Source organism: Lactuca virosa, chromosome 8 (assembly GCF_052849685.1).
Source record: "Lactuca virosa cultivar CGN04683 chromosome 8, Lactuca_virosa_CGN04683_v6, whole genome shotgun sequence".
Lineage (NCBI taxonomy): Eukaryota > Viridiplantae > Streptophyta > Magnoliopsida > Asterales > Asteraceae > Lactuca > Lactuca virosa.
Genome location: NC_136433.1, coordinates 394,515,933 through 394,588,021, shown reverse-complemented (window position 1 = coordinate 394,588,021; position 72,089 = coordinate 394,515,933). Strand labels below are relative to the sequence as shown.

At 38.5% G+C, this 72,089-nt stretch overlaps 2 protein-coding genes across 2 annotated transcripts; both read right to left on the bottom strand.

Annotated features, from left to right (window-relative positions):
* Positions 1-42,495: 42,495 nt before the first annotated feature.
* LOC145132016 (uncharacterized) lies at positions 42,496-42,879 on the bottom strand. The gene has a single exon (XM_079066655.1). It carries the CDS (start codon positions 42,877-42,879, stop codon positions 42,496-42,498), a length of 384 nt encoding a protein of 127 aa, XP_078922781.1.
* Positions 42,880-57,050: 14,171 nt separating this feature from the next.
* LOC145132269 (Chaperone DnaJ-domain superfamily protein) lies at positions 57,051-58,455 on the bottom strand. The gene is made up of 6 exons (XM_079066994.1): positions 58,244-58,455; positions 58,078-58,170; positions 57,971-58,001; positions 57,471-57,497; positions 57,261-57,393; positions 57,051-57,178 (listed from the first exon to the last, which is right to left on the bottom strand). The coding sequence occupies exons 1-6, from the start codon at positions 58,307-58,309 to the stop codon at positions 57,124-57,126; spliced, it is 405 nt and encodes a 134-aa protein (XP_078923120.1). The 5' UTR covers positions 58,310-58,455; the 3' UTR covers positions 57,051-57,123.
* Positions 58,456-72,089: the final 13,634 nt, after the last annotated feature.

Here is a 72,089-nt window from a genome sequence, read left to right as displayed (position 1 = left end):
CTTCCGGTCGAGAATCGCTACAGGCCGCTCGATGTAATTCAGGCTGTCATCGACCTGAATATCCTCTAATGGTACCACTGCCGAGTCGTCCACCAAACATTTCCGTAACTGGGAGACGTGAAAAGTGTTATGAATCTGACTGAGTTCGGCTGGCAGATCCAACCTATATGCCACCTTTGTTGGGTTTTGAGCAAACTAACACTCCTAAGGTGTTCATGCAACCCTAGAAACCTTGGATCTATGTTTGTCTAAAATACATGGAAAATGATTTTCCAAGGTTCATAACCTATCTAGCATTCATGGGGTACTTTTAAACATAAAAGATACTAGAAGAATTACATACCTTTGTTAGTGAGTTGATTCCTTGGGAGTTTGAGAGCCAAGCACCAATAATGTGAATGCCTCAAATGGAAATCACAAATCACCACAAACTTGGAAAACTTATGAGAGAGCACTCTAATACTCTAGAAATCGGCCACACCTTTTGCACACACACATAGTGTCTTCTCAAGCACCATAAGCCTCTTTATATAGTGCAGATGATTAGGGTTATGAACCATGCAAACCCTAATAACCCATGTCTTTTCCTATTCCAAGGATCCATGTGTTAAAAGCTCCATGGATCATCCATGGACTCCCATTCAAGCTTAGCCCATTTCCTTATGAGTGTTAGCCCACACTATATAAGTACAATAGCCCATTATTTAATTAGTCACCTTATGATCACTAAATTAATTCATAATTAATTTAAGATCAATACTAATTAAATAATACAATTTCATATTAATATATTATAACTTATAATATATTAGTAGGCCACAAATATACTCTTCTCATAATGTTATCCATATAAATAGTTCGGGTGAAGTGCAACCCAAATGGATCATGCAGGGTCGGATCAAGTATATACCAAATAAGTTATGGACTTAGACACCTTATCCAACAGTCTCCCACTTGGATAAGTCTGATAACTGTATTTGCCTATATAGCTTCAGGAACCAACCGGCAACCGTAGCTCTCGAAAACTCTGTTGAACTATGAAGCGCCATTTTAGATAAGTGATCACATAATCCTCTGCTCTCATGATATCAGCCGGACAAATACATGGAACAATGTCTTACTTATTGTCCAGCAGTTTGTTTCCCGATTTCCGATTTGCTTGACAAAGAACTTAATCGAACACATCAATTTAGTTCTGACCGGGCCCGGTACATAAGTCAAAACAAAATCGTCGAGGGGCCCAGATATCGTTTCTATTTCTAGAAGGAACAGATAAACTTCGACTCATATGCTTGTTCTACTACTTATTGAATTGCACACAAAGGCACGTTTTTTAACATCAAGTTACTGATGCGTTTACGTGCAATCAATGCACAACCAACTCATAGGTAACAACTCATATCTCTAGGTTTGAAGACTTATATGATATTACCGTCTCACGATCACTCGAGATAAATTCCATGAAGTGATACAAGTGAGCGTGGGTTTATTCCAATACTCATAACTTATGAGTACTCATGAATGTTGTAGCAACCATTGCTATGGCTAAACACCTTTAGTCATCTACAATCCCAATTCATGACAGTCTTGATTCATACCTACTTCCGACATATGAACGACTGTGGAGAGTTTGAATAAACTTATTATTCTGGAAGTCAAAACATGCAAAGCTGAAACAATAGTAAATAATTGATAATGATAGCAACACCTTACTCATAAATAAATCACAACTTTTATTCATCATCAAACGTCGATTACATTTTACAAGTTTCAGTAATAACTATCTAATCTGTAAAACTAATATCATCCCTCAGCCCGATGTGTCTCGCATGCGGCAAATGCTTCACCCTCGTCAGTCCCTTCGTAAGGGGATCCGCAGGGTTCTCATCTGACGATACCCTCTTTGCCACGAGGAGTCCCTCTTCTATCTTGTGTCTTATGAAGTGATATTTTCTGTCAATGTGTCGGGATCTGCCATGATCTCTTGGTTCCTTGGCTAAGGCAACCGCACTATTGCTGTCACAGAAAATCTCCATAGGCTCCTTAATAGCTGGTACAACTCCAAGGTCTCCGATGAAGTTCCTCAGCCATATCGCCTCCTTTGCCGCTTCACTCTCTACTATGTACTCTGATTCACAAGTCGAATCAGCTACAGTCTCCTGTTTGGAACTCTTCCAAGTGATTGCCCCTCCGTTTAAGGTAAAGACCCAGCCCGACTGAGAGCGGAAGTTATCCCTATCAGTCTGAAAGCTAGCATCACTATACCCTACTACTCTCAAGTCATCACTCCCACCAAGGGTAAGGATCCAATCCTTAGTCCTCCGTAGGTACTTGAGAATATTCTTTACCACAGTCCAATGAGCCTTGCCAGGGTTCCCCTGATATCTGCTGACCATGCTCAAAGCGAAGGCCACATCAGGACGGGTACAAGTCATAGCATACATGATCGAGCCAACAGCGGAAGCATAAGGTAATTGACTCATCTCAGCTATCTCATCTTCTGTACTCGGGCTCTGAGCCTTGCTCAGTTTGGCATTGCTTTGGATCGGTAATTCTCCTTTCTTGGAATTCTGCATGTTGAACCTTTTCAACACCTTATCCAAGTAGATACTCTGACTAAGTCCAATTAGTCCTTTACTCCTTTCTCTTAATATCTTTATCCCTAGGATATAGGCAGCTTCTCCAAGGTCCTTCATAGCAAAGCACTTCCCACGCCAGGACTTAACCTCCTGCAAGGTTGGGATGTCATTTCCTATGAGTAGTATGTCATCCACATACAGTACCAAAAAGCTAACTATACTCCCACTAACTCTGACATACACGCATGACTCATCTTCACTTCTTGAGAAACCAAACTCTTTGACCTTCTCATCGAAACAAAGATTCCAACTTCGAGATGCTTGTTTCAATCCATAAATGGATTTCTCAAGCTTGCACACTCTATTGGGGTACTTTGCACTGACAAAACCCTCTGGCTGATTCATGTAAACATCCTCAGCCAAATTTCCGTTAAGGAAAGCGGTTTTGACATTCATTTGCCATATTTCATAATCATGAAATGCAGCAATGGCTAGCATAACCCTAATAGACTTAATCTTTGCTACTGGTGAAAAAGTTTCATCATAATCAATACCCTGAGTCTGAGTAAAACCCTTCGCAACTAGTCGAGCCTTATAAGTGTGCACCTTCCCATCCATGTCGGTCTTCTTTTTGAAGATCCATTTGTACCCGACCGTCTTACGGCCTGGTACATTGTCAACCAAGTTCCAAACTTGATTGTCATACATGGACTGTATCTCGTTGTCCATAGCCTCCTTCCATTTAGCAGACTCTGCGCCTGCCATGGCTTCCTTAACACTGTTAGGTTCATCCAGATTTACCAGTGTACTGTCACTGATAAATGTATCACCTTCCGCAGTAATATGAAATCCATAATAAAACTGAGGTGTGTTCCTAACCCTTGTGGAACGCCTCGGAAGTATAGACTCGTCAGCTGGATCAACAGGAATTTCCTCCTCAAGTTGATTGCTAGTGTCTGAGGTTCCTTCACCAATTGAGTCTTGAATTTCTTCAAGGTCAATTTGCCTCCCACTGTCTCCTTGGTTTATAAATTCTCTCTCTCGAAAGACCCCTCTCCTAGCCACAAAGACCACATTCTCACTGGGTCTGTAGAAGAGGTAACCAAAGGATTTTTGTGGGTAGCCGATGAAAATACACCTTTCACTTCGAGGTTCGAGCTTGTCATGAGTCTCGCACCTCACGACAGCCTCGCAACCCCAAATCTTGATATGGTCCAAATTGGGAACTTTCCCAGTCCACATTTCATGAGGTGTTTTGGCAACCTTCTTTGTAGGGACTAGATTAAGGATGTGGGCGACAGTCTCTAAGGCATACCCCCAAAAAGAGATTGGTAGCAAAGCTCGACTCATCATAGAGCGAACCATGTCCAACAAAGTTCGATTACGCCTCTCAGCTACACCATTCAGCTGTGGTGTCCTGGGAGGTGTCAATTGTGAGACAATCCCACACTCCTTAAGATAGTCGAGGAACTCAGTACTAAGATACTCACCACCTCGATCAGATCGAAGCATCTTAATGTTCCTGCCCAATTGATTTTCTACTTCCTGTTTAAACTCTTTAAACCTTTCAAAAGTTTCTGACTTATGTTTGATTAAGTAGACATAACCATATCTACTAAAATCATCAATAAAAGTCACATAATAGCGATTAGCATCCCTTGTGGCGGTTTTGAATGGTCCACATACATCAGTATGTATAAGGTCCAACAAACCCTCACCCCTTGCACAAGTACCAGTGAAGGGTGATTTTGTCATTTTTCCAAGTAGACAAGACTCACAACTATCATCCGACTTGAGGTCGAACGACTCTAAGACTCCATCCTTTTGGAGCTGGCCTATGCGTTTCTTGCTTACATATCCAAGACGACAATGCCACAAAGATGCTTTATCCAAGCTAGTAGAAGAATCAATACATAATACATTATTTCCTAAATTATCTACAACCGATACAGCTTCATACACACCATCACAAGGTAATGCTTTAAAATAAAGAACATTATTAAAGAAAGCATTAATACTACCAACTTCATTATCAAAAGAAAAGGTAAAACCTTGTTTGTACAAAGCATGAAAGGAAATAATATTCCTCTCCATTTCAGACGAGTACACACATTTATTCAAATCTAACTTTAACCCACTATCTAGCAACAAAGTATAAACTCCAATCTTGGCAACAGGTGCAACCTTCTTGTTCCCCATGATTAAGTTTATCTTTCCGTGCTCCACATCCTCACTTCTTCTTAGGCCATGCATGTCACAACAGATGTGAATACCACAACCTGTAGCAAGAACCCAAGAATTAGAATATGGTGAGTTATTAGACAATATAGTGTAAATACCTGCATGGGATGGTTTCACTTTCCCATCCTTGACATCCTGCAAGTACTTTGGGCAGTTTCGCTTCCGGTGCTCCTTATTTTGACAGTAGAAGTATTCAGCATCCTTAGGGATGGCAGAAGGAGTGATAGAACCACCTTTGGTTCCAGATGAGGAGCCTTAAAGGGACTTTCCCTTGGTACCCTTCGAAGGGTGCTTCCTCTTCTTCCCTTTGCCTTGCCCGATAGCCAAAACAGGGGTAGTAGTAGGAGTAGGAGTAGTAACCGACTTACTCTTAAGACCACTTTCGGCAGTCTTCAGAAGTCCTTGAAGTTTACTGAGTGTGACTTCCTCCTTGTTCATGTGGTATGTCATACGAAATTGATCATAACACGAGGGCAAGGAGTGCAAAATGATATCAATTGCCAACTCCTCAGGGAAGTTCACATTCAGTTTCATTAGACGGTCCACATACTTTTGCATTTTCTGCATGTGGCTCGTGATTGGTTCGCTATCCTTCATACGGGTAGTGATCATGGAGGAGATTATTTCATACCGCTCTTGACGAGCACTCTGATGGTACCTTTCCATCAGATCCTGATGCATCTCAAAAGGGTAATAGTCCTCATAGGACTTTTGGAGTTCAGCTGTCACGGTGGCCATCATGATGCATGCCACCTTGGTGGCATCTCTTTCATGTGCCTGATACTCAGCGACCTCCTCAGGAGTAGCAGTGGACTCATCAAGCTCCTTTAGCTCCTTATCGAGGACATATTCCTTGTCCTCGTAACGAGTAACCATCCTGATGTTCCGGATCCAATCCATGAAGTTGGAACCATCAAAGATGACCCTCCCACAAAGGTTCATGAGGGAAAAGGAGCCAGTAGGGTTAGAGCCCGAAGCATTGTTGTTGGAAGACATCTGAAAAAAAGAAAACAAGTTTAGATTAGCTATATCGAATCCTTAATAATACACCCAAATGTAATATTAAGGCTAGGATCCAACACAATATATTATAACTTAGAAGAGGGATGCCGTAATCTAAGCTATAACATATTTGAAGGTAGGTGAATGACGATTCACCAATTTCCACCATGAAAACGAAATGAATTATTAGGTTTAATTGGTTTTGAAATTCCTAGATTCTTTTGAGATTCATTGAACTTTTCAATGGCATGTTTCAATCTTGATTGTGCCCTTCAAGTTTTGTGACTGGGATGCCGAGGATCACAAAACAAGGTGTGAATAACCATGCAAATTCACTTGGTACCCTTAATATTATCACCTAATCAATGTGCCGGTTAACCACACACGCTCCACCGATATATGATAAACATTAAGTCACCCTTCGTGATCCTTACTAGTCCAAGTTAGTGTGCCGGTTAACCACACACACTCCACCAACGACTTGGTAAGGTACAAAGTGTGAATTTCATGGGTTAGCACCATATTCAGATTTTCCTAAAGTAACTAAGATTGGGAATTTATTAAAGGTTTAGTTACTTTATAATATTCATTATACTTTTAATGAGAATTTAAAGTCATTGTCCTACCCGTTCGGCTAACGACCCTCCACCGATCAAGGAAGCGGTGGGTGAGAATGGACACCCATTAAGTTGTCATTTTATAGGCAACAACCTTATACCCCCCCTTATAGACCGGCTTCGTGAATGAAGCCTACTAACGGTAAAACGACTTAATCTTATACATATATATAATAATTAACCATTAATGTTATAAATAGTATAAGGGTTGAATTTTAACTTTTAAAACTCTAAGGGTTTGGAATTAAAGTATATTAAAGTGTGTGTAACTTTACAAATTCCAAAACTTGAGGACAAGTTTTGAAACTATTCAAAACTTTTCATTTCATAACTTATGAATTAAAGGTTCATAAAATGAAGACTCTTCATTTTCATGTAACTTATGTGTTTTAAGTGTGCATAAATGAAAGTGACCTTTGGAAATCCATAACTTGAGGACAAATTATGGACTCCATTAAAACACATAAATGATCAAGAATTATCAATAAACAATTTAGCAAATAATTCCTATGATCTAACAATAATTCATAAGAACATGAACATCATATCAAAAATTCCAAGAACATATGAACACATATCATCATGCAATTTTGATATAAGCCATTGTAAATGGATTAGCATAAACATTACACCATCTAAAGCAGGTTTTATAACACCAAAACAATTTAGGGTAATGTTTCTAGTCCATTTCCAGCAGCAAAACTCAAAAATCTGCATTCTGAGGCTTCTACTCGTCGAGTGCACGAACCTACTCGACGAGTAGGATGAATTTACTTATGGACTCAGCGAGTCCCCCCATGGACTCGGCGAGTTCATGCTGTAGAATGCAGAAAACTTGAGTTTTTCAACAAGTTTGCAACAAGTATCAAACAAACAAGCCTAGTCTCTGATACCACTTTTGGGTTTTGAGCAAACTAACACTCCTAAGGTGTTCATGCAACCCTAGAAACCTTGGATCTATGTTTGTCTAAAATACATGCAAAATGATTTTCCAAGGTTCATAACCTATCTAGCATTCATGGGGTACTTTTAAACATAAAAGATACTAGAAGAATTACATACCTTTGTTAATGAGTTGATTCCTTGGGAGTTTGAGAGTCAAGCACCAATAATGTGAATGCCTCAAATGGAAATCACAAATCACCACAAACTTGGAAAACTTATGAGAGAGCACTCTAATACTCTAGAAATCGGCCACACCTTATGCACACACACATAGTGTCTTCTCAAGCACCATAAGCCTCTTTATATAGTGTAGATGATTAGGGTTATGAACCATGCAAACCCTAATAACCCATGTCTTTTCCTATTCCAAGGATCTATGGGTTAAAAGCTCCATGGATCATCCATGGACTCCCATTCAAGCTTAGCCCATTTCCTTATGAGTGTTAGCCCACACTATATAAGTACAATAGCCCATTATTTAATTAGTCACCTTATGATCACTAAATTAATTCATAATTAATTTAAGATCAATACTAATTAAATAATACAATTTCATATTAATATATTATAACTTATAATATATTAGTAGGCCACAAATATACTCTTCTCATAATGTTATCCATATAAATAGTTCGGGTGAAGTGCAACCCAAATGGACCATGCCGGGTCGGGTCAAGTATATACCAAATAAGTTATGGACTTAGACACCTTATCCAACAACCTTGCCCACCCGGGCTATAACCCTGAAGGGTCCAATATACCTGGGACCCAACTTGCCCCGTTTCCTGAATCGGATGACGCCCTTCCATGGCGACACCTTCAGAAGAACCATATCCCCGACCTGAAACTCCAGGTCCGATCGGCGCTTGTCGGCATAACTTTTCTGCCGACTCTGAGCAGTCTGAAGTCTGCTCCGAACCTGCTGAATCCTCTCTGTCGTCTTGAGCACCACTTCGGTGCTCCCCATGACCCTCTGGCCAACCTCACCCCAACATATCGGGGTTCTGCACTTCCTCCCGTATAACATCTCGAAGGGAGGACGGTCGATACTCGCATGATAGCTATTATTATACGAGAACTCCGCCAACGGAAGGTAGGTATCCCAGCTACCTCCGAAGTCTAAAACACATGCCCGCAGCATATCCTCTAGCGTGTGGATGGTCCGCTCGCTTTGACCATCCGTCTGCGGGTGAAAGGCGGTGCTAAAATGCAGACGAGTACCCAGCTCGTCATGAAACTTCTTCCAAAAACTGGAAGTGAACCGCACATCCTTGTCGGAAATCACTGAAACTGGCACTCCGTGCCGAGCTACCACCTATCGGATATAGATGTCGGCCAACTTCTCGGCCGAGATACTCTCCTGGATCGGTATGAAATGGGCACTCTTGGTCAACCGATCCACGATTACCCAAATCGAATCCACTCCCCGTGCAGTCTTGGGAAGCTTGGTGATGAAATCTATGGTAATATCTTCCCATTTCCACATGGGAATATCTAACGGCTGCATCTTGCCGTGTGGCCTCTGGTGCTCGGCTTCGACCTTCCTGCAGGTCAAGCACCGCTCCACATACCATGCTACGTCCCGCTTCATGCAGGGCCACCAATAATCAGGACGAAGATCTCTATTCATCTTCGTCGCTCCGGGATGGATAGAAAATCTGGATTTGTGTGCCTCCTCCATCAGGATCTGGCGCACGCCTCGATGATAAGGGACCCACACCCTACGGTGAAGAGTCAATAACCCTCAGTTATCATAGTCAAAGGAGAAAACCTGCCCCACAATCCTCTCGCTCTTCCGATGTTCCTCCTTCATGGCCTCCTGCTGGGCCTCCTGAATCTGCTCCAACAGCGGAGTCACCACTGTCATCCTCAGACAGATATCCCTGATCGGCGCTGCCTTGCGGCTAAGCGCGTCAGCCACCACATTGGCCTTCCACGGGTGGTAGAGGATCTCACAGTCATAATCCTTTACCACATCAAGCCACAGACGCTGCCTCATATTCAGATTTGGCTGATCCATGAGATACCTCAGGCTCTTGTGGTCCGTGTAAATCGTACAACGAACCCCATAGAGGTAATGCCGCCAAATCTTGAGGGCGAACACAACAGCGCCCAGCTCCAAATCATGCGTCGGGTAGTTCGCCTCGTGAGGCTTCGGCTGCCTCAAAGCGTAAGCAATGACATGCCCTCTCTGCATCAATACTGCGCCCAAACCCGAGATGGACGCATCACAGTACACGACGAAATCCACCATGCCCTCTGGCAGGGCTAAGATTGGCACCTCACACAATCTCTGCCTCAATGTCTCGAATGCGGCCTGCTGCTCAGGCCCCCAGCGAAAGACCATGGCTTTCCTCGTCAGCCTGGTCAGGGGCACGTCTATCTTGGAGAAGTCCTGAATGAATCTCCGATAGTAGCCTGCCAATCCTAGAAAGCTCCGAATCTCAGATGGAGACCTCGGGACTTCCCACCTCATCACGGCCTCAACCTTGGCCGGGTCCACCGATATCCCGTTCTGGTTGACAAGGTGCCCGAGAAACTGCACCTCGCGCAACCAGAACTCACACTTGGAGAACTTAGCATACAAGCTCTCCCTTCTCAAAGTCTCCAGAACCTCTCGCAGATGCTCCTCATGCTGCTCCCGCGTCTTGGAGTAAACCAAGATATCATCAATAAACACTATCACAGACCGGTCTAACATCGGTCTACACACGCGGTTCATGAGGTCCATGAACGCGGCAGGAGCATTGGTAAGCCCGAAAGGCATCACCACAAACTCATAGTGACCATAACGGGTCCGAAAGGCAGTCTTCTGCACATCCTCCTCTCTGACCCTCGTCTGGTGATACCCTGAACGCAGATCAATCTTGGAGAACCAAGACGCTCCCTGTAGCTGGTCAAAGAGGTCATCAATCCTCGGGAGTGGGTAACGGTTGTTCACCGTTACCTTATTCAGCTCCCGATAATCTATACACATCCGTTGCGACCCGTCCTTCTTCTTCACAAACAGAATCGGGGCTCCCCAGGGAGAACTACTCGGTCTAATGAATCCCTTGTCTAACAGCTCCTGCAGCTGTGTAGACAACTCCTGCATCTCAGGAGGAGCCAACCGATACGGTGCCTTGGCTATCGGAGCCGCACCAGGGACTAGGTCGATCCTGAACTCCACCTGTCGCTCCGGAGGTATCCCAGGCAGCTCCTCGGGTAATACGTCCGCAAACTCTCGTACCACGGGCACATCGTCCACCGTCGCCCTACCCGCCTCCTGGGTATCCATAACATAGGCGACATAACCTGCGCAACCCTGCTGGAGGTAGCGCCTAGCTCTCGCTGCTAAACATAAAGCTGGTCCTTGTTGTGGCCTCTCGCCCTGAATCACCAGCTCTCCCCCACTTAGGGTCCTGATCCGCACCAACTGCTGCGCACAGTCAATCACTGCCCCATTGGGGCTTAGCCAATCTATACCGATAATAACCTTGTTCCCCCGCAAAGGTATGGGAACCAGATCTACCAGATAACGCTCCTCAAACAGTCGCAGGACGCAATCTCGGTAGACCTCTGATGCTCGTACTGACCGGTTGTCCGCAATCTCGACCTCTAGAGGGCAATCCAACGTGCTCGACGACTCAGCAAACTTCTTGCTAAGCGCAAGAGAGACAAACGATCGGGTAGCACCCGAATCAAACAATACCTGAACTGGGATACCGTTCACATGGAACGATCCTAAACAGAGCACATACATAACATATCAAAATCACAGCAGCATATCATAAAAGCATAAATAAGAAGTCATACCCGTCACCACATCGGGTGCAGCGTGTGCCTCCTCGGCTGTCAGCTGAAATGCTCGGCTCCGAACCACTGGAGCCTCCAACTTGGCCTTCCGGCCATCCACAACCCATGATGTCGCTGGAGTCGGCGCCACTGTCGGCGCCGCTGCTGCTGTCAATCTAGGGCAATTAGCCTTTTTATGGCCCTTCTGATTGCAATGAAAGCAAATCAGGTCTGATATCTGAATCGCAGGAGTAGGGGCAGTACAATCTCTTACAAAATGCCCAACCTTGCCACACTTATAGCAGCCTGAACCCGACCCAGTGCGACAAACTCCCTCGTGTGACCGACCGCATTTCCCACAACGGTCCCGCCCTGACTGGCCTTTCGGCCTACCATCGGATCCCTTGGGCTTCTTCCCCGAAACCCCTGTAACCTGCCCAGACTCAGCTTTCCTCTTCCTCACATGCTCCAAATCGAGCTCCCTCTCCCGCGCCCTGGCAATCATGGACTCCAGGGTCGGGCAGGCAGAGTAGCTGACATGCTCCCGAATATCAGCCCTCAACATATCATGGTAGCGGGTCTTCTGCATCTCCTCATCCCCCGCATACTGGGGTACCAACAATGCTCTCTCCCGGAACTTGGCGGTGATCTCCGCCACAGTCTCCGTAGTCTGTCTCATGTTCAAGAACTCCCTGGCCAGCTGTTGAAGGACTGTCTCGGCTCATACTACCTTTCACATCTATCCGTACTTTCCTCAAGGACTGTCTCGGCTCCACCAGGTCCCTTAACCAATATCCCTTTCCATCTAGTCTCATCCCAGGCTTTCCTGGGGCACTCTCTGACCTACTCTCCGCCATCAGCTGCACTAGGAGTCCCTACTTCCCTTCCCTAACTAGCTTGCGAGTACTGTTAAATATCCGCTCACTAGTTAGTTAAAGTTAGCCAGGACCCCTTAAGCACAAAGCAAGCAACATTCGTGCATCGAGTAACCGCATCAGGCATAACCTAATCAGGCTATCCTACTACTGACTAAACAGTCCTAGCATACAGCTCATACAACAGGCATATAAGGCATCCTCCTAGATCCTTAGCCCTAATCTAGCATGCAGTTCTCAGAATCATATACATCAGGCATACAAGGCATCCTCCTAGATCCTTAGCCCTAATCTAGCATACAGTTCTCAGAATCATATATCATATAACTTATTATAGCAAGTATGGGTATCTTGGGGAAAACTTACTTGAGCTCGGCTGGTCGCACGCATCACACACCTTGTTCTTTCTCAAAACCCTTTGACTCAGATTTTAGAAAACCATTTTCTTTGTAAAAATCTTTTAAATCCCTCGGTTTGAGTCCAGACACTCCCGAGGGTGTGTCCGAATCCCTCAAACCAGGGCTCTGATACCAACTTGTAACATCCCAATTTTCAAGTCCAAAAATTTCTTTTTAATTAATTGTCTCATAAAAACATTCATAAGAAAATACTGTGAAAACACATCATCTCATAAAACAATGTATCATGTCTGAAAACCCAAGTCATAAAATAATAACATATCAGAGTACAATCCCAGAAAACTCCATGCGGAAATCATGTGTGTGTGTGATGCGATGCTACGCCGCCGGCTCCTTCCCCTTAGACGAAGAGGTACCTGAAAGCAAAACCGAAATCGTAAGCACAAAGCTTAGTGAGTTCCCCCATCATACCACATACCATACAATATCATCGGTATCTTTCAACCGGTAATCATCGTCGGTATCTTTCAACCGGTAATCGTCGTCGGTATCTTTCAACCGGTAATCATCATCGGTATCTTTCAACCGGTAATCATCATCGGTATCTTTCAACCGGTAACTGTCATCGGTATCTTTCAACCGGTAACTAGGGACTATTCCACCCCCTACCACTAGCATACAACAACAAAATATAAACATACATTCAGGCATATCCGGGTACTGACCTACCCTTCGGTCCTAAGGACCGCTGTCAGGGAAACTAATCCCTATTATACACGTAACATATCATACAGATAAAACTCATGACCAAAGCACGTAACCAGACCAAGATAATTATCACAAAGACAATCATCTTCTAAATACCCCTCTTTGGTGGGCCGGCATTGTGGCCTTAGACCCACCCCTACTGGAAGGTAACTCACCTCGTACGAGTAGCTGCTGATAATCTGTTCGGGAAACCTCTGTCCGCTGCTGCTCCGGAAATCCTCCGGCTACAATCCCCACAAAACACTCAGTGAGAATCTGATATCTACTCTTAGGGTAAAATGACTATTTTACCCCCAACCAAGTCCAAGTCAAAGTCAACTTCCAGTTGACCCGACTCGCCGAGTTGGGTCGTCAACTCGTCGAGTCCCTTCCCTTTACTCGTCCTTATCCACGACTCAACTCGTCGAGTTTGGCAACGACTCTACGAGTTCCCCTTCTTTACGAACATCAATGAACCTTCATCCGACTCGCCGAGTCGTATGAACAACTCGTCGAGTTCGCCTTCAACTGAAGAACAAGTCCTGACCTTGACTCGCCGAGTTGTATGAACAACTCGTCGAGTTCATCTTCAAACATAAGAAGATTGCCTTGGACTCGCCGAGTCTGTTCTAGCACTCGTCGAGTCCCATGAACTCCAGGTCTAAAACTAAGTCCAATGCGTTGGGTCACTCTTTTTGTCCTGCTACAACCCTTCTAACACCCAACTGAGTTCTTTGACCCTCAACAGATATGGGACTCAAAGCCTTGGACTCGTCGAGCCCCAAGAACGGACTCGCCGAGTCGATAACGTCCACACCCTAAATCCTCGATTTATGATGTACAACACTTGTCCAAATGATAGATCCAAGCCCCTAAGCTCGATCTAGCACGTAAAGTTACGAACTTTACGTGCATGCATGAGACTTTTGAGCCAAAAGGCTTTAAAATGGCTCTTTTGTTGCATGGGGCCTTCCTTGGGTGCAAAATCAACCCAAATCTGCCTTGTGACTCTTCCCAAGACTTAGATCCGAAGTCTTGACCCCCAACCATGTTTGCAATCATGGTTGGCTACCTCATATGGCTTAAAAAGCCCTAAATCTTCCCCAAAAAGGGATCTAACAAACAAGCAAGCAAGGTACAGACTTTATACCTTTCAAAGACTGCAAATGATGAACCAAACTCGAATCCTTCAGTCTCCTCTTGATCCTTCTATGTTCTTCCTCCTTCCTTGAGGTCAAAACCCACAAAAATCACTCAAAAGCCTTAGATCTTGCACCAAAACACTTAGGGTTTGCTATGGAGGGTTTCTGGGAGCATAAAGGGGGCGATGGAGGCTGTATAAGGTTGTTTAAATAGGGTGCAAACCCTCAGATTAGGGTTTTGTCCAGTCAGAGCCTACTCGTCGAGTCCGGGACCCGACTCGACGAGTCCATCACTTAAATCCCGCGTCTCATCCCGCTTCTACTCGACGAGTTGGGCCTTCAACTTGCCGAGTCCCAGGCCAAAAATGCAAAATTACTTAATTAAAATACATACCAGGAACCAGGTGCTACACTAAGCCCTTCATCAAACAAGAACATGAAATAAGGCCAAACCAAACATTCTCAGGCTATAAGATCTTAGTTATATATAACCATGATGCATATACGAAGTAACTACAGTAATGATGTCAATTTCATATAAAGAGGAATCCTAGGTTATCAAGTATCATATAATCAAGCAATTCCTGAACATCCTTAGACTATTACTAGCATGATGTTCTTGTTGGATTAGTGTCTAAGCCCGTAACTATATTTGGTTTGTATTTGACCCGGTTGTGCATGGTCCTTTTGGGTTGCCTTCACCAAAGCAACTTGATAGGGTTATTTATTATGATAGAGGTGATTATGGTTTATTAATATGTTATATGAATAATATATTAAAGGAGAAATCGTATAGTTTAATTAATATTAGACAAGAATTAATTAAGAATTAATTATGTGGCTAAAAGACATTAATTAAATAAAGGGGACTTAAACTGTCAAATGTGTGATAGTTGAGTATTGGGCTGGAAAGCCTTGTGGACTAGGCATGGACGAAATTAGGGATGTGTCCATCCTAATTTCGGCCATAAGGGCCCTATTCCAGAAGCTTCCTTGGATTGCTTAAGGCCTAAGTTGTCCATTAGGGTTTTGACTGAAACCCTAGCAGCTCAAGTATAAGTAGAACCCCTAGGGCATCAGATTTCGGGCCACTGGAATCCCTAGAAGATTTCATAGCCGGAATTGTGCCTCTCCCCTCTCTCCAATATCATCCTCTTGCTTGTGTGGTGTTTGTAAGCCATTAGAGGAGTGACATTAGTGACTCTAAGCTCCAAGACAAGAAGATTCAAGCCATTGTTGAAGAGGTAATCATCTAGATCTGTTTTCATATAGTATTTTTGAAATATGTATACTAGATCTGGGGTTCGTAAGTCTTGGATGAATTGCATGTACAATAGAGAAACCTAGATCCAAGCTTTAGGGTTTGCATGAGCACATAGGATGTTCTTTTGGCTCAAACCCATCAGTTCTAACATATCACAATATCAAATAATAGTATGGTATTCTGGGGTCAACTTACTGGCTCCGGTTGATCGTACACATCACATCCTCCTTAAGTTTTTTTTAAAACTATTTGAAAATCATTTTGAAAATCTTTTTCCTTAGTTTGAGACTGAATTCACACGAGTGTTCATCCAATTCACTCAAACCAAGGCTCTGATACCAACTTGTAACATCCATAAAATTTCAATAAAATTTAAACTTTTCAAAACAACCCATTTATTAAAGAAGTGTTTACAAAACCGTTGTTTCCAAAACCTTTATGTAAAACCAAAATCATTTACACATAGTTTTCAAAATAATAACGTTATCAGAGTTTTCCAGAAACCATAAGTTCAAAAAATGCGAGGATGTGTATGGTAACTCATTAACCTTGCCACAATCCACTAAAGCACCTGAAACCATAAACCAAAACTGTAAGCACGAAGTTTAGTGAGTTCCCCCAGAGTACCAATACACAAACAATAACACATATACAAAATAACAGCATGCAATGGGTCCACAACTAACAGACTGGATTACCCCTGAGCCCACAGCATAAGTCTGGCTTGCCCCCTGGGCCCGCAACTTATGTCTGGCTTGCTCCCCGGCCCTCAGTACGAGTCTGGCATGCCCTACCCGGCCCTCAATATGATTCTGGCATGCCCTTCCTGGCCCTCAGATCATATCTGGATTGCTTCAATACCCTCAAGCCCTCAGTACGAGTCTGGCATACCAACCGGGTCCTCAGCTCGTATTTGGAATGCTATCGAGCCCTCAGTATGAGTATGGCATGCCCTACCTAGCCATCAACTCATATCTGGAATGCTCCAAGGTTTGTTGGCTACAACACGAAGCAGTACTACCTTAATCCATCCACACAATATGTTGACATATAGCAGATAATATCATAAATAGATAAACAAGCAATTCACAGGTAGTCCTACAGATCTACCAGACTAGCATAACAAGACTAGCATGCATAACTATTTCATACTCGGCATATCAACAATATCAGGTTATCAAACAAATGGGCTGGCCTTGGTGCCTTCGACCCAGAAGTATAGTGAGGAGAACTCACCTCGCACTGCCGATCACACAGACGATAGCTGGCTTCCAGATTTTGAACCGCCATATCAAGACAACACCCCATAAATAGTTGATTCCATGAATAACCTCTAGCCGCAGATCTGCTATCACCCACGCGCTAACAAATACGAAAATGACAGTCCATCAACATCTAGCCGCTGACTCATAATTTGACTCCAATTCAGGGTAAAGGACCTTTTTACCCTTCCTCAAGCTTGGCCCAAAGCTAAGGCCCAAACTAGATGACAAAATGCCCAATATCCAAAATAAACTCCTTAAGTCCAAATATGGCCCAATTTTCCAAATTGGGCCTTCACTCAAGAAGATCCACCAAGCCAAAAGCCCAAACCATAAAATCCCAAACGACCCAACACAACCCAATGCAAACCAGGCCTGAATCTTGATCCAAAAAGGCCCAAATTACCTCAAGTCACACACTTGGCCCAATTTTCCAAATTGGGCACAACTCCTTATTGGGCCTTATCCAAGGTTCGATCCTCTAATTAGACCAAAACACATTTATCTAGATAGTCCATTAGGGCCCAAGAATCAAATCCCAAACAGATGGTCCAAACCCGAAGCCCAAAGTCCGAAACCCAACAGAGGCGTACGTGGGGCGTACCCCTTCGGTACGCTGGGCGTACCTCACCTCGCATTGACCACCATCGGGGTGGTTGACTCAGTACGCGGGGTGTACCCTCGCATTCCTTAAAATCCTTATAAGTGCTTAATGGATTAAGCACCTAAGCTCAAACTTCAGATCCATGACTTCAAAGTACTCCTAAATCATAAAGTCTCAAACTTTAACACTTTAGACGTCTAAAAAGGGCTTAATACATGGTCTTAATCCATTAATACCTCCCACAAAGAACAAGGGACCAAACTAGCTCAAGGGACCTCATTTTTATGACTTAGGACAGCCCAACATGACCAAAACAAAACATGCAAAATATTGGGACTTTTGGGACAAGAAGAATACCAAAAAGCAACCAAAATAAGATCTAACAAGCCAAGCATAAAGGTGGAAGCTTAATATCTCTTGGTGCTTCCCAAGAATATGATAATCCCAGATCTACAAGCTTGCTTCCTTCCTTGACTCCCTTTGATGCACTAACTTCTCCTTCAACCATACAAGAAACACACTCTTAACCCATACACACACACTAGAGGAGTTAGGGTTGCCACAAACAATTCTAGAACTTGGAGGATGAAAAGATGGGGGAAAAGGGTCCATAATGAGGCTTAAATACTCTACAAACCCTAAAACTAAGGGTTTCACCCCGGACACACGTACGCCCAACGTACATATGTGTACGCCCAAGTACGCTTAGCGTACTCACATGTACGCCCTGCGTACTACTCATGCACCCATAATCACCATTTTGCCACTAGGGCTTCCCGTGGCCACTTCTTTCCAATCCAAGGACCAAAAATGACATAGTTAAAACCCAAGGGATGAATTTGAAGTTAGTTGAAAACTGGGGTGTTACACAATGTTTATCTTACAAAATCAACAACATTCTTTTAGAATATAAGGCTTCATCTTACAAAAATATGAGTATTCTTTCAGATTATCAAGGTTCATCTTATAAAAACAACAACATTCTTTCTTTAACGAAAAATCTGGCAGAATGTATTCTCAAATTTTACATCAGTTTTTTTGGTTAGTGTTTATATATATATATATATATATATATATATATATATATATATATATATATATATATATATATATATATATATATATATATATATGTGTGTGTGTGTGTATATATATATATATATATATATATATATATATATATAATAAGAATGGTTCACATTTGTTAAAGAATGAAAGAAATTTAGTTTTATTCTTTAAGAATGTATTTATTTGACAAATGTGTATTCTTGATTTGTTTTCAAGAATGAATTCACATTCTTAGTTTTTTTGTTGTAATTCATTCAAGAACGTGCATTGTTGTTCGCATAAATGAATAATTATTTGCCTCTTTTTATCGATTTTAATTTTTGTTGTAATTCATTCAAGAACTTGTATTGTTGTTCACAATAATGGATAAGTATTTGTCTCTTTTTATCGATTTTCCTACCCTTCATGTTATGCTAAAAAAACTAAATCAATTAAATTCTTAAAGAATAGATAAATGTTTTTATTCTTAATGAATAAATGAATAAGATCAAAACAGGTTAAAAATTACGTTAGAATTTAAATTGAATTAATTTTTAATAATCTGATTTTTAAATTAAGAAAATCAAATTTCCCCTGAAATTCAGGATTTCTTTTTTAAATCAAACTTCATTTACTAAAATACTCTTACAACAATATTTAGGTGATTATAAAGTATATGTTATTCAATTTTAATAATAAAAACGCTCAAATCATAGTCATTCATTATTTTCATCCACCGGTCTAGCATTGTTCTTATGACCACACAATAAATGGGATCCACATTATAACCTAGCCTTATATATATATATATATATATATATATATATATATATATATATATATATATATATATATATATATATTGTAGCATCCTGTTTCGAGAAGTTCTTATTTTAAGATTGTGGACAATAAATTGATCAAATGGAGGCCTTGGGCTTCAATGGAATGGAGTTTAGACTCTAGTGGAGGTATATGATGTTGGAAAAGTGATTTAAAGTTTTAAACCTTAGATTGTTCGATGGAAGTTGAGTGGTAAAATGGGAATGGTTATGTTTCGGGCTTCTTGCATAAATTAAGGATTTTAGTTCGAGATGTTTTTAGTCATAAGTATCAAGATCGAATTGTAGAGCTCATCGATACCTTTACGTGCATATTAAGATCATCAAACACATAGTTGAAATGAAGAAGTTATGGCTGTTTGAAGTTAAGTTGGAAAAAAGGAGTCTGGCAGTACGTTGGGCGTACTAGGCTGAAGGAACACGTTTTTACTTTTTAGGGAGTTACGTTGGGCGTACCGCCGCTGAGTAAAAACCCTATGTTTATGGTTTTGGGACCTGTTTAAGGTCTCTAACCCCTTGGAGGTCCTTCCTATCATGAGCCTCCACCCTCTTGAGCCTTTAGCTCAAAACCCTAGCCTCCTCTCACTTATTTTGAGCATTGACATCATTTATGAGCTTATTTCTCCATTAGAAGGTGGGATATTGAAGAACAAAGTGGCGAGAAAGTGTATGGAAGAAGGATTCAAGCATAGATCCAACAAGATTACGTCATTTCTGGACCTTTGTGAGTAAAAAGCTTCAAACTTGCTCATTAGTTTCATAAATCTTGTTAATTTTCATATATGTCACTTTTTAGTCACTTTATTGCATAAAAGTTTAGATCTTGAAAGTTTGTGACCTTGTTATGGATAAAGTTGGAAACTTTATACATCTAAACATCATATTGATTCAGATCTGAAGGTTGGCGTTGAGAGAAAAGCTTTGATAATAGTTATTAACGAGATAATAAGTTGTGGAATAAGAAGTTAATCTTAATGGATCTTGTTAGCTCAACAATAATAAGTTAGATTGCAGAAATGTAAGGAAAGTAAATAGTAGCAAGTTTATATCGATAAGCAGTAAACAAGCAGACACTTAGTTGAATCGTAACAAGGTTTGCATGCAAACACAAGTTAGTATATGATGAACAACATAAGTGAAAAGGGACTCGAAGTATCAGTTAAGATAACTTGATATAGAGATGAACGATCTTATATTTTATAAGCTCTGAAGTTGAAGTGGTGAAAATACATGAAATGGGAAGCTCTATTTATAAAGTCCCAAAAGTTACAACAAAATGATAAAATAACTTAAAGTAACTGACTTCGGTGTCCTTGAATGGTACCTCGAATATTACAATGAATACAAGCAAAGTCAGTAAAAGTAACTTATGACAGTCTTCATGCATGGTTCAACTACGGGTCTTCACCATATCTTCGGGTTCATTATGTAACATACTGAAATAAGGTATGTATTGATGACCCTTACTTTTATTGATTTGTCAAAACTAGCCCTTAAATGAGAAAAAGGTGGCAGATGAGGCGTACGCATGTGTACACTCAGCGTACTCATGTGCGTATTTTGGAAGTGGAGGTCACCTAGTACATGGGGCGTACTAGAGGGTAGGCTGGGCGTACTAGGCTCAGAATGTAAACCCTAATTGTGTTGTGTGTCCCTATTTAAGGAACATGATGGCCTCATTTCCAGCCACCATTTCCAGCCTTCAACTCCCCTCAAACCCTAAATCTCGTTTTCATAGCTTGTGTGAGCATTTGAGGCTTATTGAGTGATCTTGTGGGATTATTTTGTGAAGAAGGAGCTCTAAAGGAAGAAGAGTTGGTGTCCAAGCTTTTGGATTTGAGTTTCCCTGTGGTTAGTGCATCATTCAGAGGTATCAAGCTCAAAGCTTTATCATTGTTTTGATTAGTTCATGTTTTGGTCCAGTTTTAGGGTTTATGTCGCCAAAGCTTGAAGCTTTATGAGTTTGATGAACTCCAGAGCATAGCATATGTCCATTTAGGTGTTTCTAGTCGTTTGGACTCATAAAAATGAGATATTGGTCGTCAATATCTCCCCATGCATGATATATGAGGACTTTTGTGAGTAAATGAGGAGAATTTGTGAGTTTTAGACTTGACCAGCCATGCTAAGGCTTAAAGTCACCAACTTTGTGAAGTAATAGACTCTAGTTAGTCCAGATCTGAGATTATAGATTTGGTCTTAACGGATTAAGACCAGGAGAATGAGAAAAGTGAGTATGGGACGTATGCCGAGCGTACTCCTAGCTACGCGCAACATAGCACTGAGCCACCCCCGTTGCATGCATAGGTAGTTATACGCCCAACGTAGAAGATGTTGGGTTTTGAGCATTCTAACACTTCCTAAGTGTACATGCAACCCTAATAACCTTGAATCTATGTTTTCTCTATATACATGCAAATTCCTTTTTCAAGGTTATTTCCTAACTAACATGGCATGGGGATTACATAAAACATAAAAACTAGTAGAAATACATACCTTGTTGTTGCTTGGATTCCTTCAAGACTTTGTGAGCCTAGCACCCCAAATGTTGTGCCTCAAATGCTTCACACAACACTACAAACTTGGAATAACTTGAGAGAATGTCACTTAGCCTCAAAAATTGGTTATGCCCTCTTCTGAATCAACTAGTACCAATTTTGCATGCTATAGGGTTTCTTTTATAGTGTGTCATAATTAGGAGTTACAAATGTAAACCCTAATTGTCATGACTCTTCATTTCTCATGACCCATGGGTTTGTAACTCCCATGGACTATCCATGGAGCTCCATATGGTTATAACCAAACCCATAAACCATGGATCATTAATCCACCATAAAAGAATTGATGATTGTCATAATCAACCCTATATATTTAATTAGTCTCACTTTGATAACCAAATTAATACTAGATTAATACTTGATCAATACTAATTAAATAATACTATTATTAATATATTAGAACTTATAATATATTAATAATCACAAGTGTACTTTCTCTCATTTTGTCTATCCAAGTATTGCAATGCCATGCAACCCAAATGGACCATGCCGGGTCGGGTCAAGTACATACCAAATAAAGTTATGGACTTAGACACTATATCCAACAGTCTCCCACTTGGATAAGTCTAATAACTATATTTGCAAATATGACTTCAAAATCCGACTAGCAATCGTAGCTCTTTCAAAGTCTCTCGGAACTGAGATGATGATGATACGCCATTTAAGATAAGTGATCATATAATCCTCTGTTCTCATGATATCAGCCGGACAAACACATGGAACATGGTCTTACTTATTGTCCAGCATTTGTTTCTCGATCTCTGATTTGTTTCGACATAGAACTAAATTGAACACATCAATTAGGTTCTGACCGGGCCCGGTACATAGGTCAAAACCAAATCATCGAGGGGCCCAGATATCGCTTCTATTTCTAGAAGGAACAGATAAACTTCGACTGATATGCTTGTACTAACTACTTGTTTAATTATTCACAAAGGCACGTTTTATAACATCGAGTTACCAATGCGTTTTCGTACAATCAATGAATAACCAACTCATAGTCAACAACTCATATCTCTAGGTTTGAAGATTTATATGATATTACCGTCTCACGATCACTCGAGATAAATTCCATGAAGTGATGCAAGTGAGCGTGGGTTGAATCCAATACTCAGCCCTTATGAGTACTCATGAATGTTGTAGCAACCATTGCATTGTCTAAAGCACTTTAGACAAATCATACAAGCCAAATTCATGACAGTCTTGATTCATATCTACTTCCAACATATGACTGACTGTGGATGGTTTGAATAATATGATATATACCATAACATAATTATTCTGGAAGTCAAAACATGCAAAGTGAAACACAAGAATAATACTAATCTTATATGGCCCCAACACTTTGAGTGTAAATAAAAACACCTTTTATTTAAGCACCATATTGATTACTCATTATTTATGTTTCGATTAATCAACTTTATGCTTGAATTAAAACATTAGTTGTCCCATGCTCCAAGCATGTACACTATGTTTTTCCAAACAACAATTATGCCAGACTCCAAGTATGCATACTATGTTTACATATGGTCCTCTCTTTGTGAAATAGATCAATTGACAATATTCCAATGATGCTCATTTCACAATTCCAATCCTCGTTGTAAATGCAAGAATACCAAACTCTTGCCATTTACTGTAATCTGTTAGATTCTAAACTTATATGCAATGATCCCCTTGTAATGACTATGCACAGAAGTCACAAAGACTTGGCAACAGACATTACAAAGTATTCCAATGGAAAACAATTCTATGGAAATGAAGTCTCAAATTCAAAGTACATTCCTTTGAACATCCTTCTTAGCATTAAGTTCTTACACAGATTCAAAGAATAACTTCCACCTATGGAGACAATTCCATATTACCATTTTGACCATCACTTCTGAACAAGAGTTGCCTCTTTTCAAAATATGTCAATATGGTCCTTACTCTATACTTCTAATTGTCCATGAGCAACCAATCTTTCGTAAACCTCAAATTGTCCTCGACAACTTTGCTTAATCATTTTAGTCATTTCCAGTTCTATTCCTTTTTCCATCTAAATGCCCTAGGCATTTGGAAAATTTAGAATGAATGAATATTATAGCACATGTAATCAAACCTATACCCAAAGCATATGGGACATGATTTATGCTATAATTTTTTTTTATTTGCCATGTTTTCATAATTCGAACTATGAAGAGGGATGCCGTAATCATAATCGAATTTTGAGAACGCAACATATATAGAATTTCCTTATGTTGAACCATTCCAGCATAACATTCATATATATTCTTGACTAAAGTAGATTAAATTCTCAATCTAAGCTTGTAGAATTGGAGTGAAGTATAAAATCCTCTCCCTTAATTATAGCAAAACAACTTTTTCAAGGCGAATTGAAACTTTTGTTTTCTATAATTAATATTGCTGACTTGCAATACTTAACATAATAATCATGCTCCCACTAGCATAATGATTATTATCTTACTAGCATAACACTTATGCTCCCACTAGCTTTGACATGTATCCAGAGATCAGCTGGACTTTTAGAAACCAACACTTTATTGACTTTTCTACCAAAGTTCAGACTTCTGATACGCAATTTCTTTGATAAGACTTTATCAAAACCATACACCTTTCCTTAGATAGCTCACTTGTGTGTCTAAACAATTATGAAGAGGGATGCCGTAATCATAATGTTTAGACCTTTTGTCATTCTCACAATCGCTATGTACTCAAAATCTACTTAGTGAAAGAGTTTCCTTACCATCATTTTCATGAATCGAAGAGAAACCTTATGACACTTAGATTTTTATGGTGTATGTGTTCCTATCCATGTGAATTTGTCATAACCATAACCACAAGACAAGGTTAGTGACAAATCCAAACTCATATAGACTGAACTTGTTCAATCTTAATTTCTTGCCACCTGGTAGCACCATGCCCACCATTGCTTCCGGGTTGTTATGCAAACAATTGAGAACTCATAGAACTCACAAGCATAATCAACTTTTAACTGGAATAGACACAGAAATAAGAATATGTCAACACGATAGGTTACAAACCTCAAGTCGTGGGCTAGTGATTAACAAAACTCTTGATTAGTTCTTGAACCTATCTTAAGATCTTTTAGACTCCCACTGTCCTCTTGACATATAAGACTCTCTTGCCAAATATTCAAGAGATAGTGCGGAATCTTTTACAAACACTTCACACAATTGGCCTTAGTCGATCTTTGTTTTATCCAAAACATCACAACTTACCAATTTCAAATGTACAAGAGTAAGAAAACATTTTACTCTACATTTGACAAGTGTTTTAAACCTTTCTTAAGATTATGTCACTCAAGGCTCAATCTTGGAGTATAACTCCAGGATTTGTTTTTGGAATGAAGTATTAATTATCTTTTGATTTAACCATTTCAACAATTCACGATTCCTCTCCTCAGGCAACAAACACACTAAGGTGTCCTTAGAGGGTCAATTATGATATGGTTCCATAATCACTAAGATAATCATAAAACAAAATACACAAGTACTCTCCCATCTCTTCAGATTGGAGAAACTTTTATCTTTCTACCTTATTTGATTCTTCTTATTCATTATGCCATACATTGAAACTTTTCCAATGTTTCAGAATTACACTTAAACTCGTAAGCATAACCATATTTACTAAAATTTAGTAAATCATAACGAATAATCTTATCTACCTTTGTGGTGGACCTGACTAGTGCACAACTTAATGTACCCGATCCTTTAGTCCTTCGTTTGACACACATGCGAATGTGAACAAGGAATTAGTCTTAATTTACCAAAGATGAAAATTCTCATTCATCACACAATACAACCTGCATGATTCCAAGTTTCTATCCAACTGAAACTTGGGTGATGAGAATCTTTCCTTATTTGGTAAATTATGACACTACCACTAATAAAAGAATCAAATCCATTTACCCATATTGCTTATCAATGGAAGCATATAAGCAACAACCTTTTTCACAAATGCCATTGTAAGGATACTTAAAATAAATAAAATCAAAACCATTTTCTTTTATTTTAAAACTTTGCGGAAAACTTATCCTTACAATCCATATGGAAAACTTGTTGTTATTTATTCCTAAGCAATATATCATAACTCTTAAGTAACAACTCAAAATTCTGATCACCGAACCATGCGATCGAAATCCATCTTCACGATCAGAATCAGCATATACTTCCTTTAAGTTTCTTCACTCTTCTTTGATTCTTAAAACATCAATATGTGACCCAGTCACATCATGCAATAAGAATCTCAGAATAGAAATTTAATAAAGTTAGATAATGGACTTCACCTAAAGCAGAGTCAAACATTTGACTTTACTATCCTTATGGACTCTTTGGAAACGGTACACGGGACTATCACAGACCTAGCCTTTCTCTTTACCATTTGGTCAACCGAGTTGACTATGGCCAATCCCTTTCCATTGGGAAGAGAAAGTTTTCTGGACTTCCAATGTCACCAATGTCAATGTCCAAATAGGTTTGGGAAGCAGATCTTCCAATCTAATTTGATTTACCAATGCTCCAAATCATTGCCGATTCAGCATTCTCAAGCAAATAGGTAAGATCATTAAGGGTCATGTCGTGATCTGTCATCAGGGAGTGACTGAAGAACCAAGTCAATGGCCAGCTACCTCGAGACTTCGACACCCAACTCTCCCGGCTTGTCAATATGTGACTTAATCTCCAAGACCTAAGCACATATAGACTTTGTTTGCCAATAGGGATTGAGTGACTTAGAACTTATCAGGTCTTGACTCTTGTGGGATAGGGAGATTTATTGGAGGAGGTGGAGGAAGTGAAGTATGATTTCCAGTCCCACTAATGCACAACAAAGGGATTGATCTTTCACCTTGGTTGGCATTTGGGATATCATCTTCATTAGGAAGCTTGTTCCTAAAGATTTGGGAAGACCATAGCTGTCTAAACTAGACATCTATAATGGGAGAAATTCAAGTTAGTTGATTTAAAGTCCTTAATATAACACCCAATATGAAATAGTAAGGCTAGGACCCAACAACCTATTTATAACTGGAAGAGGGATGTCGTAATCCAAATTATAAAATAGTTGAAGGTAGGTAAATGACGATTTACCAATTTCCACCATAAAAACGAAATATAATTAAGTTTTTAATTGGATTTGAAACTCCTAGATCTTTTGAGATACATTGAACTTTCAATGGCATGTTTGAATCTCGATTGTGCCCTCTCAAGTTTGTGACTGGGATGCCGAGGATCACAAACAAGGTGTGAATAACCATACAAATTGACTTGGTACCCTCAACAATATTACCTAATCGATGTGCCGGTTAACCACACACGCTCCACCGATCTATAATAAATTCAAGTTACCCTTTGCCACACTTACTAGTCCATGTTAGTGTGCCGGTTAACCACACACGCTCCACTAACGAATTGGTAAGGTACAAAGTGTAATTTTATGGGCTAGCACCAATTTCACATTTTCCTAAAGTAACTAAGATTGGGAATTTATAATGTATAGTTACTTTATAATTCATTATACTTTTAATGAGTATTTAAAGTCGTATCCTACCCGTTCGGCTAACGACCCTCCACCGATCAAGGAAGCGGTGGGTGAGAGTGGACACCCATTAAGTCACTATTTTATAGGCAACAACCTTATACCCCCTTATAGACCGGCTTCGTGAATGAGGCCTACTAACGGTAAGAATGACATATTCTTATACATATCTATATAATTAAAATTATAATAATAGTATAAGGGTGTATTTTAAACATTTAAAATACTTGGTGGTTTAATCTATTAATTAAACTATACTTAATTTAATTAAACTTAAACCATGTCTTTATGGAATTATTAACTCTTTTAATTAAACACTTTAATTAATTTAATGAAGTCCATAAAGCTTGAATTTTACCTTTAAAAAATTCTAAGAGTTCAATTTGGAATTAAAGTGTACATGAGGGGGTAACTTTACAAATTCCAAAAAATTTGAGGGCAAGTTTTGAAACTATTTCAAGACTCTTCAATTTGTAACTTATGAGTTTTAATGCTTCATAAAAATGAAGACTCTTTATTTTATGAAACCTCCTATTCTTTAATTACAACTTTTAAAGAAGTGACTTTTGGTTATCCATAACTTGAGGACAAGTTATGGACACCATCATTAGCATTAAGATCATGAATTAAACAAGCATGTAAGTTACACAAAATTCCTATGATCTTCTAAAAACTCATAAGAACAAATATTCATATCAAACAATTTCAAGAAATCATATAAACATATACAATACTTGAAAATTGATAAAAGTCATGTAAAATGGGTTAACATAATCATTATCATTTTGAAAAACAGATTTTACAAGTCCAAAACAGATTGGGATAATGATTTTAATCCATTTCCAGCAACAAAACTCGAAAAAACTGCCCAGCACGCTCCTACTCGTCGAGTGCAATATCCTACTCGACGAGTAGGATGAATTTGTTCATGGACTCGGCGAGTCCTCCCCATGAACTCGGCGAGTCCAGTCGTCAGAGTGCAGAATTTTTGATTTTTTAAGCAGTTTTGCATCAAGTATACAAAAAACAATCCTAGGCTCTGATACCACTGTTGGGTTTTGAGCATTCTAACACTTCCTAAGTGTACATGCAACCCTAATAACCTTGAATCTATGTTTTCTCTATATACATGCAAATTCCTTTTTCAAGGTTATTTCCTAACTAGCATGGCATGGGGATTACATAAAACATAAAAACTAGTAGAAATACATACCTTGTTGTTGCTTGGATTCCTTCAAGACTTTGTGAGCCTAGCACCCCAAATGTTGTACCTCAAATGCTTCACACAACACTACAAACTTGGTATAACTTGAGAGAATGTCACTTAGCCTCAAAAATCGGTTATGCCCTCTTCTGAATCAACTAGTACCAATTTTGCATGCTATAGGGTTTTTATTTTATAGTGTGTCATAATTAGGAGTTACAAATGTAAACCCTAATTGTCATGACTCTTCATTTCTCATGACCCATGGGTTTGTAACTCCCATGGACTATCCATGGAGCTCCATATGGTTATAACCAAACCCATAAACCATGGATCATTAATCCACCATAAAAGAATTGATGATTGTCATAATCAACCCTATATATTTAATTAGTCTCACTTTGATCACCAAATTAATACTAGATTAATACTTGATCAATACTAATTAAATAATACTATTATTAATATATTAGAACTTATAATATATTAATAATCACAAGTGTACTTTCTCTCATTTTGTCTATCCAAGTATTGCAATGCCATGCAACCCAAATGGACCATGCCGGGTCGGGTCAAGTACATACCAAATAAAGTTATGGACTTAGACACTATATCCAACAGAAGACTGTACGCCCAACGTACGCACTGGGTGTTGACTTCCGTTGACTTTTAGGGTTTTGGTCAATTGTGGACCTTGGAGGACATAGAGTGGTAAAATGGTCTTTTACCCTTCTGAGATTAGTAGAGAAGCCTAGCCTAACAACTTTTAGGGTTTGTTAATATCAAATATTAATTAGAGCTATATACAATATATGTTAGGCGGAGTCTATACTGACAGTTCGGGTGCGGGATATACTTTCTTTACTTTACGAGGCGAGTCTTCTCACTATACTTACCTAAGTGGTAATTATTATGCGACCAGAGGGTCTTATTTGTGTTATTGGCCGGAGGGTCTTATGTAATTATACTGAGCTATGTGATATTATGCATTCTGTTTTTGTGAATTATGTTGTTATATTACTCTGTGTTTATATTGATTTATGACCGGAGGGTCCATACCGAGTAGTGAGACCGGAGGGTCTTCACCAAGACACAGGACCGGAGGGTCCATACCGAGCCGTGAGACCGGAGGGTCCTCACAGAGACACATGACCGAAGGGTCCTTATCGAGATATAGCCATGAGATGCTAATTATTTGTGTGTGTGGTATTTTGGGGAACTCACTAAGCTTCATGCTTACAGTGTTTGTGTGAAATGTGTTTCAGGTACATCTCAGGATCGCGGGAAGGCGCCGGCATGATTGTACACACCAGCTTGATGATTTGTGTTTATGAGGATTCTGGGATATTTTATACACAATTTCCGATGTTCTGTGTTTGGGGAAAATTCAAATTGGCTTGATAAATATTAAACTATGTTTGTTTGGAGTTTTTGCAAATCTGAAAAATTTGTTTGAAATTTTAGAGTGTTACAAGTTGGTATCAGAGCCTTGGTTTGAGGGATTCGGATGTATGCTTGGGTATGTCTGGACTCAAACTGAGGGTTTGAGGAATTTTTCAAAACTAAATGATTTTCTAACGAGCAATGGATTTTAAGAGGAAACGAGACGAAGCAATGTGTACAATCAGCCAGAGCTCGAGCGGTGATTTCCCAAAATACCCTTATTTGCTTATATTATGAGATAAATTACTCTTGAGCTATTAGAACTACATGCTAGATGGTAGGCTAGGTATTTAAGAGATTTTGAGCTAGAGTTGCATGATTCATGATGCCTTAGCCTAGGAGGTCGTTCCTTGATCGACACTATTTTCCATTTGCTTTGTGTGTGTTGCGTAGTGTACATGGCAGAGATCTTTAAGAGATAGATAAGAGTGGAAGAGCAATCTAGGAGGGGTACCAAGATGTCTAGCTTGAGAAGACTACTGAGAGAGTAGTTAGATATCTATGAGGGATAGAGTACCTGTGAATTAGGGTCCTAAGAGGAGGACTTGGGACAAATATGGGATTGGTGTGGAAGGTAGTATTTGGCCCGTACTACTGAAAGCACCAGATCCGTACGCCACTCAAGTAAGAATCTTAGGGTGCTAAGGATCATTAGGGACGTGTAAATGTGTGCATGTACTTATCATGTTCCTGACAATTTCTGTGTTTGTGTTCCAGAGAGAAACTATGGTGGTTACCCGAGGTTCAAGCTCCAGCAACCCTGAGAGGGCGAGTATCAGTGAAGAGGAGATCCGCAGGATTATTGTGGATGAGGTGGCCGCAACTGTCACACCCCAAAACTGGAACGACGGAAACGTTCGGGGGTGGAGGACGTCATGTTTAGTATCACAACACATGTATAATAGTAATCATAGTAACAAACAACCATTGTATTAATATTTAAGTGTTTACAAGTAGTGATTCACAAAAGATTGAATCCAAAAGTAAATAACAAAACAAGACATGAAGCTACTATGCTCCCTCTTTTGAATCCCAGTGCACGTACCTGCCTACTGGTCTACTAAGAATACAAGTTATTTTGAAAGTGTAGATCAGCATTTAAGCTGGTGAGTTCATAAGATTTTAGTGATGTAAGCAAGTTGTAAGTTCTTTTTAGAAAAGTTCGTCTGTTCCTCCAGAAAATCCTATATTTCCTGCTTTGATGAAAGATAAGTAAAAATGACTCTACAATCCTTTCTATGAGTACTAAATAGATACAAGTTATATAAAACCCAGAGTAAACAAACAATCGATTGTGTGTATCTGCCCTAAGCCCACAACCAAACAAGGAACATGGAATGAGGCGGAAGGCACACAGCCCATTGGTTGTTAGAACATCGTTGTATATAACCCTGGCGTATTCACTTGGTACTCACGGAGTTAACTGTAATAGTTCCTTTATATTTGATGAAAACATTCTTTAAGAAAACCCTTATTTCTTTTAGTAAAAATGGTAACCACAATGGTTCCTTCTATAATCACTTAGTTTATACTAGCTATATATAATCTAATATCGACTAGATAGTTAGTTGTGTGAATCTGCCCTAAGCCCACAACCAAACAAGGAACAGGAAGTAAGGCGGAAAGCACACATCCAACTACCTATCGGGTATTAATTATATATAACCCTGATGTATAAACTAAGGTATTATAGAATTAACCACCTAAGGTCCTTTAGGTTATACTGGTTTAATAAAATGGATTAAACCCTTTATTGGTAAGTTTCTAGTTTTGTCTACCAAATGTTCTATTTGAAAAGTATGTTTTGTACTAGAAAACGGTGTATTGAATTTGTATACTATGACCTGGCCCATACTTGGTACTCCTTATGATTACTTGGTGTATACGGAATATATATATAGCTAAGATCAGGTAGATAGTAGGCTGGGGGAATCTACTCTAAGCCCACAACCAGACAAGGAACAGGAAATGAAGCGAAAAGCACACATCCTACTACCTGTCGGATCCGATTAATATATATTCCTGATGTATAAACTAAGGAATCATAAAGTTAGCATTATAGGTCCCTTCCTACTGAATGTACTAGACTCGACTGTTCTGCTTGTCGCTTGAATGATGTAAGTTTTCAGTTGTCTTTTAAAATGACACAACTGAAGTACTGACTACCTTAAAAACCAAATTGTTTACTTAAGGTCATAATGTGATGAGTCGTACCCATACTATACGCTCTCCCTGCAAGAGATTCTGGTTACAAAACGTGACTTCAGCAAACAAATTGCTAAGCCGTGAAGTAGTCTCACATTAAAGTTATCTTGTATACCACATTTATTATCACCTTTTTTTTAGAACAATGAGTTAGTGATCATTGGTATAATGCTGTTAATCATGATTTGTTCTTCTGTTATAGTATTTAGTATGTTCTTTCTGTTATCGTGTATTGTATCTTCCTCCCTGTTTCTCTTTATAGTATGTTCTCTATGTTATCGTGTATTGTATCTACCTCCCTGTTTCTCTTTATAGTATGTTCTCTATGTTCTAGTGTGAACTGAACCCCTAAATTATACCTATTATAGTTTACTAGTATGTTTACTTGAACTGATACTGACTTGAAGAAAAGACTCATTTTATCTACTAAGTTATGATTGTACTTTAAAAATGGAGTTTTGTAAACTATAAAGTAACATAACTTTAAAAGAGTTTTTGAAATGTTTTGATCACTTATAAATACATAAGCAATCCTTTAAAAGATGTTTATAACAAAACATTTACATGATTATCATTGTGTCCAACTTGTATCCCCCCCCCCCTAAAAGCATTTAAAACAGTTTACAAGATTGATTATAGGGGTACGAACTCACCTTATGTAGGTGATTCAATCGAATATGCGCGTAAGGATGAGAAGTTCCACGAATGAAATCCCGAGACACAAACGAGTCGATTTGGAGGCTTGAAGGAGGGTTCACGGCCACCAAGAACAAGTGTGTGTTCTTGGTGTTCTTGGTGAAAGATGAAGATCTTGAAGATCTACCCAAAAATATGATTTCCATGGATGAAATCAAAGGGTGTTACTAGGTTAAGAAGGATAACAACTAATCAAAAGGAAGAAAGGCTTACATTCTTGAAGATCGGGGTGAAAAGCTTGATGATAGTTGAGAGAAAACTCGATTTCTTGACTTGGAAACTGAAGAAATGACTAGAAATGGAGGGATGTTATACATATGGGCAAGGGTGCACAGTCATGATGGGTGTACGGCCGTACACCCATGTGTACGGCCGTACACTCCCTTGGATGGAGTGTTCGGCTCGATTTCAACGCGAAGAACTTTAGCAACTCGATCCTATACCCAATGCTTGAATGTACTGAGCTTTGAACCATTAAACGGACTCTAAACAATGATAAAATCTAGTAGAAACGAGTCTGGCACATGGTTGAATTGAATGGCTGGACTTACATGGCAAAAAAATTTGGGTTCGCACAGCAAACATCCGAGAGGCCATTCCAGAGATGTTCGGGTCCATTAAGACCACGCTGATCGAGAGTTTTGACGAGCGATATGCTGTTGTTACTGAGGCTGCCACTGTCGCAGCCACCGCAGCTCTTGCAGCTGCAAGGCCACAAGGGGTGATTCGATGATGTTTCGAGAGTTTAGCAACACGAAGCCACCAGAGTTTGATGGGACTCAGGACCCAATAGCTTCAATGAGATGGATCTCTAAAGTTGAGGGATGCTTTTATACTTGTTAATGCCTTGAGAACCTGAAGGTTCTATTTGCATTGAACCAGCTTCGCTTGGGAGCGAAAGACTGGTGGAAGTTTGTGACGACTGATTACACTCCTGTAGATCATGCTGCAGTGACTTGGGAGAGATTCACCCAACTATTTTGAGATGAGTCCATTCCACAGGTGGAGATGGAATAGCTGGCCCATGAGTTTCTATCTCTCAAGCAGAAGACAAAGACGGTGACAGAGATTACGAGGATGTTTCACGAGAGGGCGTTATTCTGCCCTGAGCACATGGCTACTGAGCAGGAACGTGTGAGCCAGTACTTGAGCATATTGAGTAGGGACATTCGAGAGTTTGTTGCGAACTCATCTTATCGGACATTGGCTAAGCTACAAACCAATGCCAGGAGAAGGAAGATCGAGCTAGAGACTCAGACCAGGGAGGAAAGAGAGTCTCATGGGAGAGACAGGACACCAGAGCAGTCGCAGCCGGCGACCAAGTGGGCTAAGCCCCCTGATTCTAAAGCAGGAGGCCAGAAGGGCCGCACTTGTGGCAAGTGCGGTAAGAGTCACGAGGGATCTTGCCAACATGGGTATTGCTACAAATATGGCAAGGAAGGGCATATGGCGAATGATTCCCCCAAGGTATTTTGGGTTTGCTTTCATTGCACCCAGACTGGCCAGCGGAAGGCCGAGTGTCCTCAGCTTACACAGGGATCAGCCCAGGCCTCTGCTCCTGCTGCGTGTCACTGATGGTCGGCCGGGGAAGGCCGAGGCTCTGAGAGCTCGTGGGAGAGCCTTCCAACTGACTGCGGAGGAGGTCCGTGCAGTATCTGACGTTGTTGCTGGTACTTTATGATATATTTCATAAGTTGTCATTTATCCAATAAATATTATTTCCACAAATAATAAATTCTCAATTAGTAAAATATTATTTCCATGAAATAATAATTTTCCAATTAAATACAATTGTTGATATATTTATTAATAATCAAATTATACTAATAAATAATCAATTGACGGTAAATTGTTATATGGTGTGACCCTATAAGATCATATATTATTAGCAATATCATTCTATAATGACTCTTGGGCATACTAGATCTTTCAATCTCCCACTTGCACAAGACTCATCATAGATTGATATAGATAGTGTTGAACGTCTAGCAACATTTCACTGTCCCCAATAACATATGACGAAGAATGCCATTCATCAACATCCAATTCCCAAAAGCTCTAAGCTTCAATTGATGTATTAAGGTAAGTTTATCAATTATCCCTTGGTTACACACATCTTGTTGAACATGAGCCTTGGATCGCAATCAATCTCATTTGTAATTCAACTTTGGGTAACGTACGTTAGATATCTAACTCTCAACACATAAGAGGAACAAATCTCATCTTGACTACATAAGCCTCTTGCATACTTCACACCATACCCGAAAATGACTTTTATAACTGCCCGGTTAAGGAACAACATTTGGTCATATCAAAGCACAACACTGCTTATACTTAAGTCCCACTATGTGTCTCAGGTGTTAAGGATACAAAGATAATAACTTTTAATCAACTATCACTCAAGATTGTGATCTATGAGTTGATCTTGACGCGGGTCCATTCAATACTAGTTCTCTGACAAGTACCTATGAAACTTGGTTACAAATTCTTGCCTACTTTCATCTGGTGAGAGTCAACCAACCCTTTTCATATTAGTCTTACTTCATAATTGCTCCCACAATCATGACCGACTATGAACCTTTAGAATAATAAGATTATTCTTGGATTAAACATGTTAATATATAACACAACAAGTATTAATGTAATGATCATATCCTAGTATATCAAAACATTATTTAATAGTTGTTGTTATAATGTTCCAATATCCAAATACTAAATTCAAACCAAAATCCCATTTCTAGAATAATAGAAGTCTTATGGCTTAAGTGTGACCACTCATACTTAGCTTAAAAGGAAAGACTTTATTAATAGGTTCGACTAAATTTAATTTGTGTGAATTTCACGAATACTATATCTCCATATTTGACTTTTACTCTAGGTATAGTTAAATATCTTGGAGAATATGATTGGTGTTCTTTTGTGACATAGAGTCCCTTAGCTTGATTAAGTCAACTCTCGAAGTCACAAAGATTTCTGTGTGATCCTTGAATGGCATAAATCAACATCGTTTTTCAATGAACTCATTCATCCAATCATATTTGACTTTAACTTTAAAAGTTGTGTATTCTTATTTTGTAGTAGACTGTGTCATTATGTTTTGCTTGGACCTCATTCCAATTAAGCTTACTCTTCATTCCAAAATGAAGTCATAATCCAATTATAATTCATAATTATCTATATTTATTTAGAAATCAAAATCCTATGTAGCTCTTTACATTAAGATTTTATTCTAAACTAATTATCTTATATACATTCTCTTAGCTCTTCTTAAGTACTCTTAGAATGTTCTCACAATCATCTAGTGACTTAACCATGTATTCAATTTTGTATCTCATGTTATGACATAAATAATGGATTCACTTGCCAAGCAAATAGAATATAAATCATTTCATCTACCTCAACCTATGTGCTAGATCCTTTGAGACAGACTCAAGAGGTGTCATGTAACAATGAAGAATCTTCCAAATGAATCTTGTATCTTGACCTCTTTCAAGATATTGTCATTTCATGCAAAAAGAATTTTAAAACCTTTAACATTCATCTTTATCTGTCTCTTATAGATTTTACATTCCAAGAATGTATCTTGTCATTCCTAAGTCTTTCATTTTATAAATACTTTCGAGTCAAAGTGAAAACCACCTTGCATAGTCGGAATGTCATTTCAAATGATTAAGTATGTCTCTTTCATACAAGATTAAAAAGATCACTATCCTCCTACTAGTTCTTAGTAAACACACACACACACACATTCTTTTTCATTTTGATATAAAAGCATGCCTTGTATCTTTATATTAAAATGACTATTCCAACCTTGAGATGTTTGCTTTATATCCACAACTGGATGTTAAGCCTTACACATTTGGTTAGGATAACATGGATTAAGAAAACCTCCAGGCTAAGCTATATAGATATCTTCTAGTAGATGTATATTAAGAAAAGCGGTCTTTCTTGAAATTATTTGCTATATCTCATATTAAGAATATGAAGTTATAGTAAATAACATCCTTGTTGATCTAATCATAGCTACGTGTGAAAATGTTTGATCATAGTCAATGTAATGAGTATGATAAAATCCTTATATAACAAGTATTACTAAATGTGTATATATATCCATGTATATATTCTTTCTAGAAGAATCTCTTACTCCTTCTAGCCTTGCTATAGAGAGAAATATTAATCAAGCCCATACTTGATTATTAAACATGGATTACATCTCAATGTTCATGAGTCTAAGTCATTTGTCAGATCCAAGATCTGATATAACATTTTGATAGTGGATGGTTTAACTAGAAGGCATCAAGAACTCATCAATGAGAGATTGCAAATTTCTCAAGTCATGGATAATTTCTACCATTATTGTGAATAATTTGTGTTTATGAATAGCTACTATTCATGTTCAACAATTCATTGTTGAAACTAGTGCCAACAATTGTTACATTCGGCTATGGTTCTGGAGCTGCTTCAAGTTCCACGTGCCTCCCACTTGCTTTGTCATTAGAAGATTGCTTTCCGCTAACTCAGCTTTCAGAGGAATAAATGAACGTATTCTTGGTGGGTTTGTATATAATAATCTAAATGCCCTTTTAGAATATTCTACAATTATGTAATTAGTTGGTGTTTGTATTCTAGATACAATTAATAGTGATTGAAGTATAATCCCAAAAAGGTTAAAAGGAGGACATTTCTATCGGTTAGAAAGTAAACTATATTAAGTAAAGTTTAATTCACCCTTTATCATCACGATGGCTTTAGATGGTGCCATTGGGTTGTATCTTGTGCTCAATCAAAGACATTCATTAGAAAGGAAATCATACATCAAAGTGTATAGTTCCTTAATAATTATTTTCTCTACACTTTAGTGAAAATATTATTAGGAATCTTCTATATATAAATAAAATTCACTTATGTCAAATAAACTACATTATTTGCCTTCAGAGATCCATTTCTTGAAATTGGAATATGTGGATTTCATTTATACAATAAAGATAACAATTTCATGGATAAGTTTGATTTAAAACAAGTTTAAGTCAAAAGTGCTTGCATATAGAACTTAATTTTATTTATAGAATATTGATATTTACGTTGTAATTCTATTAGGAGATCTAGTCTCAGAAATAGAAGTCAATCACTTCAGAATATGAGTGTTATCGTTATGAAAAACGATCTAGTAAATAATCAAACATTTAAACAAATAACTGAGACATAAATATTTAGACATGCTAAATTTAAAACATACCTTGTTTTATATTACAGGCAATTTATGTTCTAAGCATAAATAATAAACTAAACTTCGAGAGTGTAGTTCCAACTTGCTTGTGCTCAGCTAGATACTCTTTTGTAAATATTTGCAATCAAGTTACAAATACTAGATTAACATTTAAGTACCAAGTACTTGAGTGTTACACGAAAAGTATGAGTTCTATCCAGTAGATACATGAAGTAGTCTCTTCCAGACTTTCTTTCTAGATAAGAGGAGTAGTTCCTCTACCAGTGTCCAGTTTCTTCACAAAAGAAACAAGATCCATCTATGTGGGTCTTATTGGATTTCTTGGTGTTTATTCCAGGCTTAAAGGTGTTTATTCCATAAAACATGAGCCTTTTAGATCACACAAGGTGACTTTTTTAGCCATGCACTATTCCAACAAAATATCACTATATTTATTGGAATATTGCTTAACCTGCTATATAATCAGGTATATATATATATATATATATATATATATATATATATATAAATTATCAAAAATTTCCTAGAAGTCATGAATAATTGTTCCTAATATGATGTTAGAAGCATCTTGAGCATCATTGTGATGCATTTACTAGGTATCATATTCAAGTTCATTGCTCAAAGCAATTTGTTTAGGAATAGGTCATTTAAGTGTATACAATTTTACATCTCTCACAAGATTGTCTCCTAAGACATGAACCTATTCATTGAAGTTGTATCTATTGAATGGTATTGTTTCATTAAGTCATTTAAAGAGAAATGACAATTCATGGTTATGAGAGTGGATTATATATCTACAAAATTTTAACAAAATTCATTTAGTATTTTCAATATTTAATCTTTAATAATTAATACCCTTTTAGTTTATAAAAACATTAATTATCAAAGTTTAGGATCCAAGTTGCAAAACAAATAAATGGTTAGGCATTCTTTATCTCATTCATCCGAATTCAACCCGGTAGATATCGATTATCAATTATATCTTACCATATAATTCCTAGATTTTTAGGATCGCTAATAACAAATTTAATTCGACATGTTTGATCCCATCTATGTCTCGGAACTCTCTTGCTTAGGTATCCTTTATCACAAGAGATCTCCGATGAAATCATCCAATTTGAAAAACTTGTGTAATCGGCCTATAACTTGGTTATAGAAATCGTGAAAACACCCCGACCATTAAAAGATAACACCAAGCGGTTAGGTATCCTTTGTCCCACTAGTGCATACAAGAGACGTATGGGTGTTCTCTAAAAATAATTGCATAGATTTGAGGTTTGTAAAGGGTCTTTGATGTTTTTATAATTCTAGTTTAAAAAACATGTTATATCATGGTTATTGAATGCATTCAATAAACCATGGTATACCTTTTAAAAAAATCTTATTTTATAAAAAAATCACATTTTAACAATGTTCTATATATAAAACCTGGTTTTATATAATTGACGCGATTAAAGTTTTAAATTAATAACTAGTATTAAGTTATATCGTTTGAGCGCTTTAGAACATTTGGAAACCTTTTAATAAAACTTCCTTTTACAAAATATGGTTTGGAGTTTGATAAGTTTACAAATCTCTATTTTAAACTTATACAATTTTAATCCCGAAATTTTACTGGTTACTAGTTGTAACGATAACGCTTGTTTTATTGTAAAACTATTTTTAGCATCTTATGTTAAAAGGTAAATTTCATTAAAACCAAACTCCTTGTGATGTTTATTTATGTTCAAATATTATTTTGCATTTGAAAAACTAATTTTATTAACCATAACATAATAATAATAACATAAACATAAAACAACATAAGCATGCATAACAATTATAACATATGTGCATAAACCAAGCCATTAACTAGTAATAATTTTGTGAGCAATCATAAAATTAGCAAGTCCATTCCTAAAGGGACATAAGAACCTTTATCTTGTAAAGTCTCCATATGCTCCCACTTGCTTCAACACCTTGTAGCAAGTTTATAGAAATAATTTTATAAAGTTTGAGAAACTTTAATAAAATCAACTTTATAAACTTTTGATCTTCAAAATGGCCACAATCTTCATTCTTGTTATATATATATTTTTATAAAAATAAACTATTTCTAAAACTAATCTATTACTTACAAAAATTAACAAAAGAAAACTATCTATTTAATTATTACATACCATATGAATAACTAAATAATTACAACCATTTTAAATAAATCAACACATGCAACAACGCAAAGGTTCATTGCTAGTTTATGCACATCATACATATTTATATACTCAAAAATATATAAAACTCTTTGTTTTTTTAAGACAACTTTTATGACCAAAAAGATGCATGTAAACTTTTGGTCAAAAAATAACAATTATAAACATTTTAAAGTTGTCATAGAAAATATGTATGGATTTTTCTTCCAAAGAGTAAGGTTGCGTTTAGTTACGGAAAACCAGTTTTCATTTTCCATTTTCCGTTTTCTCTTTTTAGTTTTCGTTTTTCATTTTCAGTTTTCATTGCAAAATTTTGAAAACGCGTTTAGTTAAAACTTATTCATTTTTCATTTTCAGTTTTGGAAAATTAGAAAATGTGTTTAGATGTGTATTTTTCTATTGGTTTTCATTTTTAGAAAATGGTACCGGTGGTAAGGTGGGGGTGGGGCAGTGGTGGTGTCGATGATGGCGATGGTGGTGGTGGTGGTGGCGGCGACAACGGTGTGGCAGCGGTGATGATGATGACAATCGGTGGTGGTGGCGGCGACAATTGTGGTAGTGGTGGTGATAACGACGACAGTGGTGGTGATGGCAGCGACAGTGGTGGTGATGGCGATGGCAGTGATGCTGGTGTCGGTGATGGGGTAGTCGTGGTGATGATGGTGATGGTAGGTTGGTGATTATGGTAGTGGTGTTGGGTGGGTGTGTGTGTTTGTTTGTGGGGGTGGGTGTGTGGGTTGGGGGTGTTTAGTGGGGATAGGTAGAGGTAGGTGGGGGTGGAAGTGAGTGTATGTTTATATTTTAGAAAAATTTTGGAATTAGAAAAATCTGGAAAACAATGATTATCGGTTTTCCAAAAATTTACAACTTTTTTGTAATTTTAGAAAATGGAAAATTTTCATTTTCCATTAAAAATTTAGAAAAATAAACGAACTCAACGCGTTTTCAAAATTCTCATTTTTCTTGGAATTTTTATTCTGGAATACTGTCCATTTTTCCGCAACTAATTCAGAATGAGAGCCTTGAGCGTGATGTTTGTGATCATGGCAAGCTAATTGCGGATGTTCGGGCAAAGGCGGAGGTTGCCCAACGTGACCGAGACTGACTTTTGCGTGTTGGGGTCGTCCGCATTATGGACAAGTTGATCGTACATCTCGAGTTTATTGGCGCTCTGAGTTTGATCAGGCATGCATCATTTGTTGCTGGGGAGGAATCTGGCCGGAGCAGTCTGAAAACTGCGATGTAGTCTGGTTCCCAGGATCCTGGCGCCAGCGGCTCCCGGTCCGGTCACGCTCTGAGTATTAATGAAGCTCTGTTGGCGTTTGCTACCATGGATCACGCATCTCTTTTAGGCTTGGGGAGTTTGGATGTGAAAGGCATGCGACAACTTTGTGCCCTGGAGGATACTGATGAGGTTTCTGAAGGTGTACTTCTTAGCGGTGGTGAAGGTAGCAGTAGCGGCGGTGCTGGTGGTGATGGATCTGGTGATGTTGCAGTGGCGAGGAATGACGTTGGTAGTGTTGGTCCTGCTGTCTCCTAGGGTACTTCGTACCGTGTGCTGCCCCTTAGGGGTGTGTAATTTTTTTGAAGCTTTGTAACCCGTTTGTCTTGTGTTTTGATAGTTTTGATGACGGTGGCCTCTTGAGCCTTGTCTGTAATAATCTTTTATCTTGCAATGTGAATGACGCTTTTTGTTTTTAGCGTTTTTGCTTTTAAACCTTATTTCCCTTTGCTGGACGTGTTTCATTTTGTGGATGTTTTAAGTACGGCTCTGAGTCGCGTGTGCACAGTGAGTGTTTTGATCTTGTAAGTACGCTGAGTACTTTAACCGTTTATGGCATGTTCTAAGTCTTTTGAATACACTAAGTATTAAGGTTTTACGGCTTGTTTCAAGCCTAAGTGTTCAGATTTTATGGCTATTCTAAGCCTTGTGAATACGCTAAGTATTTGTTTTTAATACACTGAGTATTATAATGGATGAACTTGTTCAAATACACTGAGTATTTTCGAGGGGGGGGGGACTACTTGGCTCCATGGTACATTGATTTATAAAATAAAAAGGAAATAAAGTTGTCTGCCTTAGCACTCTGAGTCTTTGGCTTCCGGCATCTTTGGGGTGGTTAGAAATGGAATTTCCTTAGGTTCCTTGCATTCCAGGTTCTTTGGATTTGTCTCCCCTCCATCGTCTCCAATGTATATGCGCCACTGCGATTAGCTTCGATGACCTTATACGGTCCTTCCCAAACGGGGCCCAGCTCCCCTTGCGGTTGGGCTCGAATTGCCTCATTTCGCCTCAAAACATAGTCCCCCACTTTGAAGGCCTTCTCCTTGACCCTCTTATTGTAGTACCTTTCGACATCGTGCTTGTAGGCAGCCTGTCGGATGTTCGATTGCTCACATCGTTCTTTAATGAGATCTAAATTCGCCCTTAGATCCTTGTTGTTGCTTTCTTCTTCAAAATGGGTTGTTCGCAGTGATCCTATTGTCAATTCTACTGGCAACATTGCCTCCGTGCCGTAAGTCAGGCTAAACGGGGTTTCTTTTGTGCCTACTCTCGGGGTTGTCCTGTATAACCAGAATACGCTTGTCACTCTTCAACCCAATTGCGTTTGGCTTTTCCATGGCGCTTTTTGATCTCGTTCACTAGTGTTCTGTTGGACACCTCCGTTTGGCCGTTCGCTTGAGGGTGCGCCACCGATGGGAACTGCTGCTTGATTCCCTTGTCGACACACCACTCTCGAAACGGGTTCTCAACAAATTGTAGTCCGTTATCACTGACAAGCACTTTATGTATTTCGAACCTAGTCAGGATGTTTTTCCACATGAACTTGATCATCTGCCTCCCGGATATACACGCCAACGCCTCTGCTTCTATCCATATGTGTGAAGTAGTCCACTGCGACTACTAGGTATTTTACCTTGCCTGGAGCATCCGGGAATGGTCCCACGATGTCTATTCCCCATTGATAAAAAGGCCACGGATTGGAGACACTTGTTAGGGCACTAGGGGGTTCCCTTGGACCGGAGGGAACGTCTGGCATTCCACATACTTCCTTGTTAATTCCAACGCATCCTGGTGTATGGTCGGCCAATAGATGCCCATCCACAGTATTTTCCCTGTTAGGGCTCTTGCCCCTTCATGTGCGCCTGCCAAGCCGAAATGCGACTCCTGGAGTGCTTCCTTGCCTATGGTTTCCTCCACACTATTTAGCCATGGCGATAGGAATCCTTTCCTGTATAGTATCTCGTCTATGATTGCATACGACGACGCCTTGACTCACACTTTCCTAGCTTCCTCATGGCCGTCTGGTAGAATACAGTGCTGCAGGTATTCAACCAGCGGTGTCATCTATGTGCGTATGGCTGGTACCAAGGAACTTACTCGCTGTTCGTCTATGCTTCTTTCTTTGAGTACCTCCACAAGGACCTTCTTGGATAAGTGGTCAAAGCATGTTGACTCTAGCTTACTTAGGTCACCCGCTCTTCTATATTCACCTCTCGGGATTTGTTTGATGGTGAATTCTCTGAAAGATTCAACAAGCCGCTGTACTGCCTTCATGTACTTTTCCATTCGTTTGTTTTTTGCTTCGAAATCCCTGTTGACCTGATTGGCAGCTAGTCTTGAGTCTGTTAGTGCTACTACTACTTCTGCTCCTATTTGTTTAGCCAATCGTAGGCCAGCGAGTAAGGCTTCAGATTCTGCTTCGTTGTTGGAGGTGTGAAAGTCAAAACGAAGAGCATAAGTGATTTCTTCCCCTTCCGGGCTGGTCAGAGCCCTCCTTGCTAGCTGCTTCGTCCGTATACAAAGTCCATCTCTGATCGTCTTTAGATTCGTCCACCCCTGACCCTTTCTTTGCCTGAACGGTATTCTTTCCTTCGTCTGGGATTTCGAGCAAGAAATCTGCCAATGCTTGGCCTTTGATGTTGGTACATGGACGGTAGCTGAAATCATGCTCACCTAATTCGATTGCCCATTCTGCTAGCCGTCCGGACGTCTCTGGTTTGATCAGTATTTGCTTGATCGGGTGGTTTGTTAGCACCTCTATCTGGTGTGCCTGAAAATAGCGCCCCAGTTATCGCGCTGCGTAGATGAGCGCGAGCACCAGCTTTTCGAGTATGGGATAATTGATATCGGGACCCTCTAATGCACGGCTGACGTAGTAAACTGGCGCCTGCCTGCCCTCCCTTTCCACTACCAGGACCGAGGATATGGCCTCCTGTGAGGCTGAGAGGTATACTTGCAGTTTTTCGCCTGGGATATGGCTGGCTAGCATGGGTAGCTCGTGCAGGGCATTTTTGATCTGCTGGAGCGTTACTTCTGTTGCCGCCGTCCACTGGAAGTTTCTCTTCTCAATGCACCCCTTGAGTGTACGAAAGAGCGGCAAAGCTTTCTCTGCTGACTTGGAGATGAAGCGGCTAAACGCTGTCAGCTTACCGTTCAGTCCCTGGGAGTCCCGCAGGGTATTTGGAGATGGCGCTTCCATGAATTCGTCGACTTTGGCCGGGCTTGGCTGTATTCATCTCCTAGTGATGTAATATCCCAGGAACCGTCCCTCCTCTACGCCATATCGTGCACTTGCTTGGATTCAACTTCATCTTTACTTTCTCCAGTGTCTTGAAGGTTTCCTCCATATCGTCTAGCAGCTTCTTCTCATCGGGGCTTTTGATGACCATATCATCGACATAGATTTCAATGTTTCTTCCGATTTGCTTGGCGAAGATGGAGTCGACTAGCCGTTGATAAGTTGCCCCTGCGCTTTTCAGGCCGAACGGCATTTTGGTGTAACAGAAAGCCCCATGATCTGTGTAGAAGGCCGTCTTCTCCTCATCTTCTTTGCTCATCAGGATCTGATGGTACCCTTTGTACGCGTCCAGGAAACATTTCAACTTGAAACCTTGTAAGGATTCCACATTTTGGTCGATTTCCGGCAGGGGATAGCAATCTTTGGGGCATGCTTTATTCAAGTCAGAATAATCGATGCACATGCGCCAGGAGCCATCGTGCTTCCTTACCATGACATGATTGGCAATCCAGGTTGGAAAAATCGATTCTCTTAAAATTCTTGCATTCGTCAGCTTGGCGACCTCAGCATTGATTGCCCTGTTCCGGTCACTTCCTTGCACCCCTTTCTTCTATTTGGTTTCTTTCGTTCCTGGCTTGATCATGAGCCCGTGTTCTATGACTTTCCTGTCTACCCCTACCATGTTTGTGGGATTCCAAGCGAAAACATGCATGTATTTTTTTAGGAGGCTGATCAGCGCTTGCCTTGTGGCCGGGGGAAGATTGTTGTCGACATTGACCAATTGATTTGGGTATTCTTTGTTGATGATTTCTTTGTCGCTCGTTGGCTCGACGCGCGACTTCTTGTTTTCTTGCACCATATTTGTCGGTTGCATGATCTCATAACATTGTAATTCTTTCAGTTGTGCTGAATTTAATAATTTCGTGCATTGTTGACGGGACCGCCCCGAATTTGAGTAGGGTTGTCCTTCCTAAGATAATATTGTGTTCCGTCGGGTGTCTTAGCACCACGAAGTCTACTAGGGTTGTCTTTCTTGTTGCTTTGTCGTGACTGGTCAATGTGAAAGGCAGGTGAATCGTGCCCAAGGGCCATAGGCTGTGGCCCATGAAGCCGATCAGTCTTCCCGTGGTAGGTTTGATATTCTCCTTCCATCTGTCGGGGAGGTGGAGGAAGCAATGTTCGTAGATAATGTCCGTCGAGCTGCCTATGTGGATGTATACCCCGTGAATCGTTATGTTCTTGATGGACCCTTGGATTACGAGTGAGTCATCGCCCCTCCAACCCTTTGGACGAGGGTCTTTTACCGAAAACGTGAGCCCGTGCATTGACCTGGTGAGACCGTTTACGTCATCATGTTCCTATTGCCTTTCCCGCTTGGATCGTATCATCAGGACTTCTTGGGGTTGGTTGCGCTCTCTCGTTGCGTCTTTGGCATTCTCGGCGTCGAATTTGGCTCGAAGACTGCGTGCTACTTCGATGAGGTTTCCTTTGAGTTTCTTTCCGTCCATCTCCCGTTTTAGCATCGAGCAATTAACGGTGTCATGGGTTTTGATTTTGTGGTATTCACAAAATCACCCTTTCACTCTTTTTGTTGGCTGTTTGTCGGAGACCGCATAGACGTCCGGCTGTCTGCCACGTCTCTCGTCCCTTGGGAACGGCCTAAAGCGCCCCTGTAGACGTCTCCGTCGCCCAAGGTGTCTGCTTCCGCTTTGGGTTTCTGGATGAGGTGGCGAGCTGTGGCGTTTCGTGGTCGAGGTGGTCATGGCATTTAGGTATGCTTGTTTCGGTGCTTTCCCTTCTTCCTATCTTAGATAGCGTTCCACCTTCTCTTTTAGCTCTGCCCGTGTTTGTGGCTTCTTCCTCATGAGCTTTTGAGACAAAGGGTCTGGCAGGAGACCCCATGTGAAGGCGCCAGCTATTAAGCCTTCGCCGTGGCCCGGGACATCCGACGTGGCGTTGGTGAACCTGGTGAAATATTCCCTAACGGTTTCTCCGTGTTTCTGTTTGCAGCCGATGATTGAGTGTGAATCCCCTTTGTACTTCCTCCACTGCATGAAGTTTGTCATGAAGAGATACTTTAGCTGCCCGAAGTTGTATATACTTCCTGGTCTCAACGTTTTGAACCACGTTCCTGCGTTGCCGTCCAGGGTGGTCGGGAAATACGTACACCAGAATCACTCATCCAGCTTAAGCGATGTCATCGTCCACTCGTACGTATCGATATGGATGTCGGGGTCTATGGTTCCGTTATAGGTTTTTAGGAGTGGCAGTTTGGTTGTGTTTGGGATTTCGTAATCTAGAAGCTCATTGGCAAATGGAGATGCCACGCTGCGTGATAGGCATTCTTGGTTTGGGATAGGAAAAGCACCATGTGAGTTGTATTGCGGAGCCGTGGTATATGGATGCATAATCGTGATGTTATAGGGTGAGTAGTGGGTAGGGTTTGACCCATAAAATGCTTGGTGTGGAAATGGTAGGGTTAACATATGGGTGGGAAATATGGGCGAGCTTTGTGTATGGAGGTTGTTAGGTGCGACCTGTTGATAATGCGAGATCATAGAGGAAAAAGAGGTATTCGCTGGAAATGGGGGTGTCGGAAAAGCCATCGTTTGGTTTCTCGCCGACTGATCTAACGGTGACATTTGGAGAGCCACTGGTACTTCCCCCGCCATCTATGTTGTTGGTGGCGAGAAAATCATGGGTTGCGCCCCTATCGTTTGGTTTGGTGGTGGTGTTGTTTGGAAAACCACCGGTTGCACAGCTGCCATCTGGTTTAACGGTGGTGGTGTCTGGAAAACCATCGGTTGTGCAACTGCCGTCTGATGCGTTGATGATTGTTGGAAGAGCATTGGTGTGACGTTGAGGTCTCCCACCGTCACAACACATAATTTTTAGACCCAACAAAGCCTAAACCCTAACCTAGTACAAGCGAAACCACAGTGCAATCCTTGTTGCATTTTATCATCTATAGCCTAAAGGTTTGTTTAAGAAGTTAACAAAGAGGTGTGAATTGAAACTTCATCTAAACTAGGGTGTTATAAATGAAATTAAGGTGAAAGACTAAGGGGTTAAAACATAAATAACCCCCATTAATTGAGTTTTCACCAAGAATCAGTGCATTAAAGGCTAGAATTAAATCCAAATGGAGTTTACGGCCAAGAATTCATGAAGGAAAGAGTGTTCACGGTCCAACCTTATGTAATCAAGGGTGTTTACGGCCTAATCAAAGTGAAAACAATGAGTTCACGGTCAAACTTGACCGAGAACACCCTCTTTTTGGGCTAAAAACCCAAATTAAGCCCATTAATCAACCGTAAACACCTTAGGCCCAATGTCATTTCAACCGTAAACATCCCATATATATATATATATATATATATATATATATATATATATGTGTGTGTGTGTGTGTGTTTACACCTGAAACATCCCTATAATTAAATTATTATTTAATACATTATTTAAATTAATATTATTATTAATTTAATTACGACGACGAATACAATTATTTTAGGGTAACGTCATTAGCGTGTACGCTTACCATGGGATCGTCTCTACAACACACTACTTCCAGTTAACGCACTTTTAAGGTGAGTTCATACCCCTACGTTTTCAAAAAAAAAATTCAATGTTTTTAGGGGGGGGGGGGGAATACAAGTACAACACAATTAAATTTGTGTGAACATTCAAATGATTTCAAACGTCTTCAACGATTTCAACGGTTACAAACAATTTCAAATGACGATAAACTATTTTAAACAGTTGCAACCATCATTCTTACAATAACATACTTTTATATATAAATATTGTTATTTATATAAACACGAGTTCAATATTTTATTCCTTTGTAATATGCTGAGCGAAGGAAAACGTTTTAGAATAATCACATTTCCAATGGATCATTTTTATAAACTATAATAGGTATAGTTTATGGAACAAATACATTATCAATGCACGAAACATAGATATAATGAGAATAAACATATAAACTATAATAGGTATAGTTTATGGAACAAATACATTATCAATGCACGAAACATAGATACAATGCGAATAAACATATAAACTATAATAGGTATAGTTTATGGATCATGTAAACAAATAGTCGTTTAAATTCAAAGGATTCATTTTATTCTACACTTAATCGTCGGTATAACATTTTATGAGTGAGCATTCTTCGCGTACTTATCTAAGTACTAACAAAAGTCCTGAGATTATAACCAGAGTCTCCTGGAGGGAAAACGTGAGTTTGTGTATAGATCTATACGGGACCAACAATCCCGCACCCTGACTCTTAGCTACAGTCACCGGGGTGACAAAGTCATCTCGATTCCGACGCCTGAAGAACGTCGTTCAGGCAATTCAATGGTCAAGTATGGTTATAACAACTCATAAATTTGGTACTAAATAAAATGATTAATGTATGAATGGTAAACAACTTCACTTAGTTTTATTATAAATAAAACTACAACAATGTAATAAACTACAACAAGGTATTTTTACAAACAACTGGTGTTACCAGGGAATTACAAATAACAGAGTCTTTATCCATATACATGTGCATCATACTATTTTGAGATATAAAAACACCTTTGCAGAAATTATAGGATTTTCTTTAGGAACACTTTCAACAGATTTCAAAGGACTAATACAGTTAACTCTGTAAGGACCTAGTGAATACGTCCGGGTTATAAACATGAGGATCCGACAGCCAGTGGGATGTGTAGCCTCCGCCTCATTTCCTGTTCCTTGTTTGGTTGTGGGCTTGGGGCAGAACCACACAATCGATTGTTTGTTCGATCTAGATTGTATATGACTTGTATACACTAAGTACTCGTAGAAGGAACGGGTACGAACCATTTGACTTATCATTTATCACATCAGGAAATATAGGATTTTCTGGAGAAACACACAACGTTTTACAAAAAACAAAGAACTTGTTTTCTAAAATAAACGCTTATGAACTCACCAGCTTTAATGCTGATACTCTTTCAAAACCTACTTGTATTCTCAGGACACTAGTAGACAGGTACACGCACCGGATTCTAGAAGATGGAGCATAGTATCTTCAAGTCTTTACTTGCTATTTACTTTTGGAGTCAGTTATACATGATTCAAATACAATGTAAACATTTATACTATTAATACAATGGTTGTTGTTGCTTTGATTACTATTATTCAATTGTTGTGATACTATACATGACGTCCTCCGCCCCCGAACGTTTCCGCCGTTTCGGTTTGGGGGTGTGACACCCACCGCCGACGACACCGCACCGGTTTGCGCTATTGGAAGATGGGGTGTCTGTGTCAGAGCGCTTGTTGACGACACAGCGGCGGAGGAGGGCTGTCCCTCGTTAGCTGGTCGTTCTTGTTCGGCCAGTGGTACGACAACTACTACTGAACCTTCCTCGTTTAGTGTTTCTCCGACGATTATTGCAGGAGGCGGAGTAGGAGTTTGCTCCAGGGACGCCATAGACCGAATGGAGCTGGTTGGCATTCCACCGGCTCCTCCCATATCATAGGATGCCATTTTTGTTTTATGATGAGTGGTGTGTTTTTGGTTTGTTTTTCATCACACGACGGATGACGCCAAATGATGTGACCTGGAAATCAGCTCTATAACTTCCGGGCTATGACTTCGGTGAACCTGCGAGGTCACAATAAGAAAGAGGCCTTCAGCCGTTCTCCGGGAGGGGCTCCCAGAAAAACACTCTGACGGTCAAGTCAGTGGGAGTTTTCTAGGGTGGAGTGAGGAGTAAACTGGTAGAGAATCACTTACTTCTCAAGGCATCGAGGTTATCCTTTTATACCAAACTCCCCTATTGGTCCGTACGAGACAAGGGCGTCAGACCCGACAGGATCGGGGACGCTGATTGGTGGATCGTGCTCCTAAGTCTGTCAGGGCCAACGATTGGTTGCGGCGATAATGCTATGAGCATCTGCTTTATCGCCTGACCGTTGTGTTTGTCCCGGAGCGAAAGGCGACCTGGCCGAGCCTTTTTGAGAGCACCCTACTCTTAGGGACGCTTGGCGGGCACAAGATTCTGTTGGGTTTGGCCGGTCGGGCACGCTACGCCTTGGGGCGTTTCCTGCTGTGGTCGGGCACGATTCTTCCGTGCTCGCTGAGGCACGTCATCATTTTCTATCGTGGTTGGGCGCGATTCTTCCGTGCTCGCTAGGCACATCATCAGATGTTATTTAGAAGTTTTGAAGTGCAGAGATTGATTAAAAGCTCGATTTTGGGAGATTTTGAGGCAATATTTTTTTTTTATATTTACTTATTCTTCTTGTGTTTGATCATGTATTACAAGTTGAATTTCGTTTTTACATGTTTATCTGATTTAGTTATGGGCTAATAATCGTAAACCTCTGTTAGGGATGATGAACATTGAATCTATGTGTTGATTTAATGCTTTTATGACAATTTATTTGGCTTTTTCTTGTGTTTGATGAATTATAACCCTAGCATGTTAAAGTTTTAGTCTTTAGTACCTTTCATTCAAGTTATGTGTAGTAGATGATCATTCTTGTTGTATGAATTTGATTTCTGGTTGTTTATGATCATTAAATAATTAGATCTTGTGATTGAACAAATCATAGAGTTAGGCAAATAAAGTTAATAACTTTGGTTGTGTTAGAGAGCATTAATTATCCATATTATGTGCTTGAATTGCTATCTTGATCATGGATTAGTAGTTCCTAATTTCATCATTCATAGTCCGATTTATCTTTATATCAGTTTTGTGTTCAACTTGTGTTTGATCATTGCATAGTACTTCATAAATTGAGAAGCACTAGAATTCTAAATCACAGTAACTAGTATTAATTAATTGGAGGCCAATATATATTGTCTAGTAGAAATCAACCATGGGGGAAAGGGAATTAGGAACTAACAGGAGTACTCTTTAATATTTTAAGTAAAAACTGTTTTCTTTGTTTGCTTAGTCGTTATTTGTTTGATTTAAGTTAGCTGAACTTGCGAAATCAGTAAAAACCCTCAATTTACTTTTTTTATTTAGTTAATTATTATTAGTTATTTTATTAATTAGAATTTCGTACCCTGTGATCGACACCCGAATTATCCAACTATACTATAATCCGACCATGTACACTGCCTATAGAAGTATTAGTTAGTTAAGTTAGTTAGGTTTATAAATTTAAAAGTTGATATGTATATTTTTGCTCATCACATTAATTATTATATATACATTTTTCTTTGCAGTTATGATTAAATAAATTATTATTTTTATTATATATTTTTTATGTGTCTAAAACCATTTGTTTTTTTATACAACAAAAAAATACTCAAAACACCTTTGCAGAAATTATAAGATTTTCTTAAGGAACACTTTCAACAGATTTTAAAGGACTAATACAGTTAACTCTGTAAGGACCTAGTGAATACGTCCGGGTTATAAACATGAGGATCCGACAGCCAGTGGGATGTGTGGCCTCCGCCTCATTTCTTGTTCCTTGTTTGGTTGTGGGCTTGGGGCAGAACCACACAATCGATTGTTTGTTCGATCTAGATTGTATATGACTTGTATACACTAAGTACTCGTAGAAGGAACTGGTACGAACCATTTTACTTATCATTTATCACATCATGATATATAGGATTTTCTGGAGAAACACACCACGTTTTACAAAGAACAAAGAACTTGTTTTCTAAAATAAACGCTTATGAACTCACCAGCTTTAATGCTGATACTCTTTCAAAACCTACTTGTATTCTCAGGACACTAGTAGACAGGTACACGCACCCGATTCTAGAAGATAGAGCATAGTATCTTCAAGTCTTTACTTGCTATTTACTTTTGGAGTCAGTTATACATGATTCAAATACAATGTAAACATTTATACTTTTAATACAATGGTTGTTGTTGCTTTGATTACTATTATTCAATTGTTGTGATACTATACATGACGTCCTCCGCCCCCGAACGTTTCCGCCGTTCCGGTTTGGGGGTGTGACAGATTGGTATCAGAGCATTGTTTATAGTGAACTAAGTATATCAACCCATTAAAGATATACAACTATAAATACAATGGGGCCGAAGTGCTCTGACTAAAAGTATACTTTTAAAAATATAAGTATTCTTATAACAGTATACATACATGTATATATCTATACTAGAACAAGTATCACAAGAAGTACAATACACAAGTATTTAGGATGTTGAACAGCACGAGTAGGTCTAGAGATATATAATCAAGTCTCGGGAGAATATAGTCTGATCAACTATATTTAACCGAGAGGTGATTAGCATATGCCTAGGAATGGTCGTGGTGTTGCAACAAGCCTAAAACTTACCAACCCCATATATAAAGAGTATCTAGAACAAAACATAAAGTTAAAATAATATAGGAGTATTTTAGGCACTATAAACAACATACGTGAGAAATTAAAGGCCCTTACGGGTAGGTCTATAATTGCGAAGTGTATACTCCCAAAATTGTGTATAATTGAGAATTTATAGACTTAGAATTTGTGACCTATGCTCTACTCCATGTTCCTTGTTTGGTTGTGGTTTTAGAGTAGGGTCACTTATTCGAAGGTCTATTTAATCTTAAGTTATATACAACTTATACACTGCGTGATTATAGAAAGACTCGGTAAGGATCCCCCATAAGATAAAATGTTTTATTTAATCTCATAGATTCTTTAGACACTCTCATTCTCGCACGACCAACATAGATAAATATAACCACTCCCCTACATCAGTCAGCAGAGGGACCCAGGAGGAACGAGAAGAGGTTCATGAGGAAGATTCCGAGAAGGGATCAACCGAAAGGAAAAGCACCAGAGTGATCATTACTGAATCTTACCCTAGCGAGAGCAGACATAAGAGGCTCGCTCGGACATTCGGGTCAGACTGTCCATTGTGAAGTAATGGAGATCAGTAACAAGGCCCGAAGCAGGATGGAGCAAAGATTCAACACACCTAAGGAGAACAAGAACACCATAGGGATGCCCAGAGACAACAAATCCTATAGCTGAAACTAGGGCAATCATAACAGGGACAGAGAACAGAGGAAACCACTTACTAGACACGCGAAGAGACCAAGCACTATATACGTCACACTAATAACTAATAAATAAATATAACCTACTGAGTTAGTGATTACACTACTCACACTATGTGTTAGGTTTATCTCGTCTTTCGTAACAACTAGCAACAGTACATCAAGTCACAAGTATTCATTCAAGGGTAGTCGTTAAAATTCATAAGTTTATTTTGTATAAACCTCTGTTGTGAATTGATTTCAAAACACTATAAAAGTCGGAACATGATACACTTGGAAACTAAGATAACTTAGTTTAAATAACACTCGACTTATAGCCACTACTAAGGGCTTACCACCGTCTCACTTTCAAAAACCGTATGGTAGAAAAATGCCTTTTCGTAGACCTATAGGGTGCGATCATACCAACACTAATGCACCAGATCCCATTAGAACTCCCCAGTAAAGCGTACTTGGGGGAGGGTAGTACTAGGATGGACAAACCTAACACTCGTACAATACCTATTTTTGAAAAGCTAAGGATGCGTTTAGTTACGGAAAAACAGTTTTCATTTTCCGTTTTTCGTTTTCCCTTTTCAGTTTTCGTTTCCCGTGTTTCATTGGAAAATTTAGAAAACGCGTTTAGTTAAAACTTATTCATTTTTCATTTTCAGTTTTAGAAAATTAGAAAACGTGTTTAGATGTGTATATTTCTATTGGTTTTCATTTATAGAAAATGGTAGCGGTGGTAGGGTGGACGTGGGGACGGTGGCGGTGGTGGGGGCAACGGCGGGGGTAGTGGTGGTATCGACGATGGCAGTGGCAGTGGCGGTGGCGGTGGCGACAAGGTTGCGGCGGTGGTGGTGGCGGCAATTGTGGCACTGGTGGTGATGACGGCGATGGTGCTGGTGATGGGCTAGTGGTGGTGGTAGGTCGGTGATTGTGGTAGTGATGTTGGGTGTGGGGGGGTGAGGTGGGTGTGGGTATGGGTAGGGGTGTGTGTTTGTAGGGGTTGGTGTGTGTGTATTAGGGGGGGGGGGTGGTGGTGTTTGTGGGGGTGAGTGTGTGTGCTTGTGGGGGTGGGGGTGGGCTTGGGAGTGAGTGTGGGTAGGTAGGGGTGTGGTGGGTTGGGGGTGTTAAGGCGAGGGTAAGTAGAGGTGGATGGAGTGGGAGTCAGTGTGTGTTTATATTTTAGAAAAAATTTGGAATTAGAAAAATATGGAAAACAATGCTTATCGGTTTTCCAAAAATTTCCAACTTCTTTGTAATTTTAGAAAACGGAAAATTCTTATTTTCCGTGAAAATTTTAGAAAAAATAGACGAACTAAACGCGTTTTCAAAATTCTCATTTTTCTTGGAAAATTTTTCCGAAAAACAGCTCATTTTTCCGCAACTAAATGCACCCTAATAAGCTAAAAAATATTTGGGTATTAAAAAATAGCTTTTGAAATACCTTTTTGAAGCTTTTTATATAGGCAAAATATGGAGCTGTCTAAAAGCTAGAAAATCCTTGCTTTTCGGCTTTTCCTAAAAGCACTTTTTAGAAACTTAGTTTTTTACTCCTAAAAAGTTAAGTCAAAACACTTTTTAAAACCAACTAATTAGCTTTTCAGTTTTTCCTACTACAAAAGCTAACCAAAACACTTTTTAAAACCAACTTATTGGCTTTTCAGTTTTTCCTACAAAAAAGTTAACCCAAACACTTTTTAAAAACTGGTTTTCCAAAAAGCCATAAACCAATAAACACTTTTCCGAAAAAACATTTTTTTGATAAAAAAAAGCTAACCAAAACACATCCAACACACACAAAAACGACAAATACAATAAAGAATACATTGATCGTAAAAGAAGAACGAATCGTTTAATTGAGTAACTAAGATTGCGTTTAGCTGCGGAAAAATGGACCGTTTTCCGGAAAAAAAATTTCAAGAAAAATGAGAATTTTGAAAACGCGTTGAGTTCGTCTATTTTTCTAAATTTTTAATGGAAAATGAAAATTATCCATTTTCTAAAATTACAAAGAAGTTGTAAATTTTTGGAAAACCGATAATCATTGTTTTCCACATTTTTCTAATTCCAAAATTTTTCTAAAATATAAACACACACTCACTCCGACCCCACCTACCTCTACCTATCCTCACTAAACACCCCCAACCCACACACCCACCTCCACAAACAAACACACACACACACACACACACACACCCAACACCACTACCAAAATCACCGACCTTACCATCACCATCATCACCACGACTACCCCATCACCGGCACCAACATCACTGCCGTCGCCATCACCACCACTGTCGTCGCCATCACCACCACTGCCACAATTGTCGCCGCCACCACCACCGATTGTCATCAACACCATCGCCATCATCGACACCACCACCGCCCCACCCCCACCTTACCACCAATACCATTTTCTAAAAATGAAAACCAATAGAAAAATACACATCTAAACATGTTTTTTAATTTTCCAAAACTGAAAATGAAAAATGAATAAGATTTAACTAAACGCGTTTTCTAAATTTTGCAATGAAAACTGAAAATGAAAAACGAAAACTAAAAAGAGAAAACAGAAAACGGAAAATGAAAACTGGTTTTCCGTAACTAAACGCAACCTAAGGGTGCATTTGGTTGTGGAAAACTGTTTTCATTTTCTAAGAAAATGTTTTCAAAAAATAGAGTTGAGTTTTCGCTTTCAATTTTCAATGAAAATTTTAGAAAATGTGTTTGGTTGAAACCGGGGGAGTTTTCATTTTCCATCTTAGAAATTTGAAAAACTTTGGAAAACTGTAAAAATCATTTTTCTAATTTACATACAATTTAGAAAACTGAAAATGAAAATTTTAGAAAACTAAACGAACAAACGCGTTTTCAAAATTTCCGTTTTTCTTGGAAAATTTTCCACAACCAAACGCACCCTAAACGTCTCTAGAAACTAATTTCGGAAAGAGACTATTTGCCACCCGTCGCTTGGCGCGGATAAACGCTAGTGTGTGTGTGTGTGTGTGTGTGTGTGTGTGTGTGTGTGTGTGTGTGTGTGTGTATATATATATATATATATATATATATATATTTCAACTTACTATTTTCCTAGAACATTATATGTATCAAAGTGAGAGGCCTCTACTTTACATTGATTAAACACTTAATTGGAGCATTTATTTATGACCAAATGAATGTGAGGTACAGGATTATAAGATATGATGCCTGTCAAGGAAGAAAAGGGTTATGTGAGGGGTATGCCTCTTTCTGCCTTCGGTAAGCCCTGATAGAGAAGATAAGCAAAGATGGGTTTTTACTTATGAGTTTAAACATTGAGAAAGGTATAGTATAGGAGTAATTCTGACCTAGCGCCACTGGATCCACCAAGAGTAACTGTTCCTAAAACAATTAATAGGAAAGGGATTCCAATCAATGCATGGTTTCTACTTCCTCCATGTGCCCTTGGGACTCCGGTTCTCACCACCCATGAATATGTGCCTGTGGTTCTCACCACCCATTAATGCCAAGGATTATCAGATAACAAGCTAACTCAAAAAACAAAAAGTGAGAATTACCTGCAGCTGAAACTTCTCTTCTCATGCCTGTAACCAAGGCCAACACAAGAGTCAGCACTTGTTAATGAATAGATTGGAGCACTAACACAACACCACCACTAGGTCAGGTATTCACATGCATTTGGGTTTTGATATCCTAGCTAGACCACAAGAGAGGAATGCATTCATTTGGCTTCTACAAGGCTAATTCCCACTCAACCCAACAACAATTTTCCTCATAAACTATGTAGTCACACAATGTGCGAGAAAACTGACCAAACTCATCGATGTGAGGGTTTTCAACCCACATGATTGATTATCAAACAGTATCAAGTCTATTAGATGAAATAAACATGTTCGTTTTTTTTATCGATCCACATGTGAATTCTTATCCCAGGGTTGGGATCAAGATGGGACTCCATGTTACTATGTCTCTGTACCGCAATGATCGATCACGTACATGTCACCTACTTCTGTAAAAATGACTAAGGATATATGCAGAGATAAGATAATCAACTTACCAGACTGTAAGCATGTGTAAGCTTCGGAAATCTGCCAAAAGTTTTTATCAAAAAAGTCAGCCGCAGGCAGTGATTGAATGCAGTAATATAGTGGCGGTGTTATATACCTGTTTGAAATTGGATTCAGCGAGAGATCTTTGGGAAACGGGGAAACGATCTGGATGAGTTTCCCATGCCTTTTTCTTGTAAGCTGCTTTGACCTAAAATGACATTAAAAGGTGAATCGTTTGATAAGATGAGCCTGTTAGGCTGTTGGTGTTGGCAAATTAGTACCTGTGACGATGAAGGTGTGGAATTGGGTAGAAAGCCTAGCAACACCCTGGCTTCCTCGCCAAGCATTTTCTCTTTCTAGGGTTCTTCCTTACCTAAAAAAATTCCCGAGTCATATAACCAACAACTTCCAACATAAACGGCAACATTAGTAATTTAGGCCGAGTGTTCTTTCACTTTCTCTTTTGATTGTTGGATTCTATGGCTTTCAAGTTTCAACCTCAGTAACTTGGATATTGCTATCGATCTGGTTCGGTGGATCTTGCGAGTTTAATGTTTGGGATTTGTTTATTTAACTAAAAATATTTTTTTTCATAAAAAATATTTATTACAAGTAGGAACAGTCCACCACTTGTAACAGAATCTTTTTAAGAGGGTTTTTGGGCATTATTTTTATTTCTATCTTTCCATACATAAAAAAAATAATGACTTTTGTACTTTTAATTTTTTTAAACAATAAAAAATATTCAAAAGATATTTGATAAGTATAAAAATTCTTTTTAAAACAATTTTTTGGATTATTTATTTGTTTATATGGTTAAAAAGATTATAAATTAAAAAAATGTTTGGATTGGTTATTTGTTTTTCTAGGTTTCTTCCATACAAAATGTTTTAAGTTATAAGTAAATAAGTTCAAAAAATTTAACTTTTCAAAAATGTCTTATTTAGAAATTGTGAAAAATAGTTTTTATAATTGCTTATTGATTATACAAACACTTTTTTTCTACTTACTCCGCAATTGCTTTTTAAAAAACAAATAATCAATGTTATGAAATATTAGTTTGTGAATGACCATTGGATTTCTCATTTGTCTCATAACTCTCTATCATTGTTTAGCATTAGTAACAACCATTTCAATATGTTTATGAGTGTAATAATGCACCATCATAATGTGCATTCATCTTTCATCTTATTTTAGTTGTATAAATAGTGAGTCATATGTATCAGAAAGTTGATGATTTCATCACAAGTATTGAAATAAAAGTTCTCTCCACTCTCATATCTTTCTTATTTTATAATTTATCTCGTTATTTGATCATATTTCATAACACGTTATCAGCACAACTCTACCATAGAGCTCTAACTCCATATTGTTCTTGTCATTTTCAGGTATGTATTTTTTATAAGTTTACATGTATAATGCTTACAACTTATTTTATGGAATTTCTTAACTAACACTTCCTTAACATACAAGCAGGGCCGGCCGCGAGATTAAGGAGGCCCTGTGCAATTTAACAAAAAATAGGCCCCAAAACATGAATGACCTAAAATTTAAGCAAAAAAATTATAATTTTTTGTATTCAATTGCAAAATGGATACAATACAAGTTCATTCAAATAATATACAAAAAAGATATTTTCTTCCACTTAAAAATAATTACCCTTGTAATATTCATTCTAATAATTCTTTAAATAAACTTTTCAATAGCTTTCTCTCAATCTTCATCAAAACCAATCCATAATTCGTTCTTGAGTCGATATAGATCATAGGTAGAACTTCAATATGCAAATCTGTAAGTAGCTTTTTGGTTCCTGATTCAATTCTGGAAAAAATAATCTTTTATTTTCTTGTAATAAAACTGTAAAAATCCAGAAATAAAATCAAGAAGTTACACTATCAGGAAAAAACTCTGATTTGCTTCTAATAAAATAATCAGAAATCAGAAATACACTTCAAAAAAATCTAAAATCAAAATTTTGTAAACCCCAATAGTTGATTGACAGTCAAAGGATCATTGGTTCGATGCATCTAGATTCAAGAAGATGCGAATCATAAAGAAAAAACACTGATTTACTTCTTCTAAATCAGAAACTTATCAAAAATAACATTAAAAAACGAACTTAAAAGGAAAAATAACAGATTTTAATTTGCTTGTATAATTGTACCTTCAAAAATCTGAAATTAATTTCCTTTTCCTTATGATTTTCGAAACTGATTTTCGAAATTGATTTGCTTGTACCTTTAAAAACAAACCAAATTTAAAGTTAAAAAATCGAACATGTATAAAAAACGAACCAGAAAAAACAAAAAAATCAGAAATTCCTTACCTTCTGATTTCGAATCCTCAAGCAGGATTAATTTTGGAGCTTCTAAATTTTGATTTTCGAGAAGAAACTAGAACGATTATAAGATTCAGTTTTTTTCCGAGAGATTATAAACATACAACAATCAAAACTGATTTTCAGGAAGAAATAAGAAATTGGTAGGATTGTAAGAACCGAAAGCAACTTATTTGCCTATGAAATCGTCTAATACTAAACAAACAATAAGCCCGTTGATTGGAGACGATTCACTAGACATCATTAACTTGTTCCCCATGCGTAAGCGTAATCAGCAAACAAGAAATCGAAGAGTTTTTTTTTCTTTTCCCAAGTTTCAGATTTCCCGCTCACTCCCTGCTATTAGTGATTGTAAAACCTAATTTGATTTGGGCTAAAACTGACGATAGGCTATACACACTAAAAAATTGTGGGCCCTATCATTTAGTGGGCCCTGTTCATGGGCACTTGTTGAACTCCCCATGGGTCGGCTCTGCATACAAGTCTTTATTTTGATTACTATTTTCATTATTGAAGACCATGCTAGAGAAAACTTTCTCGACTTTTCATGCTACTAACATGCTCCTACAGTAGCAATATCATGAGAAAGGTTTAAAATAAATATGAATTAATCTCATGCCTTCTTGTGGCTAAACAAAACAATGAGTTATTAATGAAAAATCACCAATCAGTCTCGATCGGTTCTAGGCCATTCCCTATAGTGAATGCAACATCATATAATCATAATAGTCATGGGTATAACCGAGGTCATGGAGGTTGTCATAATTATCATAAAAATAACATGATTATAAGTAACCACCAGAAGTTGGAAAATAACAAAAACTCACATCCTAGATAAAAGTTGTCAAGGAAAAAAGAAAGTTAAAAATATTTGTCACCGATGTGGAATGACCAGTCGTTGGTCTTGTACATGCCGCTCTCCAAAGCATTTTGTTGATCTTTATCAAGCTTCTCTAAAACTAAAGAAAAGAAAGATATCGAAACAAATTTATTCAAAATGATTTTCTCGAATATCAACCAAAAAATGGCACATTTGGATGTTGCGAATTATCTTGTCTACCCAGAAGGGACAAGTGGTGTTATGGATGTTGAAATATTTGATTAAAATACTCTATCATCTCCCAAAATAGAGCATTGACCTTTGAAATCAAGACCAACATCTTTCAAGCCTTACTTCTAGTCCTAGCTAATTGCCAGCCATTCTTTTCAATGCAATTTATTGTATTTTCCTTATTTAGTTTTTTGTATAGACTATATATTCAGTACGTGGGCTTATTCATACATATAAGAAATATAAAAGTTATTCTACTTTCTCTTCCATTCCTCTGATCATCATGGTTAACATGGTATTAGAGCGGTGTTTATGATCCAAAAACCATTTGTGCTCATCATCTACCAGAACCAGAAGCAATGTCAGAAGAAGATAACAATAACCTAGCCATCCAAATAGCCAATCTCCTCAAAAATGGAGTTTAAATTCAAACCCAGAACCCAAAACCAAATCCCTCTGATAGCCTAAAAATTAGCCTCAATCTTACTAGCCAAAACTACCCTCTATGGGCTCGGATGATACGAGTCGCCATAGGGGGAAATCGAAAACTCTTTTAAACCATCTCACCCAAAACCCGCCAGAACCCAGTGATGATCAGTAAGAACAAGATGATTTGATCGTTTTTTCATGGCTCATCCAAAATATCGAGTCGGTCCTTGCTAGTAACTTAACAGAGTTCCCGACAGCGAAAACGCTATGGGATGCTCTTACGGTTACGTATAGCAACGGCAAGGACAAACTTCAGACTTTTGATCTCCACGTTAAAGCAAACGAGTTCAAGCAAAATGGTGTACCGTTAGAAGAATTTTGGATCGTGATGCAGGGTATCTGGGGAGAAATTGAACGGCGAGATCCAAACCCAATGACGTGTTCTACCGACATTTCCACTTACAACAAAGTCAGGTCAGAAAACAAATTGTTTCAATTTCTCAATGCCCTTGATCGAAAGTATGATTCCCCTAAAAGAGAGATCCTCCGGTGGGACCCCTTGCCGTCTGCTGAAGCCGCCTATGCTGCTGTCCGAAAAGAAACAGCACATCAAAGTATTTTCGGGAACATACAACAAGGGGTGGCGTCGGGTCTGAACTCAACAGGTTATTCCGATGGGTTAGGGCTCGTTTCCAAAGGTCGCCGGTCAGACCAGAAATCCAATCCGTCATCATCCCGGGTTGATAAAAGTAGATTGAAATGCGAGCATTGTGGCATGACCAAGCATACGAAAGAACAGTGTTTTAACTCATGGGATACCCGGAATGGTGGCCCGACAGACACAAAAAAGGGAGAGATGGCAAAGCCGCAGTCGCCATGGGCAATCAAGGGACCACCAGCAGCGGTGACCACTCAAAACCCGCCGGAAATCAAGAGAGCACCAAAAAAGGAAACCATGGCGGGAATTGTTGTTTTGCGGCAATTAAAGAAGAAGAACCAGGGGGCATCGCAGGTATAGGGTTTGAGAATTACACCTCAAACCCTTCACTCTCTCAACATTTTCATTCACAGCCCTATAGTTCCAATATGACAGTCAGGTCAACAAATTCTTTTAACGTTGGGGAAGTTAACATGGCAACAAAAAATAAAAAAAATAATAAAGACTCATGGATATTTGATTGTGGTGCTACTGATACAATGACTTTTGAAATTTCTAACATGTGCTCAATGTCAAAACCACAAAAATCAAGAATTCATACTGCAAATGGAGAAGTTCTCCAAGTCAAAGGAGGAGGGACCATTCAAATTTCACCAAACATGAAATTAAAAAATTGTCTCTATGTTCCATCCTTATCTCATAAATTGCTATCGATCAGTCATGTTACCAAAGAATTAAATTGTGTTGTTCTAATGCATCCAACCTTCTGTATCTTATAGGACATCAGGACGGGGAAGATCATTGGGCGTGGTACTGAGCAACAAGGACTATACTATGTGGATGAAGTGACTCGACAAGGTACTATAATGCTAGCTCATGGATCTATAGATAGGGAGGCTTGGTTATGGCACCGAAGATTGGGACACTCATCCAGTGGATACTTGCATCATTTATTTCCTGAATGATTCCCAACAAATAAAGTCTTAAATTGTGAGACATGTTTTTTGGCTAAGAGTCATAGACACACTTACAAATCAAATGATACTAAGGTTGATTTTCCTTTTTTGTTGATTCATTCGGATGTGTGGGGGCCAGCAAAAGTTGAGGGGGGAAAAAATTTCCGTTATTTCGTTGCATTCATTGATGATTGCACCCGCATGACTTGGATTTACCTCTTGAAAAATAAATCCGAAGTTTTTTCAAAATTCAAAAGTTTTTGTGCCATGGTTAAAACCCAATTTAAAAGTGATATACAAATTCTTAGGTCCGATAATGGGGGGGAGTTTGTTAATACTTCCATGAAACAGTTTTGTCAAGAGAAGGGAATAATTCATCAAACCTCATGCGCTCACACCCCCGAACAAAATGGGGTATCTGAAAGAAAAAACCGCTTCCTCTTAGAAATAACCCGTGCGCTCATGATTGAATCCCAAGTTCCGAAATCTTTTTGGCCCGAAGCTCTTGCCACAACAACCTATCTTGTGAACCGTCTTCCAACAAGAGCTCTTGACTTAAAAACCCCAATTCAAGCCATGTCTAAATTTCACAAACCTCCATCTACCCTTACCCTTGAACCTCGTGTCTTTGGTTGTTCTGTGTTTGTTCACATACCAAAATCAGAACATTCCAAACTTGATGCATGTGCTGAGAAATGTGTGTTTGTTGGTTATGGAGTCAATCAACAAGGTTATCGATGTTACAGTCCGAACAAACGTCATATGTACACCACGATGAATTGTGACTTTCTCGAAACCGAATATTTCTACAATACCCAACATACTGGTCATGGGGAAAAGGAGTATGATGACACATTGGGTTGGATAAAATGGATGCCAACATCAGTAGAAATTAATCACGGAACCCAAACTATGTCACAATCCACGAGTCCAGAAGATAGTACCACTACCAATGATCCTCCCAACCTGGCGTCAGAGGTAAGTAATTCTCAAACTCAAGAGCATGTTGATTCTCCCATTGTCTCTGAGTCATCTACTAACTGTGAAACTCATGAGCATGTAGAAACTCCTGACCATACGACAGAACACGAGTCATCACAGGTTGAACAAGCCAGATATGTTCTACCCCCAAGATCCAACAGAGGAGTTCCTCCAAAAATATACTCTCCCGAGAAGGAAGCTCGAAGTTCTCGATACCCTATAGCAAACGTGGTAGCCGGAAATTTATCACAAGAAGCCTGGGATTTTGCCACATCTATATGCTATGAAGAAATTCCAACTACAGTTGAACAAGCTCTTGAGTCTAAGGACTGGAGAAAGGCAATGAAAATTGAAATGGATGCACTGAATAAAAATGACACGTGGGAAAAATGTACCCTTCCTCCTGGAAAAAAACCAGTAGGATGTCGTTGGGTCTTCACTATAAAGTATAAGCCGGATGGAACCATTGAAAGATACAAAGCCCGACTTGTAGCAAAGGGATACACTCAAACTTACGGAATTGACTATTCCGAGACATTTTCTCCCGTGGCCAAAATCGACACAATCAGGGTCCTATTCTCTATAGCTGCAAATAAAGGTTGGCCTCTCCTTCAATTTGATGTAAAAAATGCCTTCTTACATGGAGAACTTAAAGAAGAAGTCTATATGGAAGCCCCTCCCGGATTCATGGGAGACTCTAAAGAAGTGTGTCGCTTGAAGAAATCCTTATATGGATTAAAACAGTCTCCTCGTGCCTGGTTTGGCAGGTTTACTTTAGCCATGAAAAAATATGGCTTCAAATAGAGTAACTCAGATCATACTCTGTTCCTTAAACGGGGGAATGGACTTGTAACATGTTTAATTATTTATGTCGATGATATGATAATCACAGGTAATGATGAGGAAGAGATGAAAAGGTTAAAGATAAACCTATTCAAAGAATTCGAAATGAAGGATCTGGGAAGACTTAAATATTTCCTTGGAATCGAAGTCCTGAGGTCTAGACAGGGGATTTTTATCTGCCAAAAGAAATATGTCCTTGACCTGCTGGCAGAAACAGGGATGATAGATTGCAAACCTGTGGATACTCCTATGACGGTGAACAAAAAGCTCTATATGGAGGAAAAGGCTAAGCTGGCCGACAAGGGAAAATATCAACGGATAGTAGGGAAACTAATCTATCTCTCACATACCCGGCCTGACATTGCTTACGCAGTGGGAGTGGTGAGCCAATTTATGCATCAACCTCAAGTTACCCATATGGAAGCCGTGTGGAGAATTATCAGATATCTCAAAGGGACACCTGGTCATGGAGTTCTGTTCAAGAAAAATGGGCATCTAGAAACCCAAATATATACCGATGCGGATTGGGCAGGGGATAAGGGAAATCGGAGATCAACATCTGGTTACTTTACCCTTGTTGGTGGGAATCTTGTTACTTGGAGGAGCAAGAAACAAAAGGTGGTGGCTCTTTCAAGTGCTGAAGCAGAATTTCGAGGAATAACACGCGGTCTAGCAGAGATACTTTGGATACGGAAACTCTTGACAGAAATCGGGTATCCTCCAACCCAATCCAGCAAAATTATGTGCGATAAAGAAGCAGCTATTCAAATTTCAGAGAATCCAGTCCAACATGATCGCACAAAACATGTTGAAGTAGACCGACACTTCATCAAAGAAAAACTTGAAACAGGGATAATTGAACTTCCGTTTGTCCGCTCAGAAGACCAACTCGCGGATATATTAACAAAGGCGGTCAATGGAAAAAATTTTAATCATTGTCTTGGCAAGTTGAGTATCGAAAATCCCACTACTCAACTTGAGGGGGAATGTTGAAATATTTGATTAAAATACTCTATCATCTCCCAAAATAGAGCATTGACCTTTGAAATCAAGACCAACATCTTTCAAGCCTTACTTCTAGTCCTAGCTAATTGCCAGCCATTCTTTTCAATGCAATTTATTGTATTTTCCTTCTTTAGTTTTTTGTATAGAATATATATTCAGTACGTGGGCTTGTTCATACATATAAGAAATATAAAAGTTATTCTACTTTCTCTTCCATTCCTCTGATCATCATGGTTAACAATGGATGGTGATGGAAAAATAATATATAATAGTTTTGTTTCATGTCATTTATTATGTTTTTATGTCATATTCGTTTCATGAGAAATGATGTCATCACAATCTTCGCAAAGTAAAATATGACTTTATTTCTCTAAGTCGAATGTTTCTTATGTTTTATTTATTTATTGAAGAGAAATATGGATATTCGCAAAAGAAATGAGAAGATATATGTCCTGCAGACAATGCAAGGACACATAGCATTTTTAATAATGAAAAATATTTTACTTATTTATCAATTTGAGAAGCAAATGTTAATACAATAATAAGTAATGCAAAAATGATTGAAGGCTCCAGAAGAGCGAATATAATATTACCACAATGGACAATAATTACAATTGTTGATGCATTATTTTCATCAAAATCACCAAGAAATTTATTAAGTTTTAAGGATATTCGGTCCAACGGATATCATGTTGAAACAACCAATGATGGTGATAAAGAGTATCTCAATATTACAAAAATGATTCGGGTAAGAAAAGTCTTTTGGAAAAATTATTGTCCTCCGGATTGTATTATACAAATATTAGAATGACTGAATCCTATGCTATTGAAAATATAAGGTATGATAACACCTTCAAAGTTTGACATGACCGGTTGGGCCATCATGGATCAATTATGATGCGCAAAATAATTGAAACTTCAAGTGGTCATTCCTTGAAAAACCAGAAGATTTTTCAAGCTAATGAATTATCTTGTGCTGCATGCTCTCAAGGAAACTTAATTTCCCATCCATCATTAAACAAAGTTGGGTATGAAAGTCATAGTTTTTAGAAAGAATTCAAAGGGATATATGTGGACCAATTCAACCACCATGTGGACCATTTAGATATTTTATGGTTTTAATTGATGAGTCAATTAGATGGTCAATGTGTGCTTGTTGTCTAGTTGTAATTTGGTTTTTGCATGATTAATTGCATAAATAATCAGCCTAAGGGCACATTTCCCCGATTACCAAATTAAGAAAATTTGACTTGACAATGCAAAATTTTCATTGCAAGCTATTAATGATTATTGCATGTCGATTGGATTGAACATCCTGTTACACATGTTCATATGCAAAATGGTCTAACTGATCCATTAATCAAACGCCTTCAATTAATTGCAATACCATTACTAATGCATTATAGACTTCCTACATCGACATGCGGCATGCAATTTTACATGCAACATCACTTATACACATCAGGCCAACCAATTATCATTAGTTCTCCCCTATTCAACTGGTTTGCGGTCAGGAACCAAATATTTCCATCTAAGCACGTTTAAATGTCCAATTTATGTACCCATTTCTCGACCTCAAAGAAGAATGAGAATTTACGTTGGGTATAAATCTCCATCTATAGTAAAATATTTAAAACCATCAACTGGAGATTTATTAACTGCTATATTTGATGATTATTATTTTGACTTCCTACATCGACATGCGACATGCAATTTTACATGCAACATCACTTATACACATCAGGCCAACCAATTATCATTAGTTCTCCCCTATTCAACTGGTTTGCGATCAGGAACCAAATATTTCCATCTATGGACGTTTAGATGTCCAATTTATGTACCCATTTCTCCACCTCAAAGAAGAATGAGAATTTACGTTGGGTATAAATCTCCATCTATAGTAAAATATTTAAAACCATCAACTGGAGATTTATTAACTGCTATATTTGATGATTATTATTTTGATGAATCATATTTTCCAACATTAGGGGGAGAAATAAAGAAGTTGGAAAATAAAATCTCTTGGAAGGAGTTATCACTTTCAGTTTTAGATCATCATTCAAGTCAACGTGAACTTGAAATAAAAAAGATAATTCATTTACAAAATGTAGCAAATCAATTGTCAGATGTATTTACTGACCCTAAGAGAGTAACAAAGTCTCATGTACCAGCTGTAAATGCTCTAGTTAGAATTGATATCCCAGAAGGAAAAAATACAACTACAAATGAATCTAAGGCACGCCTGAAGCGTGGAAGACCAATCGGTTCCAAAGATAAAAATCTTCGAAAACGAAAGGGAGCAAATATAATTGATGGTCCAAAAGAGAAAACAGAATCTCTTGAAAAGATTAATGAAGCTCTAGAAGAGCCCAATGACACAATAAAAGAAAATAAGGTACCTGAAAAAAAATGAAAATGATGAGATTTCAATAAATTATGTCATGACAGGAATAAGATGGATCTGAAATAAGATAGACGTCGACGATAATTTTTCATATCATGTTGCGCGCGAGATTATGGAAGAAAATGAGGATATTGAACCTAAATCTATAGATGAATGTAAAAATAGAAAAGATTGGCCAAAATGGAAAGATGCAATCAACAAAGAGCTTAATTTTCTTACTCAACGAAAAGTTTTTGGACCTGTAGTCCGTACACCAAACAGAGTAAGACTAGTGGGACACAAATGGGTATTTGTGCGCAAAAGAAATGAGAAAAATGAAGTTGTGAGATATAAAGCAAGACTTGTTGCACAAGGTTTTACCCAAAGGCCCAAAAGTGATTATGAAGAAACATAATCTCTTGTGGTTGATGCAATTACATTCTGTTATCTTATAAGTTTGGCAACACATGAAAAACTGGAGATGCGTCTGATGGATGTAGTTACTGCCTATTTATATGGTTCACTTGAGAATGATATTTATATGAAATCCTAGAAGGGTTTAAGGTGCATGAAGCACAGACTTCTAATTCTTTAAAAGTATATTTAGTAAAATAAAATAAATCTTTGTATGGATTGAAACAATAAGACCACATGTGGTTCAATTTTTTAAATACCATTTTGTTGAAAGAGAGCCACAAAAATGATCCAATAAGCCCATGTGTATTCATAAAAAGATTCAGATCAGAATTGGTCATAAGTGATGTTATTGTAGATGATTTGAACATAACTGGAACTCCTAGAGAATTGGAAAAGGCCACTTCTTGTTTTAAAGAAGTATTTGAAATGAGTGATCTTGGTAAAATGAAATTTTGTTTGGGTCTTCAAATTAAGCACACAAAAATGGAGTTTTTGTACATTAATATCTAGAAAAGGTGCTTAAAATATTTTATAGGAATAACTCACATCCATGAGTAACCCGATGGTGGTAAGGCACTTAGATGCCAAAAAGGACCAATTTCAACATCATAAAAAAACATGAAAATCTTCTTGTTCCCGAAGAACCATATCTTAGTGCTATTGGTGCATTAATATATCTTACTATTAATACAAGACCTGATAAATCTTTTGTCGTAAACTTATTAGCAAGATATAGTTTTTGTCCAACAAGAAGACACTGGAATAGAGTCAAACACATTCTTTGGTATCTTCGAGGTACTGTGGATATGAATTTATACTAATCAAATTCATCAAATGTGAAGTTAATTGGTTATGCAGATGCTGGATATTTATCTGATCCACATAAAGCTCGAACTCAAACAAACTTCAGTTGCTCCTTATTCTAACCATGCAGAGATTATAGCAATTCATAAGGCAAGTCATGAATGTATTTGGTTAAGAAAGTTAACTCAGCATATTCGCAAGAATTGTGGTCTAACTGCTAATAGGGATGTTCTAACCATACTATATGAAGATAATACGACTTATATAGCTCCATTCAAGGAAGGATTTATCAAAGGAGACAGAACCAAACACATATCACCCAAGTTCTTTTTCACTTATGATCTTCAAAAAGAGTGTGGCATCAACATCCAGAAAATTCAATCAAGTAACAACATTCCCGATTTGTTCACTAAAGCACGTCCGACATCCAAATTTGAAAATATGGTACGAAACATTGCTATGCGACGCTTCAAGGAAATCAAGTGATGTGCTGAGCAAGGGGAGTTGGAAACATATTGTACTCTTTTCCTTAGCTATGTTTTTCTCACTGGGTTTTCTTAGTAAGGTTTTTAACGAGGCAATTGTTTCCAATATTATTAATCATGTACTCTTTTTCCTTAATAAAGGGTTTTTCACAAGAGGTTTTACCTATTAAGGTTTTAACAAGGCATGATACAATCATCATTCAAGGGGGAGTGTTATGAAATATTAGTTTGTGAATGACCATTGGATTCCCAATTTCTCCCATAACTCTCTATCATTATTTAGCATTAGTAACAACCATTTCAATGTGTTTTATGAGTGTACTAATGCACCATCATAATGTGTATTCATCTTTCATCTTATTTCGGTTGTATAAATAGTGAGCCATATGTATTAGAAAGTTGATGATTTCATCACAAGTTTTGGAATAAAAGTTCTCTCCACTCTCATATCTTTCTCTACTTTATAATTTGTCTTGTTATTTGATAATATTTTATAACAAATGAATCATTTTAAAACTCAATCTCAAACTCCACCTTAAGTTTTCTTCTTGTACTATTCGTTCTTTAATTGATGGATTTTATGACTTTTAACTTGCATACTTCTTAAAAAATGAGTTTTGAACTTATTACAAACATTGGTAGAAATTAAAAAGAATCTCTTATAAACATTGGAGATAAGTTATTCTTACAGATAAGTTATTTTTGATAACTTACTCCTCTTTAACTTATCAAAAACTCTCAAACATTTTTTAGAAAACTTCATTTTGGTACTACTATAAACTAATAAGCTAAGAAATTAAAAAATGATTATCATTGAATATTGTCATAAAAACACATAAGTTTGCAAGTTTATTTCGGTTTTATCCGAAGTTAAATTTTATGTCCATGGACGCCTAACATTTGTAAGATTTTTGTTTTCTATAGCTTTTATCGGGTCAAGCAAGTAACCTTGCCATGTGGGATGCCATATGGCAGTGTTGACTAGATATTCTTTGTTGACATGGCATAATTAGGGACTAAATTGGGTGTTTTTTTTATTTTCTTTCTTTGAGAGCCAAAGTGTAACACCCGTTTTCCACAATGGATCACCTAAAGACTTAATGGGATCAAAGATGAGGTTTTTGGAGAAAAATCCTATGACAGGACGTGGTGCATGGATGACCACGACACGACATGGCTTTTATGACTCGGGTATTTCTGGTGATCACCACGACATGGTAAGAGGTATGTCACGACGTGATGGCTGTTGCAGCTCATGCCCATGATTTTTAGGGTTTCTCACATATTTAAGGATCTTAACTTTAGGGTTAGGTCATTCTCTTCAGCCTTCACCCTCCTATCTCGAAACCCTAGCCCCATTGAGTGTTATTGAGGTGTTCTTGGCCACTAGAAGGTTCATTTCTCATGTTTTGGTGTGGAGCTTGAAGATCAAGTTGCTTGAAAAGTGCGTTGGTGAAGAGCTCAAGTGTAGATATAGCAAAGTGACTTCATTATGGGTCATTGTGAGTATAAAGTTTTAACCTTTGCTTCTTGTTTGTTTGATCTAGCTTATGGTCCATTTTTATGCTTTTTTAGTCCTTTTTGGTGGTGTGCTTGGAGTTGAGATGACTCCAGCCCCTTCTAAGCACTAAGGATTGTCTTCTGGACTTTTTCTTGTTGTAAAGTTGGTAGCTTTGTAACATCCCAAAAACCATGCCAAAGAATTTCATTTTTAAAAGACATTTTCATAAAACCATAAGCTAATCAACCATTGTTTTCAAATCAAATCCATAGAAAT

Excerpts from the sequence above, each read along its gene's own strand:
- LOC145132016 (XM_079066655.1), bottom strand. The coding sequence starts at position 42,879 with ATGTTGCCAGTAGAATTGACAATAGGATCACTGCGAACAACCCATTTT.
- LOC145132269 (XM_079066994.1), bottom strand. The coding sequence starts at position 58,309 with ATGCTTGGCGAGGAAGCCAGGGTGTTGCTAGGCTTTCTACCCAATTCC. Across the intron at positions 58,002-58,077 it reads CTGAATCCAATTTCAAACAG|ATTTCCGAAGCTTACACATG; the intron begins GTATATAACACC and ends AACTTTTGGCAG. Across the intron at positions 57,498-57,970 it reads TTACACATGCTTACAGTCTG|GCATGAGAAGAGAAGTTTCA; the intron begins GTAAGTTGATTA and ends CCTTGGTTACAG.